The 57,886-nt window shown below is 37.3% G+C and overlaps 3 protein-coding genes, 1 long non-coding RNA gene and 1 other non-coding gene across 5 annotated transcripts; 1 reads left to right on the forward strand and 4 right to left on the reverse strand.

The window, feature by feature from the left end:
- Positions 1–47: 47 nt before the first annotated feature.
- Bond (elongation of very long chain fatty acid james bond protein) lies at positions 48–15,451 on the reverse strand. Its single transcript, XM_078194066.1, has 7 exons — positions 14,731–15,451; positions 3,463–3,562; positions 2,571–2,761; positions 1,731–1,820; positions 1,384–1,440; positions 1,050–1,292; positions 48–384 (listed from the first exon to the last, which is right to left on the reverse strand). Exons 2-7 carry the CDS (start codon positions 3,521–3,523, stop codon positions 226–228), a joined length of 801 nt encoding a protein of 266 aa, XP_078050192.1. The 5' UTR covers positions 3,524–3,562; positions 14,731–15,451; the 3' UTR covers positions 48–225.
- A 19,055-nt stretch (positions 15,452–34,506) lies between these two features.
- On the reverse strand, positions 34,507–43,045 carry LOC144477020 (very long chain fatty acid elongase 7). The gene is made up of 5 exons (XM_078194420.1): positions 42,661–43,045; positions 39,646–39,836; positions 38,890–38,970; positions 38,634–38,817; positions 34,507–37,352 (listed from the first exon to the last, which is right to left on the reverse strand). The coding sequence occupies exons 1-5, from the start codon at positions 42,719–42,721 to the stop codon at positions 37,021–37,023; spliced, it is 849 nt and encodes a 282-aa protein (XP_078050546.1). The 5' UTR covers positions 42,722–43,045; the 3' UTR covers positions 34,507–37,020.
- A 1,587-nt stretch (positions 43,046–44,632) lies between these two features.
- Positions 44,633–48,551, forward strand: LOC144476950 (uncharacterized). Its single transcript, XR_013495125.1, has 3 exons — positions 44,633–45,262; positions 46,669–48,013; positions 48,092–48,551. It is a non-coding gene; the product is annotated as an uncharacterized LOC144476950 (long non-coding RNA).
- LOC144477402 (U1 spliceosomal RNA) lies at positions 45,105–45,270 on the reverse strand. The gene has a single exon (XR_013495188.1). It is a non-coding gene; the product is annotated as a U1 spliceosomal RNA (small nuclear RNA).
- Positions 48,552–52,195: 3,644 nt separating the features above from the next.
- LOC144476949 (very long chain fatty acid elongase AAEL008004) lies at positions 52,196–56,888 on the reverse strand. The gene is made up of 3 exons (XM_078194297.1): positions 56,810–56,888; positions 55,938–56,209; positions 52,196–53,260 (listed from the first exon to the last, which is right to left on the reverse strand). Exons 1-3 carry the CDS (start codon positions 56,856–56,858, stop codon positions 52,706–52,708), a joined length of 876 nt encoding a protein of 291 aa, XP_078050423.1. The 5' UTR covers positions 56,859–56,888; the 3' UTR covers positions 52,196–52,705.
- Between the last annotated feature and the right edge of the window lie 998 nt (positions 56,889–57,886).

The following is a 57,886-nucleotide window of genomic DNA, read 5'->3' on the forward strand; positions in this document are numbered from 1 at the left end:
TATATATATATATATATATATATATATATATATATATATTTGTATATGTAAAATGCAGTTCGTCGCTTAAAATTGGAAATACTGTACACCAGAAAAATTATTTCAGACAAGTCTCGAGTGGAAAGGGTTAATAGGGTTAGATTGTCCATCACACTGTCTTCTTGGTTAGGAGAGTTTGTTGGGCTCGTAGGGTGGGAGGCGCCACATGCGCGCTGGACCACGTGGTTAGACTTCCTTCGGCTTGTAGGTTTTCCTGTAGAAGTCGCTGAACAGGTAGAGGAAGATTATCATGTTCGCCATCATGAAGTACGTGAGCTGCTTCGGTGTCTGGCAGTCCATTACCAGCACTATGAACAGGTAGCTCAGCACCACCGCGAATTGCACCTGGGCAGAGCAAACGTTTCGGTGTAAATGAAATTTAGTATAGACTTACATATATATTTAGAAAAAGAATTTAGAACTATACTAATTCAAAAGTATACTAATTTAGAAGTATAGTGATTCAAAAGTATAATAATTCGTATATGAAGTATAGTGATTCAAAAGTATAGCAACTCTTATATGAAGTACAGTGATTCAAAAGAATAATAATTGATATATGAAGTATAGTGATTCAAAAGTATACTAATTTGTATATGAGGTATAATGAAGTTATAGTAATTGAAAAGTAATGGAAAAGTATATTCATTCAAAAGCATGCTAATTCAAAGGTATACTAATTCGTATATAAGATATAGCGATTGAAGTACAATTATTCAAAATTAGAGCAATTTAAAATTAAAAATTATTTAAAAACTATAGTAATGCAAAAGTATAATAATTCAAGGAAACACTGCTTCCGAAGTATAGCGATTCGAAAGTGTACTAACTGAAAAGTATGCTGATTCAAAGGCGCGAAGTTTTCTGTTGTAGAATGTACGGCACTCGACGCGGCACGGTAGATTGACGAATTAACGAGGAACTACCTAGGTATATTTAAGATACTGTTGTGTGTGTTTCCCGTAGTCTCCTTTTAATTAACGTTAACGTTAATAAAAAGATCGACTCACCAGTTGAAGCCAGGTGATATACTTTTTCCACCACAGGTACTTCTGGTACTGCGGGCCCATCGCAGTCAGCATGTAATAAGTGTACATAACGACGTGTACGAACGAATTCAGTATACCAAGTAGTGCGCACTGCTCGCCGGGAAGCAGCCTTACGTAAATCCAGGATACGACGGCTGTCATCGTGTGATGGTACACGTGGAGGAAAGTGATTTGATTCTGCTTCTTACGGAGCACGAAGAACACCTGCGGACGGGAAGAATAATTTTCACAACCGTACTTGTTTCCCGTTGATTTCATAGAGGAGATCATCTATTATGGAAATTGAGCAACTGACCGTGTCGAGAAGCTCGATCATCTTGGCAAAGTGGTACCACCAGGCGGTCGTTGATAACTATATGGAATAAACTCGTTATTATTTCTGACGAACGTTTGAAATATTAATATATTATTAACAAGATTCTCCTTACGTTGTTATTTACAACTTTCTTTATTTATAAATCGTTGTTGTAACTTTGTATTTAATTGAAAGCAATCTGTCAGTAGCTTCAGAATTATCGTTATTATTCTTTCGCATTTTCGTAATTCTATTTTTAATTGTGATATTGCTGGTATTCATTATTTGTCTTTTATTGTCTTTTTATTAGTTTTATTGTTTGTTATGTTATTAGTGAATTCACTTACCACGTTCTGAAGACCCAAGTCTATCGTTGATTGCTGCGTCTTGCTACACCTCGGCGAAAGGATCATACCTATCATGTTTGAGTCAAATACCTGCAATTAAAATTTTATACGTTGTTTATTGTAAATTTGCATAGTTAGGCGAGTATAGTCGTTGTTGAAAAAATTGCTGTTTCTTTACGTCAAGCACACTTCTTTTCGAAAATTTTATTTCCTCGAGATAAGCATAGTCGTTATTGCAGCAGTTGCTATTTCTGTGTGACGAGTATACTCGTCATTACGAAAATTGTCATTTCGTCGTATCAAATACACTTATTATTTTAGAAAATTCTATTTCTTCAAGACGAATATTCTTTCTATTTTTAAAATTGCCATTTCTTCTCGACGAGTATACTCGTCACCACAAAAATCTCAATTCTCTCACAGCAAGCACTTTTATTATTCCAAAATATTGTCAACATTATATCAAAGTTGCGTGACGAAGCCTCCTTAGGTTCAAATAATGTCACTTCTTCGTGACGTGTATAATCGTCGTCACAAAAATCACAATTCTCTCACAGCAGACACACTTATTATTTCAACAATTGTCAGGATTATATCAAAGTTATATAACGAGACCTCTTTACGTACAAATAATGTCAATATTAATATTCTTCTTCGTGACGAGTATACTCGTCACTCTCAGTCAATAATTGAAACCAAACCACGCTACATTCAACCTACTGTAACTATGCCAGAAAAAATCATACAGCGGTCTGCCTAGGCTCATTTTAAAAAGTGAAATTTGTACTTTTACATCATTGACTCTTAAAATTTGTTAAATTAAAAAGAGCGATTGTTTACTTGCATAACGATGAACAAGCTCAAGACGACTTGGATGGCGTTGTAGGCGATCATAAGATTGGTTAATTGATAAGCCGGTCTCTTCTCCATCATTCGTGGCCCGACCTTCAATACGAACGCCAAATAGCAGCCGACGATGGTTAGCATGGGTCCAGGGGACCCCATAAGCAGCCATGTTGGCACCTTCAACTCTGAGAAATTTAAAATCAACAATTAAATTTCTTTCTATTGTCAGAAGTTATAATTATTTAATTTTACTTAAATTAAGTAAAATCTGTTGCTAAAAGATATCTTATTAATAATAACAAGTTGCAAGAGACAATTATTTATTATGACAAAATGATTGTGCAATAGTAATATTAATATTAATAGTATTGCTGGATATGTACTAGTAATATATTTGTGTTGTATATTAAGTTATATGTATAAATATATACTTGTTGTTGTTAATTAAAATTATAGTCAAAATACTACTTTGATTAAATAATTCTATAATTTATATATTTATTTGCTACAATGTTAATTTTTTGAGAGTACTTATATTTTCATTATTTAATTGCCACATAGATATATTTCAATTAATAAAAAAATACCAGAATGACGACTGGAATGCATATTTTGAGAAGAATTTTTAAACAATTATTAATATATGTTCATATATGTTCGATTTTTTATTTACTTGGTATGGAAGTCTACAGTGTCGTCATAAGGACAGCACAAACTATAGCTGCTATTATCTGCAACTTTGAATTCTATTGATATATTTATTTTGAACTATTTTATTTCGAATTATTTTATCTCGAATTTATTTATTTTATCGAATTATTTGATATTGACGATGCTACCGTGTCGATACGAAATGTTGACATTTAACTCGCTCTCCATCAATTACCTTTGTTGATCTCCTCGATCTCGTCATAGTTGCTGATTATCTGATGAATCATGCTCGTCATTTTGGCAGTCTATTTCGTAGTAGTATTATCGTGCGAGTTCTAAAATTAAAGTAACATTGTTATTAGATTAATACAAATCTAATAATATTATATAAAAAAATATATATGAAGTAAACGTAATTCCAATAAAAATACCAAAATAATAAAAAAAGATAAAAATATTGAGCCGATAAAAAACTAATAAAAATACATAGAAATATAAATGTAGATAATGTTGCGAGCCGAGGGCTAAGACAGTCGTGCATGACCGAGGATTCGTTAATTTGTGGAATTGGGGGTATAAGGATTGAACAATTGCGGACGAGCCGACGTCTGTTTCACCGTCGGGACCCACAATGACGAGAGAGTGTGGACGAGCCGATGTCTGTGTCACCACCGGGACCCACAGGAAGGTTCTCGTAGATGAGCCGACGTCTGTTTCACCGTCGGGGCCTACGAGTCGGAATAAGGAATAAGGAAATTTTAGCCACGTAACTCTTTAATTGGTATACCTCGAGCGGCAAAGGTACACCGTGGTGGATATGATACTAGCAACTGGGAGGAAAGGATGTGAACGATGAATAAACTTGACTCTAAGATTCAATATAAAAATACTAAAGTATATTCTACAAATAACTGAGTCTATTACAAATGTTGAAGTGTTTGAGTGTAACGCGGTACCTAAGTCCGGTATTCTCGGTTTTCACGCACTGAGAAATGCGGGGGTTCGTACAGCCTGACAGTTTTTGACGAGAATGACACGTAGTATATACCCTGCCGACTTTGGTTGCGTAGTGCCCGGTGAGAGAAGAAAACGTGCCCCTTTTATTCCCCGGAATTCGGTGGAATAAGGGGGTCAGGAATGCGTTTACGTGGTTTTTCCTATACCTATGTGATTTTGTCGAAGTCTGATGCGCGGGAAGCCGCGACGCTCGGGGCCTTCTGTTTAAGTATCGGCCGTTCTAATGAGTCGTTGTAGGGGAGATAAGAATTTTCGAGGAATAGAAAGTTTGAAAAATGCACGGTATGAACGGGTTCGTACGTAACAATAATAAGTATAAAATGTGTAAAATATATAAAAATATAAAATGTATATAAAATATATGAAACATATATATTTATGCTAACAAAAATATCATGCTAATGGAGACACCAATATGATGAAAATAGGAAACGTCGAACTAATCAATATATTAAGTTAATCAAAGCATGAAATCAATAAGAAATATAATAAAATATATAAAAACATGCTATTTTATAAAATATGTTAGATATATTAAGCTAATTAGTCGAGACGACTGCTCTTTTCCAAGGTTCTGGGGTAAGTGCCGTGCGGTCCAACACAGTCCTCTTACCAAAAAGCAATTGTGCTTTCCCCACTCCGTGGTCAGATCCTCCAAGAACAGAGTTTCATTCTTTGGCAATGCAACGACGGTTGCTTGCCTTCTCTAAACACATTTTCCATAAACAGTCAATGGCTCGACACTCGACAGCTGGGAGACCCACTGCGGTCATCAGCCGTCGCGTCGCATATTGCCAGGACTGTTTAGTCTCGCTTACCCTCCGGGCCACGCGCATCCTTGAACCCTGCCATAAATCCATCGACGGCCGACCATCGTTCGGTCGTCCCTATCCCCAATTTTCTTAAAAAGATACGTTGCGCTAACACGGCCAATCTGACATGCTTCACGCTCTCGGGAAGCATCCACTTAATTTACGACACTCCAAATAGACTAATCGATCTGTATTTCAATCTATCCAAATCTCTGTTATAACTCATCAGCCAAAGCTGATCGTATTGAATAATCAAACAACTATTCACAACACAATTCGCCATATACAAAATGACCCTCTCCCAATTTTCCATAGATTGTCTCACCATATACAATTCACCCAACAGCATTAATACCTCCAAACATTATACAACAACTTTGTACCACCCCTTCCTACGCCGTTGCGCTTTACGGAGTACGCGGTAATCAAATCCAACAATAACACATTGCCTTATCCTACGTCTCTGCGCTTTACGGAGTCCATGGCAATCAAATCCAACAATAACACATCACCTATCTTACGCCCTTGCGCTTTACGGAGATCGTGATAAACAAATCCAACAGTAACACATCACCTATCCTACGCCCTTGCGCTTTACGGAGTTCGTGATCGTGTCATATTTGTCCTTTACTCACCCGTGAACACTCCACATGTCACCTTCGCCGACGCCACGCGCTTTACGGGGTACGTGATCATGCTTGTGCCACCAACAATAATATGCAATAAGTTGCATCTTTAAACGTCCTAGTAGACAAACACGTCTCGTGACTGCTATAACAATGTACTGAATTACTCAAACAACCGTTTATTTTAAATATCTCTCGTTTTTATTACGATGCTGAATTAGAAAACACACACAGAAAAAAAAATATACTTCCAATACAAGGAATTTTAAACAACAAAGTATCTTAATTAGACACGCTAACACGGCTACTCAATGGACTAAGCCTCTTCATTTCAGACATCAAAGTCTCCTTCCCAATCACCCTTCCATGCTCTTAAACGATCTTTGGGAACCACTTGGGGCCTGCCTGATTTTCCTAGAATTTCGTAACGGTCATTCGTTAAAACCTTCAAAATAGTGAACGGACCTGTATATTTATCATCCAATTTCGCGCGCCTATCATCAGTAGGCTTAACAAATACTGTGTCGCCGTCCTTAAATATAACATTATTCCTGCGAGTTTTGTTAAATCTAAGCTCCTGAGCAGTCGCATTTTCCTCTAATCGTTTTGTTGCCGCAGCTCTATCACGAAGCACATCAACTACCTCATCTGTCGGTGGTAACTCTTCTTCCGCACGCATTACAATACCAGGACCTTGATCTAACCCAAACAACAATCTACTAGGCGTAAATCCGGTTGATTTTTGCACTGTGGTATTTAGGGTAAACATTAGCTTAGCCAATTTGCTCGACCATTCTTTCTTTGTTTCTACAGTAAGGAGATTCGTCACAGTCGCTACATAGCGTTCGGCTTGCCCATTGGCTCGCGGTGCTCCCGTGGCAATAAAATGCACCTCACTGCCGTGTTTTTCTATAAATTGCTTCACTGGTTTGTACGTGAAGTTTGTTCCTCTATCTAAAATTACTAAGCGCGGCGTTCCGAACAACGCGAGTCTTTCTCTGAACACCTGTAATGTCTCCGTGCCACTTAAGGTTTTTAACGGAATCAACTGAATGTATTTTGTAAATGCATCAACAATTATTAAAATATGTTGATAACCTTCTTTATTAATGGTAAATGGGCCAACACAATTGCAATGTATTGTGTCAAACGGTATCGATTTTTTTGGTATTGAATGTGAAAATCCTTGCCGTGGTCCGGTGTGGCACTTGGAAACTATACAAGTGATGCAGTGATCAATATATTTCTTTATGAACGCACGCATCCCTGGATACCAATACTTCTGAGCTACCCGATCATATGTCTTGTCGAAACCAACATGGCAATTTTCGTCGTGATACAGACGCAGCACCGCAAGTCTACTTCCTTTTGGAACAAAACTACGATATATTATTCGTCCGGTGTCTCTCCGCATTTTCCTACACAAAATTCCGTTTCTCATTTCAAAATCCGACGCGATCGTATGATTTCACTGTATTTTGCCTATGATGTCTTGAGTCTCCTCGCCTTTCTTTTGTGCTATTTCTAGCCAGGATCCCTCACAAACAAAATCTACTCTGTGGTCTTTACGTGGGTTTCTGCTCAAGTAATCTACATGTTCTACTTGCTTGCCCTTTCTATATTCTATCTCAAAGGTGTAGTCTTGAAAAAACCCACCATCTAGCAATTCGCAGCACAATATCTCTTTTCGTATTTGTAGCTTTAACAGCGTTGCAATCGGTTGCTATTCTAAAAGCGATTCCCAGAAGATAAACGCGAAAATGTTTCAGGGCATTAACGATCGCCAACGTCTCCAGCTCGTAGGAGTGATAACGCGATTCTTCGTGCATTACAAAGCCCGAACGGCATTCTAAGAAATTCGTAGTGACCGTCGGCTGTCACGAACGCTGTTTTTTCCATCGAATCTTCCGCAATTGGAATTTGGTAAAATCGCGACGTCATATCTAATGTTATAAAATATTTTACTTTTCCTAAACGGTCTAATTGATCTTCAATTAAAGGTAACGGAAATGTGTCCCTCACCGTGAGTCTATTCAAAGCCCGAAAATCCACACACATGCGATCCTCGCCATTAATTTTTTTCACCAAGATAATGGGACTCGCATAAGGCGACGTGCTTTCCCGAATAATATCATTTTGCATTAATTCTGCTATAATCTCGCGAACTTTTTCTCTCTCCATTATCGAAAGTCTATATGGTTGATAACTCACCACACGGTCTTCCTTGGTGACAATTCGCAACTCTCCCGTACTTACGCTTCGAACCTTGCTGCCAGACGCTATCATGCGTCGATATCGATTTAAAACTTCCATCAGGGCCTCGCGTGTTGTCCATCTTCCTTGTCCGTTGAAACACGCTGGCTGGAGCCTCGTCGTACCGTCGGTGTCGGTGATAATTTGTATTCCGCTGCTTGCGAGGACGTTTTTACCCACGATTAAGTCAAACGGAATAGCATCCTCCGGAACAACAAATAAATCCAATTCGACTGCTAATCCCTCTGTTTGAATAACAGCCGTGGTACTCCCGATCGTCGTAGTAGCGGAACTGGATAACCCTCGTATCGTGGTGGCATAAGGGTTTATTTTACAATTGGCCTGTTTGGCGACCTTTTCCCTGATCAACGAACAGGTTGCACCACTGTCTATCAAACTTTCCTTTATTAGGGTGTCGTGCAAAAGAATAGGTGTTAGTTTATGGTCTGTAGAACAGATATTTGTTTGGTTACTGATAATTCTGGTGTTTTCCTTCTGCCAGGTCAAATTTTCTGTTGGCGCCGCTATCTTCTCGTGCTTTGCGCTGCTTAATCCAGCAACTATCTTCTGCGTGACCCCTTTTCGAACAGAACGTGCAGGTAACCACGCGTCTTTCTGGGCTACGCTTCGGTGATCTGCGTCTTTCCGGGCTACGATTCCTGTCTAACCGTGGTCGTTTCGGACAATACTTTGTTGTGTGCCCCACGTTGTCACAGGTGTAACATCTTTTATTCCGGTACGTCGGCCCTTTTTCGTCCCGCGTTTCACGTGCTTCTCGACCCTCTACTTTAATAGCTTTCGGCTTGGTAAATTGGGCTATCCCTATCGACAATTCTGCGGTAGTTTGGTAGCGCGCGTTCATCATTGACTGTCGCACAGTCGGGCCCGTCACATGCCCAATTACCAAGCTGATCAATTCGGATTGTTTAAATTCTATTTGAGTTTCACTGCAGTACTTTAATTTTTTTCGCGCGTATTGCGAATACGAATCGGCACAATCACTCGTATAGTTCACAGCACGTGACAGTCTATCGCACAATCTGTCCTCAGAAACAAAAAATGAACACAGGTCTTCACGAGACTGGTCCCACGTCCTAGGATTACCTTCCCATGTTTTAAAATTACCTTCCCATATTATAAAAATAAAAAATATCAAACTAATTAAAGTATCAAAAAAATAAAAATATAAACCTAATTAAATCATGATACTATAATGAAACTACGAAGTTAACTAAACTATCAGGTCAATAAAAATATCGAAAACATCGAAACAATGCACAGAAATCGTACAATTACTATCAATTATTAAGAATTTGTTCACTTGCAAAAATCACTGCTAAATTGTTGCAAAAATAACAGGAACAATTTTTATAAATATTAATACGACTCGCCTAGTGAATTATTGTTACTATTATCATTATCATTCGACCGAATGTGACAATGTTACCATTGTGCCTGATCGAAATGCGTACAGAATGACGCAACATCATAATTATCGATGTAGTTTATTAACGAATGATTCGAATTTGTGGAAAAATTTCTACTGACGCGCTTCGTCGATAGTTTATTGTTGGAACCGGTGATCCTCCCCACGATTGTATAAACTTTACAAGTATACTCAGATGATTCATTACGCTTCCTTGCACGTGACTATAATACACACGATTACGTAGATTAATGTTCCGGTTGATCGACACACATGTGTTTCAGCTCACGTGAGAACGTCGATTGTATAGCATCGCGGCAAAGTTTAAGAAAAATTATTCGTAGGATCATTATTTATATGCTACGTATGTGCTACGACTATTAGGACCGTCCGCAATTGGTTTATAAAATATAGAGCTGACAAGGTACTTCTGGGTTGTAGATATTTCAAGGTTTTAGGTTATGTCTAGGTTCGAGGTGATGCCAAGCTTTTAGGTACTTTGAGGTCTCAGATACTTCTAGGTTAGGACCGTCCGCAATTGGTTTAAACAATTTAGAGCTGGCAATTTCGAGTTGAAAGAAGAAGACTGCAGCGGCCGCCCAGCAATTACGGATAAGCACATTATCAAGACTGTGCAAAGGGAGGTCGAAGTTTTAGGATGACTGAAGTAAGATAGAAATAGAAGTTTTTAGATGGAGAGATCGAGGAGGAGGTACATAATCATTTAATCAAGATGGGATAAGCGAATCGATATGAAGTTTGAGTTCCACACCTATTCACGGAGACCGGTCTTATGAACCGCGACTCTACGTGCGATTTGCTTCTTCAGCGACATGTAAGGGATAGTTTCTTAACCCTTTGACTACTGTTGGCGCCTATTGGCGTCCGACACACGTTGGCTTCCCGGCACTGTAGGCGCCAATAGGCGTCAAGATAAAATTTCGCCCCCGTTTATTGTTAAATTCGATTAATTATATATTGCGTAATATTTATGTTATATGTTGCAAAAAAGTTTAAAATTATTATTCACTTCAAGTAATATTGGTTTAATGTAATAGAATTCGATATTTTGAATATTTTAATATACTTCCTTAGAAAATGCATGTCTAACGAAAAACAACCAAATGCCAAAATCTGCCGTAGTCAAAGGGTCAAAGAGGCTTGTCGCTGGAAACGAAACTTGGATTTTACACCAAAATGTGCATCGAAAACGCACTTGGTCCAAGGAAAATACACCTTCAACTGTTGCGAAGCCTGGACTTCATCCGAAGAAGGTTCTTTTGTGCATATGGTGGGACTGGAAAGGTGTAGTGTACTACGAGCTCCTTCGTCAAGGTGATACGATCAATGCTGACAAATATTGCAAACAACTGGATCAATTAAGAAGCCGCCATAGCAGAAAAACGGCCAGAATTGGCGAACCGACGGAGCGTTTGTTTTCCATCGTGACAACGCAAGAACGCATGTTGCGTTGGCCGTAATGCAAAAATTATTACAGTTTGATTGGGACGTTCTACCTCACCCTCCTAGCTCCCCAGACCTTGCTCCATCCGATCATCACTTGTTCCTCTCCATAAAAAATTCTCTCCGTGGTAAATCTTTCAAATCCATAAGCGAAATGAAAACGCACCTAGATGAATATTTTGTAAATAATCTTGAACAATTTTGGAAAGAGGGCATAATGAGGCTTCCTGAGAGATGGAAGAAGGTTATAGAACAGAACGGTTCATATATAACCTAATAAATCCACTTTAAACAACAAATATCGTGTATACATTTCGCATAAAAAAAAGAGAAGAAACTTAAGTGACACCCTAATATATTTACTTAAACATCCGGTATTTCGTATGCACCAACCTAATGAATAAAATAAACATAGAAGGTACGATTGAAAGCGTTCCGAACGATTGTTCCGTTGACGAACGTCAAACATGACGTAGAAAACTTTCCCACGTTCGTCGGACTCGTTCCGACAAATGGAGAACCGCGTTCCAACGTGTAGGGAATGCATTGCGTGTGAACCGTATGAACCAGGCGGAAGAACAGAAGAAACGTCAGCGACGTGTCAACGCGGAAATATTAACCACTTCGGTACGGCGCGCATCGGCCACGAAATTGTGCCCACAGCCGGCACTCACCATTCGCATGCTACTTCGTGCATCGACAGTGAATCCGTTTTGCTCTTTTACAGATCTTTGACGAGAAAAGCTTATTTATGTGTATTTCTGGACGTAAACACTGCAATTGTAGAGATAAGGCAAAAGTTCTTGGCCGTCGACTATAGTCGACACTCGGCTGTGCGTGTTCATCTGTGGCCGTCGACTATAGTCGACGCTCGTACCGAAGTGGTTAATCGGGAACAGGTCGCGCGACAGTGAACCGAGGACGATTGCAATTTTTGTCCTTGATCGACGGGACGACCATCGACAGCGCAGTTTTCAAATCGTCACTAAGAACGTCACTCAAACGTTGCCGGCCGGCGGAAGGGTCAATATTAACCCGACCGTAAATAACACTTCTGTTCGTCGATCGTCGATCGATAAAATGTCGCATCGCGCACTGAGAGGTAATTTAAATGTTATACCGACGAGTAAATTGTTTATAAATCTAAGAAAAATTATCAAGTATATTCTTTATTAATTGGGAAAGATGATTCGATGGCGGCCGGGTCAATATTAACCCGGCCGTAAATAATATTTCATTCGTCGATCGTCGATTGATAAAATGTCGCGTCCGGCGGCGATAAATAATATAAATGTTATATCGACGAATATTGTCAAGTATGGTCTTCTTTAATTGGAAAAGATGACAGGAATAAGTAAATAACATTTCATTTGTTGATCGTCGATCGATAAAATATTGCATCCGGCGACTGGTAATTTAAATGTTATACCAATGAATAATGATGAGTAAATTGTTTACAAATGAAGGAGGACTCGTCGACGAGTATGTTCTATCGTTTTTTAAATTAAAAGCGATGACAGAAATGTTTCGATCGATGATATGTTTAGTCATTTTGTGGAGATTTTAAGGTTATGGTGGAAGGAGGAAGGCGAGGTCCTTCGAATGATATTGAGAGAATAATTGAATAAAGTTTATAGATTATTAACAATTTGTTAGCACGAGATCTCCGTAATTTGTCGAACCTCTTGTGCACTTTAAATAAATATTCGATAAATTGTTAGCAAATATTTAATAAAACATCGATAGCCAAATGACAAAAATTCGTGGTTTTCATAATTAAAGATAATAATTGATTGTCGCTCTTTTAATTTGAAATAAATTGAATTATCTCTATTTGATGAAAATTATAATTCAATTCATTTAAAATTCCAGTAAAGAATTAATTTCAGGTTTAGCGTCGCATGGTAGTCGATATTTAAGCATGGTAATTGGTTTTATTGAAATTTTAATCACTTAACCCTTTGCACTCGAGTGATTTAATATGTATAGAATGAACTATAAAAAATGGAAATAAAACTAGAAGCCAGGAAAATTATTGGAGATTTGCAATTCAAACGGCTTCGAGTGGAAAGAGTTAATTATACGGATATTGTGTAACTTCCTTAAGAGAAATTAAAAAATTAACAAATTTCTAAATAAGAACAAAGTTTTATATCATTTTCCAAAATTTCTCTGAACAATATATATGATTTTTAACGAGTTACGTTGTCTTTTATATAGACTACTTTATATAGATCGTAGCATTTCTATAGTTAGTGTCAAAGAATGCCGCCATTTTGTGCAATGGAGATGCAACAAATTAAAGGATGGGATATGTGATAAATAATGCATGTGATTGAATAATTGTTGCGAGTGGTGTAAAGGGTTATACGGGGTGCTTTTCATTATAAAGTTCTTGTAATCCGTGATAATAACTTTTTGTTATTAACAATATGAAAAAAAAATTGATAAACGAACTAATAATTTGGTTCGAAGAAGCACGTGTTATAGTAAAATTAATTTTTTTTCGAAATTTCGAAAAATAATATATTACTAATGTGTTAATAATATATTAATAATATACGAATAATGTATTAGTAATATATTAATAATATATTGACATGGAAAGTATATTAATATCGTATTAATAATATATGACTAATACATTAATAATATATCAATAATGTACCAATTATAATAATAATTTTTTTGTTTTTAAACAGTGACAAATGAAGTCGAGACGAGCGCAATGATTTTTAATAATGAGACTTCCGTGAGAACTTCGAGTATAAATAAACATTAAGATAAATAACAAAACAGTAGAAAAATATGGAAAATTATTGTAATAATTTCAGGAAGTAGAATTGGATCGATCAAGGTTATGTAAAGGTTAATTGTTAAATTTTTAAGGAAATTATTAATGGTACAAGAGCAATGTTAATCTCTTTCTGTATCATAGTTACTGGTCAATATTTATAAAAACATAACGAGCAAGGCAATTTAAAGAATTATGGATCGATAAAAACATTTTAAACCAAGTGAATCATTGACAAAATCACCAAGTATAATAAATGCAATCTCTTTGTAGAATCTCTTTGTAGAAGTAATTTTCTTGATTAATTATCTAATTTTGGACTTTATAAAATATCGTTAAAAAAGAAAAAAACCACTAAGCACATAATATAAATTTCTAATTTATTTAATAAATCAATTCAACTTTCACTGTATTGCAAATAAACAAATTGAAACACTGATATTCCTTTCATCTATATGAACATTAATAAATAATAAAACATAAAAAACCGTCATAACAATATATTCAACCACAATATTAAAATAATTAAATAATTCAAATACACTTAACAACCTCTAACCGAACAAATGTGAAATTAAACAATTAAAAAAACCAAATATCCGTCACTGAACACTAAAAACCAAAAACTGTCCTGCGAATTTGTATTAAAAAAGCGAAATCACTATAATATTTTTCTTTTATTATTTTACTGGAATCTTTGCACTAATAATTTCTTTGAAAAATGGGAAAATTCTAAGAATATTATAAAAATCGTCTAACACAAAAACCCCCTTCAAGCCGATTTTTAAACGATAACAACGAATTTAATACGAAAAGCACGTGAATAACCCTTTAATCAAACAAACGAAAAAATTAATGAATTATAAAAGCAACATTTCCCTCACTGAGCACTGAAAACCATAAACTGACGTATCTTCCAAAAATCGAGATTAGTGTAATATCTAAAAATTTCCTCGAAAAATATAACAATTTGAAGGATATTATAAAAGAAGCCCGCTTTAATGAGATTGTTGATTATCGTCGTCGATGACAACGAATTTAATACGAGAAGCACGTGAACCGTAACCGCGTATTAAACGTCTCGCATTAAACGCGTTCAATTCGAGCTCACCTTGTTTCCGGCGAGTGTCCGTTTAGCGGCGAGCGTGAGTGCGTGTTCTGGCCAGGTCGGCGATGGTTGTCCGGTTCGCCGTTATCCAGGAGAGCCCGGCCGGAGTGGTGAAGGTGCAACAGCTAACCAAAAACTGAACATCCAGCGTTGAAAGTCGCGGCCAAGAGGACCAAAACCCCGATGATGGGCACCGCGTGCCCGACCCCCCACCACCGTCTATTTACCACCGCGGCATAGCTCATTAAATCATCGTTTCCGCCAGTCTATCGGGGGGCAAACCGGCCGGACAGAGGAAGGGACGAAAAATGCAGAACTGTGTTGCGGAACGATCTACGGTCTCAAGGTCGCGGCGGCGACAGCTTTTACGCGCGGAGATTCACCTGGCACCGTGATACGCGCAAGCGATTTTCACCACGGATGCCGCGAACAATGGACCGGAACTTTTCGACTGGGAGCACTTGATAAGGTCTGGAGGGGATTTTTGGGTCCGATTTGGGCCCTGATGTTTGCTTGAATCCTTTGATTGGGTCCTTTGATTTAGTACAGTCACTTCGTTTTAGAATAGTTTGGTATTTCGATTGTCGACTCGTCGAGGGATTTTATCTTGTTGGATTTTTGGGCCTTAGGCCCTTAACTTTATTAATAATATTCTTAGACTTTTTACTAGTCCAGTAAGTTTGTTTATCGATAGTTTGGGACTTTCGACTTTCGACTTCTTGGGTACTTTATTTTATTGGATTTTTGGGCCTTAGACTCTTGATTCTATATTGGGTCCTAGGATTTTTGATATAGTCGACTCACTTCGTTCTTTGACACTTTCAGTTTTTCATCAATAGATCAATTCCCTGAGGTCTTGATCTTTCTAGATCTTAGGGCCTTACACACCTTTTATTGAACCGGGCCCTTTCAGTTATTATTAATTGCGTCCTTTCGCTTTTCGTTTTCGATTTTTTTGTTCCTTAAATTCTTGACCTTTCGACACTTTTAATCGCTCCTTTCTTTTTTGGACTTTTGGACCTTGGTTTTTTGGATCATTAGGCCCAATTATTTTTAAGACATATTTTTCATTTCCGGACCCCTAGATTTTATAATTCCTCCATTGTATCCTTGGCTCGTTGAATCATAACTTCGTCGAGGTTCTTGAATCCTTGGTTTCGTGAATCCTTAAATTTTTGGGTCCTCAGGCCCTTGGTTTTTTGGGTTCTTAGATTCCTTGGTTTTCGAGTCCTTAATCATTTCAATCCTTGTGTCACTGGGTTTTTATCCAGTCTTTGTGTCCCTACTTCCTTCAGTCTTTGGGTCCTCAGGCCCTTTAATTTCTTGAATACTAGAATCCTGTTGTTATTGGGCCCCTTGGGCCTTTAACTTTTTCTGTCCTTAGTTCCTTTGATTTGCTTCCCTTCGAGTCATCGATCTCTTCTATTATCCATGTCCTTCACCAATTTTTAGAATTAAAATTTAAATTTGCCATCGAATCTTCAGGCCCAAACTCCCCAAGATTTTTTGGTTCTCCAGTCGTTCAATTCTAGGGCCCAAAAATTCCTCACAATTCCCAGTTCCCCAACTACTACTACTCCATGATATCTCAATCCTCAAATCCCTAATTCCTTCAAACTTTGGGCCCTATATAGGGCCCTTTGGGCCTGAGACACCTTCTGTCCTTAATCCCCTACTTTCTCTAGATCCTAAGTAGACCCCTAACACCTCATACTTCTATCCCCAACTTCCTTCAATTTTTGGGCCCTTTTTAGGGCCTCAAATTCCTCCTCTAATTTATTCCTCTTTTTATCCTCGTATCTTTCAGTCCTCTGACTTCTTCCCCCCTCAATTCCTTCAGTCAAAAATATCCTTGAATTTCCTCAGTCCCAAATCGTCGCGCCCTAAGTCCCCTAATCTCTTTTTAAGTCCCAAAGTCGGGCCCCGTCGCACAGAAAACGCGAGCAGCCGCGCAGCAAGTCGACGCAACTCTGCGTAACCCGGCGTTTCCTCAGCGACGCGGCAGCGAGACGGCGAGCCCCGAAGTGGACCACCGGATGAAAGTCTAGGAGTCCAGTTATCGGGGCATCGGCGCGGGGCCAGCCGCCAGGAATCGACGAGTTGCTCGTTTTGCATGCGAACCGGAAAGGCATGCCCAACCAGAATGTCGTCGCGTCGCCGATGATCCAGGTCGGCGCGATCCAGCGCACAGTAAATCGATCTTACAACAACCGGGAACGAAAGTCGAATGATTCTGAATCAATTAGATCAATTTATATATTATTTTATATAAAAATATGGTTGTATATTATTTATATAAAAATAATGACACCTTGGCATAACCTATATATTATTTTTATATAAATATATAAATATATAATATAAGTAAAGGTATATCTATAACCACATAATCGTTAACATAATTTAAAATATACTATATACTGTTTTAAGTAAAAATATACCTATATATTATTTATATAAAAATAATGACACCTTGACATAATCTATATATTATTTCTATATAAATATATAATATAAATAAAGGTATATCTATAACTACATAGTCGTTAACATAATTTAAAATATACTATATACTGTTTTAAGTAAAAATATACCTATATATTATTTTGATATAATTATTTATATATAAATAATGTATAGGTATATTTTTATATAAAATAATATAAAGTATATTTTAAATTATATTAATGATTATGTAATTATAAATTCTATTTGATAATGTTATAAATGAATCAATTTCTATATAAATAATATACAGTTATTATATCAATAAATTGTTAAAGAGACTACAAAAATTAATTGATTTTGGTATAAATAAATATACGGTTATGAATTATATTAACGAGTATATATAGTTATAGATTATAATTGACAAAGTTATAGATAACTCTATTTCTATATAAAAAATATACAGTTATAAATTATATTAATAATTACATAGTTATAAATTATCATTGTTAATACAATTTATAACTGTATGTTATTTATATAGAAATCGATTCATCTGGAACTGTACCAATTACATAATAATTAATAAAATTATATCAATAAATTTTTAAAGGACACGCACAGACGAATCAATTTGTAAATAAATAATATAAAGTTACGTTAAAAAAAAGATTGTAACAATTGTTTTCTATTGTTGGATAAATAGATCATTTATTCGGAATTGCGATTTGCCAGAGATTGTGCAATGAAAAATTGTTGTCCCAAATATATTTTATTATAAATTAGTAGCAACTTATATTAAATTTACATATATTTATATTTATTGTTTTATGTATTATTTTAGAGCTTGTATTAAAATCGCTATATAATGTATTTATATTACATAACAGATTCTTATTATTATTTTATTATCATTCGAAACTATATAATATTATAAATATATTATTATTATATATATAACGTTATAATATATTGTATTATATATTATGTGAATAGATAGATAGAGCGATATTCAATGCATATAATATTACAAACAAATATTATTATCTTAAAAATATATATTACATAAATATATTCAACTCGACACCATAAACAATTAAATATTTCACGACTTTCTCTATAGTTCGAATCACCATGCACCAAAACGAAGCAATTCTTGGCAAACCAATCAACCCCCCACTCTTAATGTAGAGTAACAAAATTGGATCGCCGTGGCGTACGCCAATAGCATCCGTAACAGCGTGACACGTGACGCGTTGCAACATCGGCGATCGTCGCTCGAGGAAAACGTCCTCTTTGTCGCGGCGACGAAAATGTTTGTCGTCAGTGCAGCGGACGCCGCGGCGCTTATTTGCAGAAGCACCAGCTCGGCATGTTTGACCGGAATAAAGGCCCCGTTAAACCCGTGGGGTCAAACAATGACGACATATACACACACCTGCGGGGCCCCCGCGGCGCCGAAAGAAGAAACGCGGCACTCTCGATCCGTGTCCACCGCGCGCAGAATCCGTGAGACGAACACTGACTCGCGCGCGATGACTACGACTATTCTATATAATTAAATATGCTGATTATCGGAGCCGAGGCAATTCAGATCGAATGGACGCAGAAATGGCAAATTGTTGCATTGCTTGCACGGCGTGACGTCGCCTAGGGAAATTGTTCGTGGAACAACGACGGGTCGATGAGGTCGACACTTTTTACGCGAGCCTGGCGAAAATTATGTCACGATTTATGTAAAGCGTTTCTTTGGTGCCGGTGTCTTTGAATTGCTGTTTAATATTTTATTATTAGTGTGTCTCGTAAATATTTTTTAACTTTTTCTGGTGATCAATGCAAACTTATTCATCGATTACTTAATGTAATGACATTATAATTGGGGTAACGTGTATTAGAGTACATCATAAATTTTTCTTCCCTCTTTTTATGCGATATCAATAAACGATATCAGTTGTTTAAGGTTGATTTGTTGCGTTATATATGAACTGTTCTACTGGCAAAGTTTAGATAAAAAATCAGCAGAAGCAGCAAAATTAGCCAAAAATGACAAAATCGACCAAAAATCAGCAATGTTAGTATCTCCTCTCATCTCTCAGGAAGCCTCATTACGGCCTCTATCCAAAACAGTTCAGACCTACTTTGAAATTATTCAATCAGCTGCGTTTTTACTGTGTTTTCAAACATCTGACTTTTATTACCGAGAAAATTTTTTACTGAGAGAAACAAGTTGTAATTAGATGAGAATAAAATGGAGTAGAATAAAGTTGAATAGAATGGAACAGTGTAGAATAGAGTAGAATAGGATAGAATAGAGTGGAGTAGATTAGAATAATATTAAATAGAGTGAAATAGAGTACAATGGAATGAAAAAGAGTGGAATAATATAGAACAGAGTTGAATAGAATGTAACAGAATAGAAGAGAGTATAATAGAGTGGAACAGAGTTGAATAGAGTTAAGTAGATTGGAATTGCATAAGATAGAGCGGAATATAATGAAGAATAGGCTGTAATCGACTGGAATTGTACGTAACATAGTATAATAGAGCAAAATAGAGCGGAGTAGAGTGATATAGAGTAGAATAGAATGCAGAATATGCTATAACATAGTGGAATTGAGCACAACAGAGTAGAATAGTGCGGTGCAGAGCAGTATAGCGTGGAATAGAGTAGAATATAATGTCGAATAGCCTATAACAGAGGTGGAACGGAGTATAACAGAATATAATAGAGCAGAATAGAGCAAAATAGAACAGAATAGAGTGGAATAGAGTATAATGAGGCGGTTCATTAGGTCGGTCTCCGTCAATTGATTAAAATATAGTACTTCTTTAATAAATAAATATTTGCTAGCGGAGAGAAAAACATTTTGATTACTTTCCGGTTTACTTAACATTAATTATCTTTAATATTAATGATTTTATTATTACTTTGTAAGCCCGGGGGAACATATATTGATAAATAAAGTAGTATATATTAATGATTCTAATATTAATAACATTAAATTATTTAAATATTGTTTAAATATAGTATTAAGATATATAGATTTTCCATTTTACGTCGTAACACATTCAGACCTAAAATGGACATTTTCAAAACGTTTTATTTAAAACATTAAACGGATATCCAATTTCGGACATCTTTAAAGAGTCTTAAATACGTCCCAAAACAAACGTCTTAAAGACAGCTTAAAGACGTCCATATAATAATAATAAAATGCAACATAAATCCAATAATAAAATGCAATACAAATACGACAACATATATATGTATAGATATAACAGATATAAATGTAAACTAGCACAACACAACATATAAACTAACCATCTTCCCCCATTACGTCCACGACGAATTGACAACAGGCAGGTCGCGCCACCATAAAAAAACAAAAATCCCGACCAAGAAACAAGACCACCGGCCATAAGGAAACCGCCCATTTTTCTAACCTACAAAGCGGAGCGTTCCCGGCACAACCATGTTGCAAAAAAGTCCAGCAACAATGCGGTAAATCGTCAACAATAACGCCCGTAGCGGCGGAACGTTGCCCGAGCATCCGTTGCCAGATTTAATGGCCAGAAATTACGAGGCTTTAAATCATTGATTTCTTAGCCGACGACCGGGAAACTCGTAGGTTAGGTTGCTACACTGTTAGGTTAGGTTACTCTGTTCGGTTGGCCAACCGAGAGTGGTTGGCATTTCTTCGGAGCGGTAATAAACACCGGCATGGTCTGCGCGGACTGCTTTTTCGTGGCGGATTTGCTCGGAGGTAAGTCGAACGGGACCGTGGCTCCGACAGGTTCGCGCAGCAGCAGCAGCCGGCGTTGGATCGATACGGACGTTTTTCTCGTCGTCCCGGTGGGTTCCCGTCGGTGCGTCGTTCGCGTCCGTGTTCGGCGCATTGGCCAACGGTGCAACGATGCTCGGAGGATGCTCGAACGAAAGGCGAACAGCGCCGATACTTCCTTATGACTGGGGATCGGTTTCGTTATTCATGACCGCGCGCGTTTTCACGGCTCGAGAATACGCACGGCGGTCTGGAGGGCGTCTTTACGTAGACAAAAGTAGAAATACGTGTGTTTTGGAATTACTTGGCGCGATGAGATCGACTTATACTATTGATTTGTGTATAATACAGTGGATTTATGTGCGTATGTGTTATTAGTATATTAATAGAATATAATTCTTCAAAAATATCGTACATACTATAAAGAATTATATTCTATAACTCCTTAATTGTATTATATGTTTATGTTATATTTATTGTATTATTTATTTATTCACTTGTACAGTGTTATTCTATTCTTTATTAATTGCGTGTAGGCAGAACTGCAACTAAACAACTACAGTATAACAACTATAATAATAATAGTAATAATATAATATTATAATAATAAAATAGTATAACAGTATAATAATATATTAATACAATAGTATAGTAGTACAATAATGTAGTAATATAGCAGTATAATAGAGTCATACTATAATATAATAATATAATAATGACATATAATAATAATATAATAATAGTGCCATACTATAATAATATAGTGGTATAACAATATATTAATACAATAGTATAGTAATGCAATAATTTAGTAACATAGTAGTGTAATAATATAATAATGTAATAATATAGTAGTATAATAGTGCTATACTATGTTACGAGCCGAGGGGCCGCCGCACACGTGGCCGGAGGTTAATAAGTTTGTGCGAATATTTTGTAAGGAATGCGTGGACTGGCCGATGCCTCTTTCATCACCGGGTCGCCACTTAGTAGGATAAGGTTTCACGGACTGGCCGTTGCCTCTTTCATCAACGGGTCGCCGCTAGGTGTAAAGGTAGGGTAAGCGTGGACTGGCCGTTGCCTCTTTCATTAACGGGTCGCCACAAGGTGTAAAGGTAAAATGTTTCGTGGACTGGCCGATGCCTCTTTCATCACCGGGTCGCCACTTCAGATAGGAAATGCGTGGACTGGCCGTTGCCTCTTTCATCAACGGGTCGCCACTGGGGGATAGGTTTGGTTCACGGACTGGCCGTTGCCTCTTTCATCAACGGGTCGCCGCTAGGAGGAAATTGCGTGGACTGGCCGATGCCTCTTTCATCACCGGGTCGCCACTAGATAGGAAGTTGGTTTCGCGGACTGGCCGATGCCTCTTTCATCACCGGGTCGCCACTTATTGGGTAATAGGGTTTTGGATTGACTCTAATTTTGCCTCGTAACTTCAAAGAAATATTAATAGATACACCTCGAGCGGCAAAGGTGTATCTTTGTGGGATCGTTACCAACAACTGACTCGAACTGGGAGATGGAAATGAAATAACTTGTACACTGAATTGCAAGTAAAACTAAATAATTTAACAACTTCAGTCTGTTACAAATGTTGTGAGTGTGTTGTGTGAATCGCGATGGTCCTAAGACACGCTCCCTGGTTTACGCACCAAGTCGGCGGGGTCTAACTACTTTCGTATACGTACTAGGTAATTAATGCGTGAAAGAGAACTGAGCTCGATCTTGCTAATGTCTCGTCGTCGTGGTTAGACTTGAAACTGTCCACTGAGAATAAAAATCTTAGCCCTTTTATACCCGGTTGAACTAGAAAATTTGGTGGTGGGGACTGGACCTACGTGATCAGGACATCCCGCGGATGATACAATGTCATGTGGTCCCAGCCCTTAAACTGGCGTCCGTTAGTAGACTAAACATTTTTTATGTTTTGAATCGTGGGAGCCTACACCGCGGATGATACGGTGACTCAGGAACAGGTGGTCCCAGCCCTTAGGCTGGCGTTCGTCAGAAAGTTAAACATTTTTATATTATAATCGTGGGGGCCTACGCCGCGGATGATACAGTGACTCGGAAACGGGTGGTCCCAGCCCTTAGGCTGGCGTTCGTCGGAAGACTAAACATTTATATTGTGATCGCTGAGTCGCGCTCCCGGCCGACGTTAGCTAGCATAAACCCTCAAGAAGGAGCAAAAAAAACGTCGGGAGTAATCTCCGTACGTAACAACTATAATAATTTAGTAGTATAACAATATATTAATACAATAGTATGGTAACGCAATAATGTAGTAATATAGTAATATAATAATATAATAATGTAGTAGTATAGTAGTAGAGTAATAAAATGACATAATAATACAATAAAATAGTAGTACAATAATATATATCAATTTGTGAAAACTATCTATATTTCTATATTCAAATTGTTTGTAAATATATTTACATGTCCATATGTTCACATATTTGAACATTTATACGCGCATACATTTTTACTTTTACACATCTGTAAGTTAACATATTTATCTATTTTTTTTCTACATTGACGCAATTATTACAATATTCGTGAAATGATACTGATTTACACTAAATTGCTACGCTGATTTGCATCTACATAACAATAATAATAATTTTATTAAAAATAAAAAAAATTATTGAAAAATAATTTCAAGTTCTCTGGATTTTCAATGATATTATAATCGAGTGATTAATTTCACAAGTGCTGATGACCGCGAGATACGTCCCGGGGGGCGCGGTGCATGTAAGCGGAGACCCGCGCGTGTCGAGATGCGCATAAATATTAATGTGAGCGTCTTTTATTCGCGGTGGCCGGGCTGCTTGAAATAGGAACGGCAAAAAACTGCTACGTTCACCGGACAAGTCGGGAACCGGATTCCACTTCTGGTTAAAGAATATTATTGGGCCGCTATAATCGCGCGACGTTACTCAATAAATCTTAACAGCACTCGCATTCACTTTCTAAACAAATTGAATCATTTGCGCTATGAAAGAAACAGATCAAATTAAAATTCGCTTTATAGTTCGCAAGAAACAATGGATATTAACGATAGAAATTGGTGTGCTTTGTATGTAATTTTAGTATGCAGCAACAGCGTAAACTGTACTATATTTTAGTATTTTTAATATTTTTTTCCGTGACTGTACATCGCGCGATTGTACAGTGAACAGTGTTCAAGGGACGATGTGAAAATGCAATGAAAGTGCAGACTGTATTGAAAATATTTTATTGCCTCCTCATATCCATCAGCTTTGTATTCTGAGTGGGCGTGGTTTATAGGCTCCGAGTGGCCATGATCTATTGGCGAGGCAGGTGCAGCGTTACACCTTCAGACGGACGAGAACGCGACCTCTATGCTCCGTGTGCACGAGTATCGAAACCGAGCGTTAAGTGGGCGTGGTCTATCAGTGGCTGAGGCATTTCACTTGTGAGCGGGCGTGGCTTCTCTGCTCCGGTCGCGCAAGTTTTAGAAAGAGTGGCCTCCCTTCTCCAAGTTTTCATAGTTTATTGAACCTATGTGAGCGTGGTTTAATGGCTTATAATAAGCGTGACCTGTTTGCTCCAAGTGGGCGTGATCTATTAGCTCCGAGTTTGTGTAGTATTTCAGTTTCGCGGATCGTAGCTCTTGGACGCGCAGGTATCAGCACAGAGTAAGAGTGAAGAGAGTGAACTCTATGTCTCATGACTTATTGGAACCATGTGGGTGTGATTCAATGGCTCAAAATAGGCGTGTTCTATTGACTCCAAGTGGACGTAGTCTATCGCAGTATTTATTTATAAGAGCGCGGTATTTAATGTATATATTCCACACCGCCCCCGGTGCAACAATTACGGGGCAAAGTTCTTGTCACGTTGCAAATGGTTCGACGATTATCGATAGACGGTAATTAGACGGAAAAAAGAGATATCTGTATTAATATGCACGCGATATTCTAATCGGAGCACTGCGTGCAGTGTAAAGCACTAACTGCACTAGGAGCAGTACACAAAACAGTGTAACTGCACTGCGTGCAGCTGTAATTATAATGTAGAAGATAATCATACACGTTTCAGGTGCTTCGCTAATTCTTGCATAATGAGATTTTTCGATTATGTGATGAATATCTCGGGTGATAAATATCGCATGAATTCCAACAACGCGTCGCTAGGAGTCGAGATCAGGATGAATAGCCATGATATAAGAGTGACCTTGAACACGAGATTTCGTAAAATATTTAGAGAGATGCGCGAAGGCAACGAGATAAATATAAAATAGGTATAAATAATGCAAAATTTGTTATTATTGCTATTTTATTTTAATGGTCGATAATGATAGTAACAAATAAATAGCAACGAGCTGTGATAAATATAGTAAATAATAATAGAAAATAGTGAACGAAGTAACAAATAATAATAATAAAGAATTGTAAATAATAGAAAAACAATTTTAGAAAAAAATTTACGATAATAATATGTAATAGTGAGCAATAATAAATAATAATTAATTCTAAGAAATAATAACAAACGATAATAAGTAATACTAAACAAATGATAGACTGTTGTGAACGGTAATAAACAACAAGAAACTATAATTGGCGGTAATAAGTAACAATAAACGATTATAAACAATGATAAATGATTATCCACAATGATGAATGATGGTAAACGATTATTAACAATCATAAAAGATTATAAATAATTACATACGATTATAGACCATTATAAATTTGATAATTATACACGGAGGTACTATAATTATTATAAACAATTATAGACCATTATAAACAATTAGAAACGATTATAAATAGTTATAAACGGTGATAGACCATTAGAAACAATTGTAGACCATTAGAAACAATTATAATTATAAATAGTTGTAAACGGTTATAGACCGTTATTAACAATTATAAACGTTTATAGACCGTTATAAACGATTATAAACGGTTATAGACTGTTATAAACGATTATAAACGGTTATAGACCGGTATAAACAGTTATAAACAATTATAAACCATTATAATGTATTATAAAATATTATAAACTATTATAAACCATTATAAACAATTATAAATACTTATAAACAATTATAGACATTTATAGCCAATTGTAGACAACTATAAACAATTATACACACTTATATATTAATTATAGATAGACAATTATAAACGATTATACACGATTATACACGACTCTAATAAACTATAAACATTTCACAGCGTCTGAAAGTGTTCGCAACACGCGAGGTCGGCAGGTCACACGGGCGTCGCAACGTCCGACCGGTTCAACTGTACCAACGGGGATCGGCTTTTCAACCGGCCGCGCGCGACTTTTTTTCCAAGGACCATGGAAATAGTTGTTCCGACGGAAAGTTTGACGCAGTCACCGGTGACGTCCTTGTTTCAACTGTGTTTCACGCGTCTCGTATTTAAACTTTCAAAGGATTTTATATATTCGGTGTGCTTTGCAGGCCAAAACCCGGGTATTCGTTGCGCCGGCTGAACGTTGACTTTTCCTGCTTCGGGGTTTCAAGGCGAGGCTGACGGCTTCGTAGGCCGCGCACGCTCGTTTTCTCGTTCCTCTTTTTTAGATCCTATATCCACTCGGCCGTCTCTCGCGATTATATCGTTATCATGAATTAACAGAAAAAAAGAGAAAGAAATTCTGTCCGTTAAAATATCGAGTTGACGGACGTCGTAGACCTGTCTTGGAACGTGACGCGTATCGGATCGCAAAAGTTTTTTTTTCTCTCTCGAAGAATACACGCGAGAAAGGATTGGGGAATAGGTGACGCGCATGGATCGATGATTTGAGTAATCATTTTTTATAAAATTCTCGTTCCCGCCGCGTTTCCTGTCCGCGTTCGCCTCGACGACGATTTGAAATGCTCGTGTAAACGATATGGAATGTACTTTGAAAACGGTGTTAATCATTTATGTGCGTGTCGGTGTATGAATATGGAGAATTGTGTCTTTTTGCGTGGCACTATGTCGCGTAGTTTCATCATCGGGATGTTATGAATCGTGTGGCGGCATATAAGCGTATAACCTTAAACTGTCCGCTTTATTGTTGCAAGAAATTTTTATTGACATATCGATTGTTTTATGATTTTGTGTACTTAGAATTATTTTGGTATGTTTAAATCATGAAGGAATACAGATTCGTGTGTAACGTTGTTATTATTATTTTGTCTCATTGTTCTTCTTTTATAAGAAACTTTTTTCATTTTGTTTATATTTTATGTGACAATTTGTTAATATTAATTTGTTGTAAAGATGTCGAACTTTACGTATTTTATATACTTTACGTAGTTTGTGTGCTCTGAATATTTTATATACTTCATGTATTTTACATGTCTTATACATTTAACACATCTTGTAGATCCTATACTTCGTTATCATCCTATACATTTTATTCATCTTGCATATATTATAAATTTTTATTATGCATCTTATACATCTTATACATTTAGCATATCTTATACATTCTATATATCTTATATATCTTACTCATTTTATACAATTTATACATCTTATTCATCTTGCACATTCTATACATTTTATGCACCTCATGAATCTTATACATTTACCATATCTGATACATTTCATATATTTTATATATCTTATTCATCTTATACATCTTGCACATCTTATACATTTTATACGCCTAATAGATCTTATACATTTACTATATCTGATACATTTTATACATCATATACATTTTATACATTGACCAAATATGATACATTTCATACACCTTATGCATCTTGTTCATCTTGCACATCCTATACATTTTATGCACATCATAGATCTTATAAATTTACTATATCTGAAACATTTTATACATCTCATGCATCTTATTCATCTTACACATATTATACACATTATAATGTTTTTATACATTTTATACAACTGATGCATCTCACAAACCTTTTACATCTTACACATTTTGCATAAAACACAATACTTGTTCAAATCTATTTATAATACCGCCGAAACTACCATACCTGTTCCCTTTCGCCTAACCTCCTAATCAAAAGCTATCTCCAATGGCCATTAAGCTGTTGTTTATGCAGATTACAGATTTCTAAACATAAATTAACGCTGACGGTAATCGTAGAATGATCGATGTACTCCATTAAGGAATCCATCCAGCCACGTAGCAGCGCGCGCGCGGATCAGCTCATTTAAATTTATCGGAAAATTTCCATGAAATCAGGTATGCCGAATATCAGACGATTCGCAATGTTCTCGGCCGTTTAATTTATTCCTGATTTCACGATCGTCGTTGGAAAATAAAGTGACAACAACCTCGGATTTTTCCTGACTTTTTTTGTCACCTCTGTTGCCGCACTAATATCAACCGGGCAAGAGAAAAAGAAACATTCGGGCTCGTCTGCATGTCTATCTTCGACGTAACCACAAATTATCTACGTCATTAAATTCTATACTGACCATGGACAGATGGCCACGTTCCATGCAGGCACAGTGACAAGAGTTAGCTTTTTTTTCTTTTTAAACGCGGATGAACAACTTTGACGCGAAACGGAATACATTTCAGTTTCTTCTGTCGATGCGAGAAACTGTAGAAAGATATGTTAGGTACGCGAGAGTAATTTTAGGTAGATTTGTAGATTTTGCATGGTGTGTCAAAGGACTCGACGTATATGTTTCTGTTTTGATAATAATAAATATATGGTGGACATTAAATATTGATTTCCTTTTTGCCGAAAATCGGAAAAAATTGATTTTTAAGATCTTGAGATTTCTTGTTCAATGGGTTTCCATAGCTGTGATCCCATTGGCTGCATTAACAATCTACAGTGACCGCCGAAAAGATGTATAGGATACGTAAAATGTATAAAATGTATAAGATGTATACGATACATAAAATGTGTAAAATATATAAGATACAAAAGATGTATGAAATGTATAAGATGTGTAAGATCTATAAGACATGTAAGATGTACAAGATGCATTAAATGTATAAAATGTATAAGATGTGGAAGATATATAAGATACATAAAATGAATAAACTATATTAAATGTATTAAATGTATGAAATGTATAAGATATCTAAAATCTATAAGATATGCAAGATGCATAAAACTTGTAAAATGTAAAAAATGTGTTACATATGTCAGGTGCAAAAGATGTATAAATTGTATAAGATGTGTAAAATTCATAAGACATGCAAGATGTAAAAAATGCGTTAAATGTATAAGATGCGCAAGACGGATAGAATGTACAAGATACAGAAGTAGTATAAAATGTATAAGATATTTTACATGTATATAATATATAATATATGTAAGATGAGTAATATACATAAAATAAAAACTAAAAATACATTTAAATTCTCCAGACAATTCTGTTTCTGAAAATATTTGGTTGCATCGCGAGGACTAGTAATTTAATAATGTTTTAAATTAAATAAAACTTAATGCTCTTGATACAGATTCTGCACATGCTTCGATATATCCTAAAATTCGATGTATCCTAAAAAATCGATATATCCTAAAATCCAACTATCCTTCTGTATTTATTTAAAATAAAGTACAAAAACATGCTATAGTTTATGTAACTTCCACAAAATTCCAATTATGTTGTAAATACATTATATTGTAATAATAAATATTAGGAAGTACAATGAAATTTCGTTCCTCTATATTTATTAATTAAGATAAAGTTTTATTAAAAAAAAAGAGTATGCATCAAGTATTATTCTATAGTATTTTGTGCAATTAATTAAACGTATTATAAAAACAGGTAGGTAAGGCTTAAAACAGCAAAGAGATCCAAACAATTTAAGACTAAACATTAACTTTTGACACGACCAAACAATGAAAAATACTTCCGTTTGGCTTTGTTGTTTTTGTTTTTCTGAAAAATTATGATCGTCGACTTATGTGTGCTACCTCGAGGCGAGCCGCGAACACGCAAAACAAACATGAAGCAATAGAGAGCCTGCTCGAATTACCAAACGATTGGCATTCCTGTTAAATGTCAGATCACCACTTTGTTGAAAAGTGACGGGAACGAGCAGTCCTGTTTATCACTACAGTGTGTGACCCCCAAAAGTATTCGGGCACTGCCATAATTTTATCCTGCTGCATATTTAAATAAATACATATTGAAAGGACGGAATCCTTCACGGTATATTAACATAGCGTTTATGAATGTCTAAATACAACAAATTCTTCAATTAGTATAAAGAAGTAAGGTCTTATCTGCACAATTGAAAATAATATAAAAAAAACATTGAATTTTCACCACGTCACATAAATATTTAGACGATTTATAAAGTCGAGGTTATGTAAGTTATGTCCGGTTATGTCATTTGATGTGAATTTTCACGTCACATAAATATTTAGACAATTTATAAAGTTGAGGTTATGTCAGGTTATGTAGTTTTCATTTTAAACCTTATAGAAATATGAACAGGCGTGCCAACTATGTGCTACAGTCTTTGAATGAACACAGAGTCTGACTCAAGAACATTAAGTTTTACATAATTAAAAACATTATTAAATTTTTAGTTTTCGCGATGCAATAAAATATTTTTAGATACATAAATGTCTGAAGAATCGAAGCATATTTTTAGTTCTAACCTCAAACCTAACAGAAACACATATAAAATTGAAATTGTATAGAATGTCCCTTAAAGAACAAGAAATTGGTATCAAGAACGACTTTTTTAATCTCATTAAAAACATTATTAAATTGATAGTTACTGTGACGAAATAAAATATTTTTGGAAACAGAAGTATCTGAAGAATTTAAATATATTTTTAGCCCTAACCTCAAACCTAACAGAAACACCAACAGAATTATACAGTCTCCGAAAAGACACAGTATCAGCGTCAAAAGCACCTTCCTTACCTATTTAAAAACACGATTAAATTACTAACTATCCCGACGCGACAAAATGTTTTTAAAAACAGAAAACTTTGATCAATCTGGACATATTTTTAGTTCATTAAATGAATATTAAATTACAGAATAACAGCTTCAGAGAATCCAAAATTTGACTTTGAAATTGAAACATTTGCTCTTAATCATGTAAAAATTATGTTAGCTGATGTTAGAAAAAAGTCGGCTATAAATTTTCGAATTAGACACCCTGTATATAGTTCAAGTGCCGGTCAATGTATTAATAAAGTCCTTTCAAATGGTCGCGAACGGTATGAGGAAGACGCTGCGCCAGATTCGGGGCCAGAAGTGAAAACGAAGTTGCTATTGATTATGGGGCTCCCATAACGGCACCTGCCACCAAACCGTGGTCGTTCACGCGAGCATGGACCGCCTTTTACCGGGCCACCTGTTAAAATATCAGCGAAGTGGGCCACCTGTTTATTTTTTCTCGTACAGCTCTTCACCTGTCCACTCTTCACTATGCTGACCGGGTCCAGGACCGGGTCAAGGTTATGCGAATACTAATTCGTTAATACTAGCCCCCAACAAGCGGACAACTATTCCCTTTATACAACACGGCTCGTTCAACTTCGCCAATTGCTCGCGTCAATATTTAGCCTTCTCTTGTTGTCCTTATGGCACGTGGAAATACGAAACAAGCACGCCTGGCAAATTTACCTATAATGGAGGTCCGTTTATCGAGCACCGAACGCGACAAAAAATACAAAAGATGAAGAGCTTTTGTTTATATTTTTCTATAGTTTTAAATATTATTATATGCATATATAAGTTTTTAATATTAATTCGTCGCAAGGATATCATATTTTATGTATTTTACAGATCTTATACATTTGACACACCTTGCACATCTTATACATCCTAATCATTTTATGCATCTTACACATCTTGCACATATTATACATTTTATGCGTTTCATAGATCTTATACATTTAACATATCTTATACATCTCATATATCATATATCTTATTCATCATATACAACTTACACATCTTATACATTTAATATATCTTATTCATTTTATTTATCTTATACATCGTATTCATCTTGCACATCCTATACATTTTACGGACCTCGTAGATCTTATACATTCATCATTTCTTATACATTTCATATATTTTATGTATCTTATTCATCTTATACATCTTGCGTGTCCTATACATTTTATTATTATGTCCGTTTATCGAGTAGCGAACGCAACAAAAAAGACGAAAGATGAAGAGCTGCACGTGAACTGCACGAATAAATTGTTTTCATGGTGTGCAATTGTTAGAATAATAGTTTGTAATTGGCGCCTAACCATAATTATGTATAAACATTTATCGAGCGGTTGCGCCGTTTTTGTTTATCGACCATACGATGTTGTCTTGTCGACGGATCTGATCGCATCGTTCGTTATGTTGTACAAACACATCGCGTTACATAATTAAATACAATACGTTATTTCTTATTCAGCCAAATATATATATATATATAATCACGCATCAACTCTAACAGCAATTTTGTTATGGATTTAATAATGCTTTTAATGAGATTAAAAGATTAATTGAAACACAATTTTATATGTGTTTCTGTTAGTTTTGAGGTTAGAAATAAAAATATGCTTCGATTCTTCAGACATTTATGTATCTAAAAATATTTTATTGCATCACGAAAACTAATAATTTAATATTGTTTTTAATTATATAAAACTTAATGTTCTTGAGACAGACTCTGTTTCCTTTCAGAGACTGTGTACATATATAGTTGGTATGCCTGTCTGTATTTTTTTTTAGGTTTAGGGTTAGAACTAAAAATATATATAAATTCTTCAGACATTTCTGTTTATAAAAATATTTTGTTGCATCACTCAAACTAGTAATTTAATAATATTTTTAATTACATAAAACTTAATGTTCTTGAGGCAAATTCTGTGTTCTTGCAGAAACTGTACACACAGTTGGCATGCCTGCCCGTATCTCTATTACGTTTAAAATTAGAACTAATAATATATTTAAATTTTCCAGACAATTCTCTTTCTAAACAAATTTTCTTCCCTTTCAAAAATCAATAACTTAATAACGTTTTTTAATAAGGCAAAACTCTTTGTACTCTGACTCCTATTTTTTGTCTATATTTCCTGTTTGCCAATTGAAAACATGTTCGCTGCAACAATGTTCGAATAATTATGGTAGAATCGTTAACGAGACTGTACGCATGTATCTGCGTCGGAGTGCTTTATTTTTACATCTATGAGTCATCGCGAGCTATCTCGGAACACACCTGACAAGCGGAATTACCGCGAGTACAGCGCACTTGAACTCGACGATCTCGTGGGAGACCTTGCCGAGTCCGAGCCGCGTGACAGTGTTAATGAACAGCCTCGGAAATCGTTGCCAGTCCGCGGCGGGTCGACAGACATGTGATTGGTCCTCTGCTCTAGAATTACTTTCGCCGGATCCGCGGCGCCGAACCAGTCACTCATGTAAACACGGCGAAGCGAGAAATCAAACGGAAATTAATCCGTCGGATTAGAGTGACAAGGGTGGTCCTGTGGATACTTATGCTTTTTTCTATTTTTAGGCAGTGAGAGGCCTAGAAACGGCTTGTAAACGTCTTGTTTTACGATTTAAGGCGTATTAGAAATGTAACGGAGGGTTAAAAACGTTTTTAAGACGTTCTTAAGACGTTTTAAAGATGTTTTTAAGACGATTTTAAGTCGTTTTTAAGACGTTTTTAGGATGTCTCTAAGATGTCTTTAAAACGATCTTTAGACATCTTCAAAACTTTTTTTGAACACTGTTAAAGCGTTTCGCCTACCCTGCAGATGTTTAAAACGTCTTTTGAATGTCTTTAAAAATTGTTTCTTTTTTTAGATGTCTCAGAAACATTATTTGGACATTTATTACGCATCTCTAAAACACCTTAAAGATGTCCCAAAACAGACGTCTCAAAGACGCCCCATAGTAGACGTCTTAAAAACAGCTTAGAGACGTCTTTAAGTCATCCCGGACGTCTTATGAGTAGCCTACGAGCGATCTAGAGACGGCTTATAAACATCTCGTGTTACAAACCAAGACGTCTTTTAAACGTCTCCGGAACGTCTTTTGATAGCCATTAAAAAGTCTTTTAGATATCTTTTAACTTTCTTTAAAATTTCCTTTGAATATCGTTTATGCGTCTCTAAAAGGTCTTCAAGATGTCCAATAACAGACAGTTTAAAGACGTACCATGACAAACGTTTCAAAAACGGCTTAGAAACGTCTTTTGAGACATCTCGAACGTCTTATGAACAGTCTACGAGTGATCTAGAAACGGGTTATAGTCCTCTCCTGTTACAAATCAGGACGTCTTTTAGTCATCTGTAAAACGTCCTTTAGATAACTTTAGGACGTCCTGTGAACGTCTTTAAAACGTCCTTTATACGTCTTTTACAAATTTCTGAAACATCTTTGAGTCATATTTTACACATTTCTAAAGCATTTTTCAGTCATCTTTTACACCTTTCTGAAGCATCCTTCAGTCATCTTTCACAACCTTTAAAACACCTATAAAACGTCGTTTAGACGTCCTTCTCATGTCTTAAAAACGTCCTTTAACATCTCTGAAACATCTCTCGTCAAACAGATAACACTTAAAAGGATCGTTCAGTGGATAGTTTTTTTATTGTCTTCAGTGAACAGGCGGCTACCGCGATTATCGTTTCAGTTCCTCGAACGTGAGAGTAACTGTGCGACAAGTTCTTTCTTACATGCTAACGCTCTTTTATTCTATTACACTAACGTTTCGTCCTGTCGTCGAGCAGAAGGGATCGTGCGCTTGTGTGTACCTGGCACGCGTGGCGATAAAATAGCGAGAGGATGATGAACGATCTTAAATACAAGAATGAGAGAAAGAAAGAGATAGATAGAGAGATTGAGAGAGAGAGAGAGAGAGAGAGAGAGAGTGTGTGAGAGAGAGATCTGTATTTTGCCGTGAACGGGCTCATGAATCTTTTTCAAGGTTGCCACGGCTGGCCCGAAACGGTCGCTCCTTTCTCCGTTCTCCGCTTAACCCGTTCCACGCTCGTCCTGCGCCGGGCTCGGTCACGGTCTCCGGTGCCGGAGAATCGAATAAGGAAGCGTTGGACATTGTACCAGGAAGAGAATCGGACAGCCGGAGATGGAAGTGCCCCACTTTGTCATATTCTTGTCACGGTACAGCGGCGATGGGATCAGATGGCACGAGGAGATAACGTCTGGTGCGGTCTCTCTTCTGGAATAACCGGGGAGATAGAAGACCAATCGGATTAACTAAGTAGCGGTGTCTCTAATAAGGGATTCTCTTTAACTCCTTAACTCTTTGCCGTACTTTGACATAAACTGACTCACGATGGAGAATTCTAACGACTTATTAACTCCTTGCCATACTTTAACGAGTGTCAGACTCGTGATGGAGATTTATAAGAATTTGCTGTTGATATAAAATAATAAAATTCCTTTTTCTTCGGAGAAGTTAGTGCGATCGAAATTATTCTAATCGTAATAATTGTAAAGAAAATGCCAAGGGGTTAAGTTTGAATGTTTTTCTGTTCTTTTCTGTTCTGTTGTCGTCGATATTTAATGGTTTAACTAAATGCAGGCATACGATAAATATAAATTTTCTTTTGAGGTATTGTTGCTGTCAAGGAAGTTCTAGGTATTGTAACTGTGAAGGAAATTATGAGGTGAAGAGATAAAGCAGTCGATGAGCAAGAGAATCTATCGAGGAAGGTGTACAGTGTGGTTTAACGTAGTTTCAGATTTGATATAATTTAAAAGATAAAGATAAGAAAGTTGGAAGAGTGTCTAATGTTAAACGCATCTCTAATACAGTTTCAACAAGAGGATTGGACAGGATAAGCAAAGGAGGATGTCTAGTAGATCTTCGTCTCAAGCAGAGTTTAGAGGCAATAGGATCAAATAGAATAAGCAGTTAATCTTGTAGTCTCATCCCTAAAACAGTCCAGAAGTAGAGGGAAGTGAGGATGTCACACACACACAATATAGAGGCAATAGGATCAACTATAATAAGTAGTTAACCATGTCTACTGAAGTCTCATCTCTAAAACAATCTAGAAGCAAAGGGATCAAATAGAACAAGGGGTTTGCAATGTTCAACAGGGTCTCATTGATATCACTGTAAAGTAGCTAGGGGATCAGAATGTAGGACGAGGACCTAGAACTGTCTAGACTCGTCAGTAACACAGCCAATAAGTAAGGAGATCATCGAAGGAGACAAGGAGGTAGAAGTGTCTAACGTAGTCTCATTGATGACATTGCTCAGAAATAAGAGGTTCATAAATCAGAAGAAGGAGCTAAAATTCTCGAGCCAAGACTAATAGTCAAAAGTAGTAGTCCTGAATTAAGAAGATCATCAAAGAGGACAAGGAGATAGTACTGTACATCGTGGTCTCATTGACGATAATATCCAGAAGTAAGGGGACCATAGCGTCAAACAAGGAGCTGTCCTCATCTGAAATAGTCTCGTATCTATTGCAGTCTGAAAGTAAGAGGATCATGATGTAGGACAAGGAGCTATCCTCATCTGAAATAACCACATAGCTATTTCATTTCAGAAGTAATGGGAGTATCAAATAGAACAAGGAGCTATCCTCATCTGAAATAACCACATAGCTATTGCATTTCAGATGTAAGGGGAGCATCAAATAGAACCAGGAGCTATCCTCGCACAAAACAGCCTCACGTCTATACCGGTCTAAAAGATCAGACAGCAGAGGAGCCTCTATCAGTGTGTCTACCACGGTTCAAAAGAAAATCGGAGAAAGAAGAGTCCAGGAACAATCGGGATGATCATCTCCCAAGACAAGCAATGCGATGCGGCGCGGATCCAACACGCGTCAGCCGTATGGGGTACAGCCTTGGCGCCGGATGACTCGCGACATCAGTACCAGGTCATGGCCATGTCCCCCTAAGTCTCGGGCTAACTGTAACTCGGAGCAATGACGCGAACGTTTGCCGTTCGCGCAGCGTGGGCGATCAGCTGTCCGAGGAGTCGTGGGTGGAAGTAGTTCGCGACCGGTTCTGTGTGTGTTCCCTGGGTGTTCCTGGTGGCTTCGGGCGGACCGTGGTTCACGGCGACGTGCCCTGGAGACGTGCTTTGGTGGCCACGCGACGTCTCCCTACTGACTGTGCTTCAGCTTCCCGTTCGTCGCTTCCGCGGCGACACCGTTCTGGCTGGACTTCCGCTGCGGCTTCTTGATGTAGCATTTGTAGTAGAAGTCGCCGAACATCATCATCATGAACAGGTTCTGCGGTATCAGCACTACCACAGTCCATTTAGGGAACCCGCAGTCCTGATGGAACGCCAAGATCAGGTCGTGCAACAGCAGCAAGCAGAACTGGACGAGCTGCAGCTGGGTGATGTACTTCTTCCACCAGGGTCCGTCCATGCGGAACGACGTCGCCAGGTAGTAGCTGTACATCACCACGTGGACGAACGAGTTGATTGTGCCTGAAACGGTGGATTCGTCAGTGGTTAAGAACGTTTAGTTAGAATGCTTAGAAGTGCTTTAAATGCTGTAGTCTAAGGCTAGGTAGTATAGTTTAGTACCAGCTGTTACACTTCAGTACTATTATCATACAGTTAAGTAGCAGTTATTGTAGCTTGGCATCAGCTGATACAGTTTAGTACTATCTAGTCCACTCTACTGCAGTTTGATGGTCAGCTTACTACAGCTTATTATTAACTAGTAGTATTTCAGTATTATCTAGAACACTTTAATACAGTTTAGTAATAGTTGATATATTCTAGTACCTTCTGATACAGTTCAGTACTATCTAGTACAATCTAATACAGACTAGTATTATTTAATATTAATAATTATATAATAGTATATAATTACTAGTAGTAGTAATTTGTATAGTTTAGTACCTTCTGATACTGTTCAGTATTATCTACTATACTCTAATTTAGTCTAGTGCTAGTTACTACAGTTTATTATCAGCTAGTGCATTTCAGTACCATCTATTATACTTTATTAGTAGCTACTACGCTGTAGTAGCGCCTGGTACAGTCCAATATTATTGGGAACAGTCTATAAGTGCTTGCTGACTATAATTTAGTATTAGCTAGTAGAATATTAGTTAGTACAGTCTGATGTCAGTTTTTACAGCCTAATAGCATTTTATACAGTCTGATATACAGTCTAGTAGTAACTAAAATAGTCTACTATGAGTTAGTAAATTCTCATATCTGCTAGTACAATTTAATGGTAACTAGTATAGTCTAATATTAGTCAGTATATTCTGATACCTGCTGGTACAATCTAGTAGTAATTAAAATAGTCTACTCAATACATTCTCATATCTGCTAATACAGTCTAGTAGTAACTAGTATAATATAATATCAGTCTGTGCAGTTTGATATCTACTCAATGCATTTGAGCGCTAGCTAGTAGAGTCTAATATCAGTCAGTACAGTCTGTTATGAACTAAATCAATCCAGCAGTAACTACTACGCTCTAATATCAGCTTCTACAGCACAGTACTAACTATACCAATCCAATGGTATCTAGGAACATGATCTCTAACATCATATATTTAACATCATCTCTAACATCCTCCACAGATAAAGAGCAGCCATTCTCCAAGCTCCCATGTATCGTCGCAACCTAGTTTCTCACTAAAATCGTGTTACAACGATTCTGCCATGCTGTCACGCGAGACTCTAGAAGCACCGTCGGCAACGTTATCACAAATAATCGAACGGGGTCACTCCAAACATCGGCCTCACCCAGGAAGATAAAATGTCCGCCCGGTAGAAACTTGACGGCTGTCCACGTTCCGAACGCCATCCCAGCGTGATGGTAAACGTGCAGGAAAGAGATTTGCTTCTCCTTTTTCCGTAGAACGAAGAACACCGTGTCGAGCAGATCAAACACCTTCACCATGAAGTACATCCATACAGTCCTGGCGATCTGAAACCGGGAAATGCGACGTTGTCACGATCTGCGATCCATGATTTGGATGTGAAAATGACATCAGTTTACTTCGATCTGTCGCGGATCAGGCGAGTAGTCGACCACGTGGCACATGAAATTGAAGTCTACCAACCAGGACAGGATCATCGCCTGAAATGATCACGAAGAGATTAGAGGATGCCATGTGGTTGAGGTCTTCGTTGGTCATTTTGTGACTTTGTTTGATCCGTGACATACATTGTAGGGTAGATAAGTGCAAACTACTATTATACTACTATTATATTTTCTTCTACTCTGCTACACTCTATTCTGCTCTATTCTAGTCTTTTATGCTTGATTTTACTCTGTAATTGCCTATTCTACATTATAGTTTACTCTATTCCACTCTATCATACTCTCTTCTTACTCTGCTCTATTTTATTCAACTACATTCTGCTGTATTATGCTCTATTCTACTCTATTCCACTCTGTGTTGCCCTATCGTACATTATTACACTCTATTACCCTCTTATAGCATATTCTGCATTATATTCTACTCTGTTCCACTCCATTATACTCTCTTCTTACTCCGCTCTATTTTATTCAACTATATTCTGCTCTATTAGCTCTATTATGCTCTATTCTACACTGCTAGAGCCTATTCTACTCTGTTACACTCGATTGTTAGAGCTTATTCTACACTATATTCAACTCTATTCCATGCAATTCCAATCTATTTTATTCTATTCGACTCTATTTCACTCTATTCGATTCTATTCGACTCTATTCCACTCTGTTCCCCCCTATTTAACTGTATTCCACTCCTTTTGTTGATCCGTGACATACCTTGTAGATTAGATACGTGCAAACTACGATCTGCACGACGTTATACACCTGCATCACCCTGTGCAGATTGAAGGCTTTTCTTTTCGCCATTAGGCTCGGGCCTAGATCCTGCACGAAGTACAGGTACAAGACCACTGTGGATAAGATTACCCATGGGGAGTCCATAAGAAAGAAATCCTGGGTCCTAGGATCTTTGGAAAGCAGAATAGTTTAATGACATGCTTAAATTATTTTCATAATTGTTTGGAAATCATTTCGTCGAGTGACATAAGTAATTATGTGATGTCGTGGGTGGAATTTATTTGCGTATGTCCACATGTTAATTAATATATTATGTAACATTTAATGACGTATTTAATGACTTCTGGGAGACGTCTGGTGTGGGACGTTTGAGAGATGTCAGATGAAATGTGGTTAAACATATTTAAAATTTCTCCGGATGTCTTTAGATATCGTTAAAACGTTCTTTATACATCTTTAACACGTTCTGTGAACATCTATAGATATCTTTAAAATGTCCACGGGATATCCATAGACATCTTTAAAACATCCTTTACACTTTTCCAAAATACCCTCTGGATGTCATCAGATATTATTTAAAACGTCCCCCATACTTTTTAAAAATGTCTTCTGGATGTCTCTATATATCGCTGAAACGTCCTCTGTATTAGGGGGGGGGGGGGGAAGTAATGTCGTTTCTCTACATTAAAGTCAAACATATAAATTTTTAGCAAGATTTTATTTTTAATCAATAATGTAATCACCCTCGTTATCAACAACCTTTTACCATCTAGTATGCAAATTTTCAATGCCGGATTGATAAAAATCAATTGGTTTTTGATGAAAATATCTGGAGATTGCATTTTGGACATCATTCGAATTTTCAAATTTTTTGCCACTTAGAAAATATTGTAGCGATCGGAATAAATGAAAATCCGATGGCGCAATATCGGGTGAGTAGGATGGGTGAGACAACACCTCCCATCCCAATTCATCAATTTTTTGCAAGGTTCGTCTTGCGCGGTGCGGCCTTGCATTGTCGTGTTGCAGAATAACACATTTTCCGTTGACGACCGCTGGATATTTTTCAATTAAAGATTGATTTACTCGATCTAACTGTTCACAGTAACGATCTGCATAGACAGTTTGTCCAGGTTTTAGCACTTCAAAATGAACAATCTCGCGAATACTCCACCATACACACAAAAGCGCCTTTTTGGGGTGTAAACCTAGCTTAGCTGTACTTCGTGGCGATTCATTTGGAGAGAGAGCCACTGCCTTTTACGTTTTGAGTTATCATATAGGACCCATTTCTCATCTCCAACGATCAAACGATCAAAAAACGCTTCTGTATGGTGCCACTGAAGTGATAAGTTGCTTGTGTTGGATCAGTTAGCTGAAGAAGACAACTTCTTCCGACAAATTATGCGGGACCCAAACACCTGCTCTGCTTACTTTACCAATCTAGTTTAAATGTTCTTGGATGGTTGACCAAGGTTGTTTAAGAGTGTTTGACAGTTCCTCAATTGTTTCACGTGGATTTGCTTCCACCTTCGCCCTTAACGTGTCATTGTCTAAAGTTGTTGGTGTTCCCGATATATACGAGTCGGGAAGATCGAAATTACCGGATTACTATTTAAAAAACCATCTTTGGCATTTTCGAACGTTTAATACATTTGGATAAACATCGCAAATGTTTTTGGTGGCAACCGTTGCGTTACTACCCTTGCGAAACTCAAAAAGTATACAATGCCAGATATGTAACTCTTCTAGTATTTGGCTGGCCATTTCACCGTAAATTCCAAAAAAGGTTTAAGATGTTATTATTTACGCGAACACTAGTCACTCTGACCATAAACTGTTTTTAGCACGCCTTTGAAATACATAATAACCTAACAAATGAGTAACAAATATCAACATGCGCAGAAACGACATTACTTTCCGGTCGCCCTAATACATCTTTAAAACGTCCACTGGATGTCTCTGGATATTTTTGAAATGTACTCTGGTCGTCTTTAGATATCTTTAATACGTCCTATGGACGCCTTTAGATATCTCTTAAATATCCTCTGGACGTATTTAAAACGTCCTCTATATGTCTTTAACACGTCTTTAGAACATCTTTTGAACGTCTTAAAACATCCATGAGACATCTTTAAAACGTCCTCGAAACCTTTTTAAAATATGTTCTGGATGTGTCTATATATCACTGAAACGTCCGTTGTACATCTTTAAAACATCAACTGGATGTCTATAGATATCTTTAAAATGTACTCTGGACGTCTTTAGATATCTTTGGAACATCCACTGGATATCTATAGACATCTTTAAAAGGCCTCTGATACTTTTTGAAAACGTCCACTGTATATCTACAGACATCTTTAAAACGTCCTCCATATTTTTTTAAAATGACTTCTGGATGTCTCTATATATCACTAAAACGTCTTTTGTGCATCTTTAAAACGTCCTTTGTACATCTTTAAAACTTCCACTGGATGTCTCTAGATATCTTTAAAATATAATCTGGACGTATTTAAAACGTCCTCTATATGTCTTTAACGCGTCTTTAGAACATCCTGCGGACGTCTTAAAACATCCATTAGACATCTTTAAAACGTCTCTGAAACTTTCTTTAGGTGTCTCTTATACGTGTTAAAAACGTCCTGTTGACGTCTCATAGACGTCTTTGAAACGTCCATTAGACCTCTTTGGAACTTTCTTTAGACATCTTTAAAACGTCCTATAGACATCTTAAAAACGTCCATTATAGGTCTTAAAAACGTCCATTATAGGTCTCGAAACATTTCAACTTAATTTGTAAATAAAACAATCCTCTTTAAGACATCCAGAACTCATTGCATACAACAAAACCGAACGCACTTGACAATAGTACAATCCCCTATCGGCAATAAATTACTCGACGTAAAAATGATCCAAAAAGTGAACAACACTTTTTCCCAAAAAAAAGCAACGTCCTCAAAAATTTTTCTGAATCACGTGGTCTACTGACGATACCTGATAGCTCCTCGTTGATGTATCGATACCCATGGTAGAACCGTCTCAGCAAAGTAGCCATGGCGATGTCCGTGCAGTCGCTGTATCGCTGGCTGTTAGTTGTTCGTCGCCGACGTGCAGCACTCGCGGATCGCGTAATTCTCCGCGGTGATCGTGAATCTGTTTGATGATCGCGGCGACGATCGACGAGTTCGTTCGTTCTTAACGAGCGTGTCTCGTCGAGCTCGTGGACATCGGTGACCGGAACGTGTCGCGCGAAGAAGGGATCGGGTGCGCCTTAGAGAACCGGGTAGATCCTCCGTTTGACCGATCGAGCTCAACAACTCGGCAACTCGGAACTGACTCGGACGAAACCGTTTCCTCTGTGCGAGCTACAGTGTTGTGATCGTCGCTATTATATTTTAATTCAGATCGCCGCGTTCTTTGACCTGCTTCCGGCAACGGTGGACGGTCTCAGTTGACCTTAGTAAGAAAACACCGAAACCACGGTTGACCGCCCCCACCCCGCCACCGCATTTCCCAGCGAATAGGAAATTTCTATCAAGTCGATCGAAAATGGTCGAATATTCTTCGAAAGATATTTCAAGATTAATTTGGCGTTTTTTAGATGGAGTTTTATATTTTTTTATTTGGCAGAGTTATTGCCGATGAATTCGACGACCTGTTGTGCTGTGACCTTGGCTTTGCCGGTTAGGGTTGGATAATGAAAGCGTTAATACAGGGAGATTTTATTCTGTGTATTTGTTTGCGCAAAATTGTTTTGTTTTATTTTATCTGGCATGGGCGATATAAAATATTATATTATTATTAATATATATTATTAGTAACATTATTAGTTACATATATTATTAGTTACATATATTACTATTAAAATAAATACTATTATTATTAAAGCTTAATATTAATATTAATAAAAGTCTGAACGCTAAAATTCAGCAGAACGATTGACATAACCTCAACTTTGCCAATTGAGGTTGATTAAAAAACGCGTTAATATCATATTGTTAATATTATTATTCTTAGTATATACTATCGCTAAAACAATTAATATTACCATGAAAACTATATATTATTATTAATAAAACTCTAATCTGTAAAATTTGGCATTGCAAAATAAAACACAAAAAAACACTGCATACTAAATATATGTATCAACTAAAACATTAACTGAATTTGCAATACATATTTGCATGTACAGGGTGTCTTAAAATTCACTCGCAATCTCGAAATGATTGATTCCTGAGATCACCTAATAATCGTATCTATAAAAATCTCTCCAAAACGTCCGGATTTTCCATCGCGTTTCTTCATCAGCTCCTGTAATTTCGAGCGCTCCATATTTTAATCGGAACCATCGATTCCTCACGTCACGGTGACATGAAAATTATTTCAGCTCGATCAGGGCCCTCGTATCGGACACGCGCTGCCCCGTACGCGTATGTATGCGTGACACGCGGCTTCCGGAGGGTGATGGGGATCTTGATTTTATTTTCGAAACGATTCCATCTGTCGTGCAACTGCCAACAGGCACGATCGCGTACACCGATCGCAAAAAAACACCGTGGAAAAACGACCGCCTGATCGACCAAACATCCACCTCCCCTCCGGGTTGTTGCATCGACTAGGTAAAGACGAGGCGCACCACGTCGACCTCGAGACAAATCTGTCGTCCGATGTTTAACCCTTTGCGGTCGTATTAATTTTATGCATAAGTCATGCTGGTCGTAATTAATTTTCTCTCAGTGGACAGTAGCAAGATAACAATAATAAAAGAAGGAAAAAGAATTTATTAACTCCGTTTTAATGTTTAGACATATGTAACGCAATAATAAGTTTTAATTTTATCTAAAAATAAAAAAGATAAATAAATTGCTTTGGTGGCCGAGAGTAGACATACGAGCGCAAAGGGTTAAACTATTGTTGCGGGCTTGTTTTATAGGGACCGATAAGATTGACGGATCGGTCGCGTCACCACCCGGTTCAAGGGCATGTCAGACGGCTCGCGATGGAAAGCAATTTCCGGTGAATAGTTTTCGATGAATTCAGTGACGTTCGGTGGATAAATTTCCTCGTTATTGTTATGTTCTAATTTTATTCTATATAGATATGAATAAAAGACGTAGAATACATTTCCGGTGAGAAAAAAGTTTGCAACAACTGACAGGCAGGTATCCCTCATTTCCTCGGAGTTAAGATAAGACGGCTAAAGTGGGACTAGAATACTAGCTGAAGTATTAGGCGAAAACTTTTCCGCGAATCGTTATGTGTGACAAAGAGAGCAGGTTCGATGAACATCTGCGATATAGTGGGCGCGAGATAGTGGATGCTGACTTTATGGACCGCGTAATTCCAGTCTATTCCACTATATTCCACTCTATTATATTTTCGTTTACTCTACTACACTCTATTCTGCTCTATTTTACTCTGATATGCTTGATTTCAATACGTTATTGCCCATTCTCGACGAACAAAAATTTTACGTCCGAGATATCCACATTAGGGATATTCGCAAGGATCAGCTCAACCGCAGTGCAATGGAAGTGGAGAAACCTGGAGTGCTCTGGAGGAACCGCCTTCGTGATCACGGTAACCTCTATGCCAGGTAATTCTACATTATATTCGGCTCCATTCCAATCTATTCGACTCTATTCCACTTTGATCCACTGTATTTGACTCTATTCCACTTTGATCCACTGTATTTGACTCCATTCCACTTTGTTCCACTCTATTTGACTCTATTCCACTTTGTTACACTCTATTCGACTCTATCCCACTATGTTCTACTCTATTCAGCTATATTCCACTCCATTTCACTTTATTCGACTCTATTATACTCTCTTCTACTCTATTCATTCTATTCGACTCTTCCCTATATTTTTTTCACTCTATTCCACTCTATACTGCTTCATTCTACTCTCGTTCACTCTATTCCATTCTGTTAGAGTCTATTCTACACTATAACTCTACTCTATCCCATGCTATTACAGCTCAATATATTCTACTGTATTCAACTCTATTCCATTCTCTTCTCCTCCTGTATCCCACTCTATACAACTCTATTCCACTCTATACTGCTCTACTCTACTCTATTCCGTGTAATTCCAATTTATTTAACTCTATTCCTCTCTATACTGCTCTATTCAACTTCGTTACACTCTATTCCACTCTGTTAGAGCTTATTCTAAACTATACTGTACTCTATTCCATGCTATTCCAATCTATTTCGCTCTAATTCATTACGTCTCAATCTATTCTATTCTATTCAACTCTATTCCACTCTCCTCTACTCTATTCCACCCTATACTGCTCTATTCCACTCTGTTCAGCTCCATTCCATTCTATACTGCTCTATTCTACTCTATTCCACTCTACTAGAGCCCTTTATAAATTATACTCTACTCTATTTCATGTAATTCCGATTTATTTAACTCTATTCCACTCTATTATACTCTCTTCTATATTATAGTATTTCATTCCTCTCTATTCTACTCTGTTTTCCATTCTATTCAACTTTATTCTACCTTACTGTAATCTTTATGTAATATAGATCTTGTTTAGAGCTAATCTAGATCTAATTGAGACTTAAGAGCTGGGAAAAAATCTGAAATTAGTCCTGGCTTATGTTGGACATAGTCCAGACTTAACCTAGATCTAACTAAAATCTATAACGTGGCATAAACTCTGGAAATAATCCTGAATTAATCTTGACTTAGTCTAGATTTAGTCTAAACCTAGCCTAATCTTCACTTAGTTTAAATTTAGTCCAAACCTAGCCTAATCTTAACTTAGTCTAGATTTAGTCTAAACCTAGCCTAGACTTAGTCTAGACTTATTCCAGACCCAATTGAATTCGCTTAAAAATCAGAAAGGAACTTATGGAGCACCCTATATAAATATGAACAAATTTAATCATAAATATATAAACCAAAAATCTATATAGATCAATGTTACACACTAAAAGCTTACTCTATCGTCTTCTAACACCTCTAATTTTCCACCATGGCTTAGAAACGCCGACGAGCTTTGATCAACGCCGAATACTATAGTGCATCGGCGCAAACAATGCAACTCGCTCAGCGAGGGGATTCCTCGACGTCAGCTCTTCCGAGAAACATGTTATCGCCGAAGGAACAAGAGCGGCGCGACATTCCAGGAAATGGGACGGCCCAACCTAAAATCAACGTTGCGAATCTATTCCACGGAGACGAGTGTTAAAAATTTAACGGCTTTGCCGAACGAGAAACAGAACTTTCTTGCTTTGGGGGGAGGGGCACACACGACGACGCCTTTCGGTCCGGAATACTAAGAAGTTCATGAATTTTTTCCCGCGTGTTTTAAAGTCCGTGTTTACCTTTGTCCAGCTGACTAATTAAAACACACGACCATTGATCCGTGAACGGAAAGCGGGCATAATGCTGACGATGGTGGTACGGTAATGTATATGTACTATACTATGGTATACTACGGTGTTGTATATTAAGTGGATTATTCTACATGTTCTATGTTATATGTGTTTTGTATTAATATGTATTCTATATTCTCTGTTCTATACTCTGTATATTTTATTTTCTATATTCTGTACTCTATATTCTATACTCTATACTCTATACTCTACATTCTATATTCTATATTCTATATCCTATATTCTATATTCTATATTATGGTTGTATACTCTGTATTCTATACTCTACAGTATGTTAAGGTAATATATTCTGTGTTCTATATCATACAGAATAATCGTATATCGTACATCGCACAAACTATATAATATCTCACATATCACACATTATACATCATACATACGCATCACATATTACATACAACAAATGCCACACTATTAACACATTCCGTGCCACGTGTACCATCGATGGTACATGCTTGCATATTTATTTAATGGGCTAAAAATAGTTTATAACAAATCTAGCATTAAAGAATTAATTTCCACCACAAGAATGGGTCGTAATGAATTCGTTTCATTATTATATACGATTATTAATAATTACAGATAATATAGCAAGTTTTAATAGAGTAACAAATGACTAGAGTGAAGAGTCGAGTAAAAATAGCTCGGCATAGAACGTGTTAATTGATATTTTTTAATCTACTAACATACTCATCTCTAATATTCCCGAAAAAAAAAACAGAAAATGTACGCGCTCAACTCTCGAAAGAAACGATGCATATAATAATAATTTCCCATAAGAACGCCATCCGATTTGGCAGTGTTTCAGATATCTGCTGCCACTGAAATGTGATTAAAGCGTTCGAACACAATTTCGGCGTCTCGATCTCGTTATATCGACGTCGCCGTATGAAAAATAGATGACATATATAGAAATAATTATGCAATAATGTACGTACAATAATTATTTACATATTGTGTTAAAAATAAATATTAATTATTTACATATTTAAATAATTATTGTGACAGTTATACGTTGCAAGATGAGCGTTACTATATCGCTGAGCTGCTGATATCGCTCGGTCAACGACCTCCTCCATTGTTTGCAAATAAAAAAACGTTGCATCTCGAAGGACACGAGTCGACTCGAGGCAATTAACCCTTTGCCGTACCATTTTCTTCGCAATTATTATGAGAAGAATGTTTTTGATCGCACTAAATTCGTCGTTTTTATATTACAGAAAATAATTGATTTTTATTCTTTTATTTCCAAATAAAATCAATTCTAATATTCTACTAAATAGAAATTATTTTAATTCAAGGTGGTATAATTGTAAACATCAATAAAAAAATATCTAATTTTTAACGAGTTACGTTGTTTTTATAAACACCACATAATTTCTAAAAATAGTGCCAAAAAATGCAGGAACTTTGTAAATAACGATGCAACAAATTACCAGACAAATACCTGTTAATTGCAAAAGTCCGTGACAGCAACAATTGTCCGCGGTGACGCCTCCCGAATGAACCAGCACACACCGATCGGTGTTCCGCCTAAGAATTTCCCCGTAGCACATCATGGAACGATATATTCGCGTTGCGAAAAACGAAGAAACCGTGACTGTGAATTAATACGTCGAATGATGCGTGTCGCGCAGAGATCACACGAGCGAACGAACAAGACGGCTCGCGATGGCGGTAGCATCGTCCCTAGCGTAGCGTTCGCGTGCATCCTATTTCCCATGCACGGCACCGTCTACGGGAATTATGCAACAAAGGATTGTACATCAACGATTAGACCGGACAATGGATTCCATTGTTATCGAATTTGTTAGCTGCGCGTGAACAACGAACACCGTCACCGACGACAAGGCGAATTATTCGCTCGAGTTATTCGCGCATTCTCTCTCTCTCTCTCTCTCTCTCTCTCTCTCTCTCTCTCTCTCTCTCTCTCTCTCTCTCTCTCTCTCTCTCTCTTTCTCGCAGCGATCGCATTTTCCCGGAAACGAGTGCTGCAAATACGAAGACTCGATTGTCTTCGTGTACTCGGTTTTTGACGCCGTCGCATTAATTCGACCTGTGGAAGTGCGATGTGACACAATGACGCGAATCGGAAATATAATTTTTAAATGCGCAATTGTTTATTACGCGATCTGAAAGGTATGAGGGTGTTCCATAAGAAATTAAGCCGGAGGTATTACCGTTTTGCTTGTTTGTCATAAAAGTTAAGACATTCTTGCTAAATATTCATCGAGCTGCGTTTATATTTTATTTGGGTAGAATAGAGCAGAATAGAGTGAAATAGAGTAGGATGATAAAGTATTGAATCGAATAGAGTGTAACTGAGTAGAATGATATACTATAGAGTCGAATAGAGTGTAACTGAGTAGAAGAGAGTATAATTGAGTGGAATAGAGTTGGATAGAGTGGAATAGAGCTGAATGGGGTGAAATAGAGCTGAATAGAGTGTAATAGAGTAGAATATAATGTAGAATAGAGCACATTATAGTGAAACATGATGTAACAGAGTTGAATATAGCAGAATAGTGTGGAATAGATTAGAATAAGGTTGAAGAGAATGAAATAGAGTAGAGTAGAATGGAGCAGTATAGAGTTGAACAGAGTGGGAGTAGATTTTGATAGAAAAGACTAGAGTGAAATAGATTGGAATTACATGGAATAGAGTTGAGTATAATGTAGAATAAGCTCTAACAGAGTGGAATAAATTGGAATAGAGTGTAAAAGAGTAGAATAGAGCAGTATAGAGTAACATAGAGTAGTATAGAGTAGAATAGACTTGAATACAGTGAAATAGAGTGAAATTTTAATCAGTAATTTATACTGACCAACTATCAATGCATTATACAATATCATACAAGATTCCAAAAAGTAAATCTGATATCTGTCATGAGAATAAAAAAATATCGGTACTTAAAAAAACAGTTACTATAGTCCAGTACTGTAAACTATCGTACTCTATTTAAATAATTATTTAATATCAACTAACTGTCAACAAAATAAAAAATATCGGTATTTAAATAAACAATTACCATAATCCACTAGAGTTGTCTCTGAAATTCGCTCTTGAACTGAAACGGAACTGATTGTTAGCCTAAATGACACGTGGTATTTACTGACGCGTATGTCGCGTTTTGTTTTGTAGCACAGCTTCGTTGTAATTATCTCGCGTGAATGGATTCCAAGTGTCATCTCGTCCCGTTCAATAGATCGCCGTTAATATGCGTGTCATGCACCGCGTGTAATTACCATACTCGGCAATGCCAATACCACCGAGCGACAGTTTTAGCATGAAGCGGATGGAGAGGTCACGTGGGTCCCTTGGTCGTGACCCTTAACCATGACGAAACACCAGACCGGTAAATAACCAAATACATATCCGTATGAACGTTGTTGATAGTGACATTGCCACGTGGGCTTTTGGAGACCGACGATCGATAGATCGTTTAAACGATTACGAAATTCGATCGAAAGTAACTGCAACCAGGATTTTTTCCGTTTACTAATTTATAATATTTATAATATTAAGTAATTTCTATTTTAAGAAACGTCTTCGTTAGGGATTCCATAAACATTTCCATTTTGAACCTATTTGTTTAAATCGATTCTTTTAGGATTAAAAAATGTTACATATCAAATCGAGGTTCGAAGTTCGAGATTTGAGTTTCGAGGTTCGAGTTTCAAGTTTCGAGTTTCGGGCTTCGAGATTCGACTTTTGACATTCGAATTTCGAGGTTCGATTATCGAAGTTCAAAGTTCAATTTTCGAGCTTCAAGATTCGACTTTTGACATTCGAGTTTTGAGGTTTGAAGTTCGAGGTTCGAGTTTTCAGTTTTCAGTTTCGAGTTTCGAGGTTTAATTTTTGAGATTCGAGTTTCGAGGTTCAATTTTTGAGATTCGAATTTAGAAATTCGACTTTCAAGGTTCAACTTTCCATATTCAAATTGCGAGTTTTGAGTTTGAACTTCAATAGTCGAATCTCGAACCTCGAACCTCGAACTACGATCTTCGAAACTCGCGAGTCAATTCTCGAATCGTGAAACTCGATACTCGGACTTCGAACTTCGATAATATAATAGATAGTCAATTGCTTAATAATGGAAACAGTCTGACATCAAAGACAGGTCGATTTAATATGAAACAGGCTACTTATATATAATACCTAATCAATTCGAAGGTCCCACATTAGTAACTCTTACGTCGTAGAAATAGATGACTCTTCGAAATCTTTCACCTCAAAAAAGCAATAAATCAGTGTTACGAACAAATCTTGACTGAAACATCTACAAAATAATTTATAAAATAAATAGAAAATATTTAATAATAAATAATTAATATATATACTAATATTATTACTAATATCATTACTAATATCATTTATGCTAGCATATACAGACTTTAGATACACCCTTAACAACTTTCTTCATTTCAAGACAATTTTCCAGTAGCAATGTTCTAATTTAAATCATCAGAAATTTAAAAGTTCATACCCTAACAAAAAAAAGACAGACTCAAATTTAATAGAAAGATAAAACAAATTTTAAAAAAGATAAATCCAGAATTAAATAGAAGCGAATACAAATTTCAAGTTCAAACTCTACTAAATTCTTTCAAGAAGACCCTTTAGAAAGCATGGACCTTCTTCCAGACATAATATTATTATAAAATTTCATAATATTAAAACACACGAGTCACTCAAGCAATGACCGACAAGCCTTGCAGCTCACTTCAAATGGAACACAGTAAATAAGAGAAATCTATTTTGCCGACCGATTTATGTATCGACAGAGCAATGATCGATAACCGACTCTTGCTCTGATCGATTCCTTCTTTATCGACAAGGATGGATTTATTACCATGTGAGCCGCGTATGTGAGCCTTCTCGTATCGATCGGGGCGTTCCGTCGATCTATCGCATCGTTTTCTGTATCCTATCATCACTATACCTTTTTCTATATTTTTCATACTATCATTATAACACTAAGATCTTTCTCCAACGATACAATAACATATAATTATAATTATTACCACTTTATGCTCGCCGAAAAGCGTCCATCACGATTCACCGTTCCTTCCAACAAAAATTAAAAATACGAATGAAGAAATCAATTCGACTACATTGCTCATTATTTTATTCATTTAATAAAAATAGTATTTTACTTATTTTTAGCAAACTGTGTTCGTGTTTTACAAATTTAATTAACCTATCAGAGAAGATATTATCAATCCGTACAAAAAAAATTCCATTCGTTTGTTACAAATAGGATCAGTTCATTGGAAATTCTATCGATCCGTTAATAGTTTTCATTCGATCATTAACAATTCTATTTATTCATTGAGAACTCTCGTCGATGCCGGGAGGGGGAGACTGCCACCCGTTAAAAAAGAAAAAAAAATTGTATAGCAGTGATTCGAAAATAGTTACAAGCGACGCACTGCGAACAGGTAAACAAAATTTCTACGGCAATGTGGTGCTCGAACATTCCTCCGTGAAGTACGTCCAACGATAGAGAGAGGGGGTGGGGCACGATCTTCGGCATCTGTCGCTAGGCGTCAGATGGCGCCAGCGAGCGATGGGATTAAGCGTAAGAGGGACAAATCTGTGCTACGGTTCTCGTTGCTTCTCTAATCCGTTTTGCCGTTTGCTTTCACGCTTTTGCTTCTCCTGTCGCTGGCTCTGCTGCTACTGTTGCCGCTGGCGGTACCCGCCTTGCTGTCCTTGATCCTCCGGTCCATCACGTAGTTCTCGTAATAGAACGAACCGAACATCCAGAGGAAGACCGTCGAGTTCAGGGTGAGCAGGAAGATGATGAATTTCGGGTACGGGCAGCCGTTGAAGTACATCTGTATGTTGTGCAGGAACACGAAGGCGAACTGGACCAGCTGCATCGTTGTCAGGTACTTCTTCCACCAGAGGTATTTGTCCATGTGGGGGCCGAGCGCGGACAACAGGTAGTAACTGTACATGACCACGTGGACGAGCGTGTTCAGAAGGCCGAGAAAGGTGCCGTGGCCGTTCGGCAGCCACCTGCACCCTATCCAGCCGCATATCGGCATCAGCGTGTGGTGGAACAGGTGCAGGACGCTGATCTGACGGTTCTTCTTGCGCAGCACGAAGAACACCGTGTCCAGCAGTTCCACCAGCTTGGTAAGAAAGTACAGGTGCACCGCTCGCGCCATCTAGAGGAGCACGCGGTAATCAGTCGGGCTTTGGTCGGTAAAGCGATAAAATCGGGCGGGAAACGGTGCGTCGTTTTTTTTATGTCGCGGATTTTTAATAAAAGACCGTCGCCTTTGGTTGCCAGGAGGAGAAATTAAGCGAACGTGCAATCCATCTTTGGTCAATGATAATTTCATTTTCAGGACATCGGTCGCGAAATAAATTCTTCGAATACGATTTTATTTATGTATTGTTTCGTTTTAATTTGTAATTTGTACATTTCGAAAGATCGTAGATGCATAAAGATCATGTATGATTTGTAGAGGGTGTCCCAACAGTTATTTAAAATTAGGAAATGAGGTTATGGCAAGGTTATGTTAATAAGAGATTCTCGAAGTAATTTGAAGCAACTTTTTCCTTAGCGGAAATGCAATTCGTGGCTTCGTTTAAGAGTTATTAAGGAGAAGCGGTAACCAATGAGAGGCGATGTCGGCTGGCGCGACGCGGCCGAGCCACACAGCGGACAACGCCTAATTCCGCTGAGGCCGCGGCAATATCGCGCCACATGCTCTCGTCTCCCATTGGCCACTGTTTTTCGTTGATATCTCGTTATCGAAGCCTCGGAGAAAAATTTTGTTAAGGAAATAGTTACTCCAAATGACCTCAGGAACCTCTTATTGTCCGATTTTGAGTAACTTTTGCGACACCCTGTATTTTGTCTCGTAATAAGTCCGTTCGCCGACCACTGACACCCAGGAGAAGACGAGAAAAATTACAGGAATTCATACCAACAGTTCAAGTTAATATTAAAATATGTTTGCGTAGAGCTATTTTTATGCAACTTAGCTTAAATTAAAGCTGAAAGTGTCTACTTTAAAACAATGTTAATGAAATTACAATATAATGGCGAGATCATTTTGAAAAATTGAAAGAAATCGACCTCTGATATGGTGGGATCAACAAGATTTAAAAGAAAATATTGAGATGATTTTTAAGACACGATCCTTTGCATCTATTTCCAAGCAACTTAGCTTAAATTAAAGCTAGAAATGTGCACTTTAAAACAGTTACTCTACTTTGCCATAAATAAACGCAATCTGACTCGCAACACAACCAAATATAACCTCCAAACTACAAAAAATCTCCAATCAATTATTGCCGTCGATAAAGTAGTTTCCTAACCTCGAAACTGCAGCACTCAATATACCGGGTGATCAGAACGACCGCGATATCTCTGTTCTACATGGATAATGTGGGCAACCAATGTCCGATTATTGTAATTGTTGCTAGTTCTATATCGACAAATTTCTAATTCAATTTATGCCGGTCGTTGGACGCTAGGGAATTCGGCGCAGTGTTTCCCACGGTTGCGAAAATCCATTCGATCATTTCATATCTTGCTAAATGGCCAATTAATTGCGCAAGAAGCCGGCTCGCGGCGGCGCAAAGGAGAAATACATCAACGGCCGGCAACAAAGTGTCCGCGCGGAGAGGCCGGACGAATCCAAGGACTGTAACTTTCAGAGGACGCGCGGATTAAAAACGTACGAGAATTCAATATTTCGCCCCTTCACTTCTCGCGCTAGCGTCTCACGGCAATGGAACAAGTTCCGACCAATAATGGCGACGATGTGCTAGAGCTGTAATTGGACCACGGGTGTTTACGAAATTCGTGACTAGATGGCACGGTGTTCCTGTTCCAGATCCATGGCAGATCGAGTTGCGTGACGAGCCGCGGCGAGGCGCATCTGCATAAACATAAACAGAATGACAATGCCAACGGCGACTTCCGGGTAGATCGGTGACCTTAATCGAGGCGGAAGAGAGACCGCGGACTGTCCTTCCCCCGATGATCACGCCGGGAAGCTAATATTTACCCTAACCTTGTTGTCACGATTTCTTTGTCTCGTGGATACGCGAATTCGGTATTTAATGTTCACACGAAGAACGTCGGAGATTAACGTTGACCATGTGGCGAAATAATTGGAGGAGTTGTGGCGGGAAATGTTTCAGGTTAGGTACGAAGCATGGAGCTGCCAGTGTTGCCACCTTGAATATTTTGTAGGCTGGGGACGTATACATAATTCAATTTTTCAAAATGATCTCGTCATTACATTGTGATTTAATTAACCCTGGTTAAAGTAGACACTTTCAGCTTTAATTTAAGCTAAGTTGCATAAAAATAGCTCTACGCAAACATATTTTGATATTCACCTGAACTGTCGGTATGAATTCGTGTAATTTGACACGATCATGTAATTGACAAAATACAGGGTGTCCCAAAAGTTACTCAAAATCGAACAATAAGAGCTTCCTGAGGTCATTCGAAGTAACTTTTTCCTTTACAAAATTTTTCACCGAGGATTTGTTAACGAGTTATCAACGAAAAACAGTGACCAATGGGAGACGAGAGCATGTGGCGCGATGCTGTCGCGCCAGTCAGCGGAAGTGGGTGTTTACTCGACCTCGCCTCTCATTGGTCACCGTTTTTCCTTAATAACTCGCAAACAAAGGCGCGAATTGCATTTCCGTTAAGGAAAAAGTTGCTTCAAGTTATCTCGAGCATCTCTTATTAACATAACCTTGTCATAACCTCATTTCTTAATTTTAAATAACTTTTGAGACACCCCGTATATTTCCCTGGTTGAAATTCATCAAGTATCTGTTGCAAGCAGCATCACAGCAGTAATTACGTACCCTAAGCGCCTTTGGGTTATCCGAATAGTCAACTGGCTGACAGGTGTAACTATAGTCGAACAACCATCCGCTTATCAATGCCTCGTAGAAGAGGTACAGGCTGATGATCACTTGTCCGACGTTGTATAGTATCATCGGGTACTTCAGTTCGTACGGTTTTTTGTCCCTCATGTACCTAGGGCCAGCTGACATGGAGAAATAAAGGTAACTGGCTAGGATCATCAGCAATGGTCCTGGATTCCTTATCAGGAACCAATCGATGGTCCTTGGGTCTGCAAAATTTATTTTTCATTGATATTTCTTTAACAATTTTCATTAAAACAGAATTTACCAAATGCCATAAACGAAGCAGAAGAAGAAAATGGAGGATTCGTGAATCGTACTATAGATTTTGGTCTCCTAACCTATAAAATTATTTTTACATTCTGTCCATTTTATTATGGTTACTCTTTTGTTACTATTATTTATTATTTATTCATGTAAAGGCAATTATTATATATTTATTAAAAATTATGGAGATTTGGTAATTCGAAAAGTCATAGAATATATGTATAAATATAAATATATATGATAAAATATATATTTATATTTATACATAATAAGATATATCTATAAATATAAATATACATAATAAAATATATATAAATATAAATAATAAAGTATATATAAATATAATTATAAAATATATATGAATTTTCAACATATACAATACATAATTTCTCCAAACCCATTAATATTTAACATATATAATTCCCCAATATTCTCATCGATTCACTAAATGCAAACAAGAAAAAAATTCAAGCATACATTTTATGTAATAAAAAGCAGAGAGCAGGCAACGTTTATATATATATATTTGTATAACACTTTACCATGTCTGTTGTACATGACGTCATTGTAGGCCTCGATAATGCCCGACATTGTCCTCGGTGGTTCTTGACCGGCTGTCACTGCAACAGAAAAAGAATGGAAGCGTGTAACAGCGAGACAATGCCACAAGGAGTTTGGCTCCAGTTATCCTTGCCCGGAAGTGGCAACGCGCCGATATACCACGCTGAGATCATTGTAAAACGCGACTTATTTATTCATAATTATAAGCCAGATTTTTGGGTTGATATACTTTTGAGGTTGTTACGAGCCGAGGGCCACTGCACACGTGGCCGGAGGTAAATGAGTTTGTGCGAAAATTTGGGAGGATTTCGTGGACTGGCCGTTGCCTATTTCATCAACGGGTCGCCACCTAGGTGTAGGGATAGTTCACGGACTGGCCGGTGCCAATTTCATCACCGGGTCGCCGCCTTGGGTGTAAAGGTAGGAGATTGCGTGGACTGGCCGATGCCTATTTCATCACCGGGTCGCCACCTGGGTGTAGAGGTAAAAGGGGTCGTGGACTGGCCGGTGCCTATTTCATCACCGGGTCGCCACCTGAGTTGGGTAATGGGGTTTTGGATTGACTCTAATTTTGCCTCGTAACTTCAAAAGAAATATTTGTAGATACACCTCGAGCGGTAAAGGTGTATCTTTGTGAGATCGTTACCAACAACTGACTCGAACTGGGAGATGGAATGAAATAAAACTTGTACACTGAATTGAAAGTAAACTAATATAATCTAACAACTTCAGTCTGTTACAAGTGAGTAAGTGTAGTGTAAGATTCGCGATGGTCCTAAGACACGCTCCCTGGTTTTCGCACCAAGTTGGCGGGGGTTAACTATTGCTCGAAGGAGAACTCGACTCGATCTTGCTACGTCTCGCTTCGCGATTTTACTTGAAACTGCCCCAAGAGAGGAAAAATCTTAGCCTTTTTATACGCAGCGAAACTAGAAAATTTGGTAGTGGGGACTGGGCCTACGTGACCCAGATCACGCAGCGTATGGTTCTAAGAATCGGGGATGTGTGGCTCTTATTGAGCTCGAGCCCCATATGGTAGTTTAGATGTTCTATTTTTA

The sequence above is a fragment of the Augochlora pura genome, chromosome 11, assembly GCF_028453695.1.
Source record: "Augochlora pura isolate Apur16 chromosome 11, APUR_v2.2.1, whole genome shotgun sequence".
Taxonomy (NCBI): domain Eukaryota; kingdom Metazoa; phylum Arthropoda; class Insecta; order Hymenoptera; family Halictidae; genus Augochlora; species Augochlora pura.

Coding starts and splice junctions, on each gene's coding strand:
- Bond (XM_078194066.1), bottom strand. CDS start 3,523: ATGACGAGCATGATTCATCAGATAATCAGCAACTATGACGAGATCGAG. Junction 2,762..3,462: donor GATCGAGGAGATCAACAAAG/GTAATTGATGGA, acceptor TAAATTTCTCAG/AGTTGAAGGTGCCAACATGG. Junction 1,293..1,383: donor TGATCGAGCTTCTCGACACG/GTCAGTTGCTCA, acceptor TCCCGTCCGCAG/GTGTTCTTCGTGCTCCGTAA.
- LOC144476949 (XM_078194297.1), bottom strand. CDS start 56,858: ATGTCGGGCATTATCGAGGCCTACAATGACGTCATGTACAACAGACAT. Junction 56,210..56,809: donor CGTCATGTACAACAGACATG/GTAAAGTGTTAT, acceptor TAAATTTTGCAG/ACCCAAGGACCATCGATTGG. Junction 53,261..55,937: donor ATAACCCAAAGGCGCTTAGG/GTACGTAATTAC, acceptor GTGCTCCTCTAG/ATGGCGCGAGCGGTGCACCT.
- LOC144477020 (XM_078194420.1), bottom strand. CDS start 42,721: ATGGCTACTTTGCTGAGACGGTTCTACCATGGGTATCGATACATCAAC. Junction 38,971..39,645: donor GCACGTATCTAATCTACAAG/GTATGTCACGGA, acceptor TGATCATTTCAG/GCGATGATCCTGTCCTGGTT. Junction 37,353..38,633: donor CGGACATTTTATCTTCCTGG/GTGAGGCCGATG, acceptor CCACCGTTTCAG/GCACAATCAACTCGTTCGTC.